This window comes from Quercus robur, chromosome 10, assembly GCF_932294415.1.
Source record: "Quercus robur chromosome 10, dhQueRobu3.1, whole genome shotgun sequence".
NCBI classification, from domain to species: Eukaryota; Viridiplantae; Streptophyta; class Magnoliopsida; order Fagales; family Fagaceae; genus Quercus; species Quercus robur.
Genome location: NC_065543.1, coordinates 19,813,618 through 19,885,121, shown reverse-complemented (window position 1 = coordinate 19,885,121; position 71,504 = coordinate 19,813,618). Strand labels below are relative to the sequence as shown.

At 37.1% G+C, this 71,504-nt stretch overlaps 5 protein-coding genes across 12 annotated transcripts; 4 read left to right on the top strand and 1 right to left on the bottom strand.

Annotated features, from left to right (window-relative positions):
* The first annotated feature begins 11,934 nt into the window (after positions 1–11,934).
* On the top strand, positions 11,935–16,481 carry LOC126702476 (flavonol synthase/flavanone 3-hydroxylase). 2 transcript variants are annotated; one of them, XM_050401177.1, is made up of 3 exons: positions 11,935–12,510; positions 12,713–13,040; positions 13,506–13,980. In XM_050401177.1, exons 1-3 carry the CDS (start codon positions 12,044–12,046, stop codon positions 13,536–13,538), a joined length of 828 nt encoding a protein of 275 aa, XP_050257134.1. In that variant the 5' UTR covers positions 11,935–12,043; the 3' UTR covers positions 13,539–13,980. The 2 variants fall into 2 exon arrangements, with proteins under 2 accessions (XP_050257134.1, XP_050257133.1); XM_050401176.1 differs by lacking the exon at positions 13,506–13,980 and adding an exon at positions 15,968–16,481 and having other exon boundaries at positions 11,938–12,510.
* A 4,440-nt stretch (positions 16,482–20,921) lies between these two features.
* Positions 20,922–22,412, top strand: LOC126703936 (uncharacterized). Its single transcript, XM_050402988.1, has one exon. It carries the CDS (start codon positions 20,922–20,924, stop codon positions 22,410–22,412), a length of 1,491 nt encoding a protein of 496 aa, XP_050258945.1.
* A 3,380-nt stretch (positions 22,413–25,792) lies between these two features.
* LOC126703547 (uncharacterized) lies at positions 25,793–27,255 on the bottom strand. 2 transcript variants are annotated; one of them, XM_050402506.1, is made up of 3 exons: positions 27,085–27,255; positions 26,609–27,009; positions 25,793–26,529 (listed from the first exon to the last, which is right to left on the bottom strand). In XM_050402506.1, exons 2-3 carry the CDS (start codon positions 26,639–26,641, stop codon positions 26,008–26,010), a joined length of 555 nt encoding a protein of 184 aa, XP_050258463.1. In that variant the 5' UTR covers positions 26,642–27,009; positions 27,085–27,255; the 3' UTR covers positions 25,793–26,007. The 2 variants fall into 2 exon arrangements, with proteins under 2 accessions (XP_050258463.1, XP_050258462.1); XM_050402505.1 differs by having other exon boundaries at positions 26,609–27,255.
* Positions 27,256–35,889: 8,634 nt separating this feature from the next.
* LOC126701809 (oxysterol-binding protein-related protein 1C-like) lies at positions 35,890–44,923 on the top strand. Of its 5 annotated transcripts, XM_050400184.1 has the most exons (11): positions 35,899–36,794; positions 37,891–38,253; positions 38,802–38,904; positions 39,561–39,835; positions 39,932–39,994; positions 41,383–41,538; positions 41,664–41,831; positions 41,907–42,047; positions 43,659–43,892; positions 44,026–44,139; positions 44,248–44,923. In XM_050400184.1, exons 1-11 carry the CDS (start codon positions 36,270–36,272, stop codon positions 44,413–44,415), a joined length of 2,310 nt encoding a protein of 769 aa, XP_050256141.1. In that variant the 5' UTR covers positions 35,899–36,269; the 3' UTR covers positions 44,416–44,923. The 5 variants fall into 5 exon arrangements, with proteins under 5 accessions (XP_050256143.1, XP_050256142.1, XP_050256141.1 ...); XM_050400183.1 differs by having other exon boundaries at positions 35,900–36,794; positions 39,561–39,994; XM_050400187.1 differs by having other exon boundaries at positions 36,639–36,794; positions 37,905–38,253; positions 39,561–39,994.
* A 5,393-nt stretch (positions 44,924–50,316) lies between these two features.
* On the top strand, positions 50,317–55,602 carry LOC126701923 (phosphatidylinositol 4-phosphate 5-kinase 2-like). Of its 2 annotated transcripts, XR_007647557.1 has the most exons (9): positions 50,317–51,991; positions 52,249–52,413; positions 52,568–52,733; positions 52,957–53,067; positions 53,199–53,392; positions 53,548–53,678; positions 53,769–53,853; positions 54,804–55,395; positions 55,488–55,602. XR_007647557.1 is itself a non-coding variant. In XM_050400372.1 (8 exons), the coding sequence occupies exons 1-8, from the start codon at positions 50,970–50,972 to the stop codon at positions 55,129–55,131; spliced, it is 2,202 nt and encodes a 733-aa protein (XP_050256329.1). In that variant the 5' UTR covers positions 50,317–50,969; the 3' UTR covers positions 55,132–55,602. The 2 variants fall into 2 exon arrangements, 1 of the variants encoding a protein (XP_050256329.1); XM_050400372.1 differs by having other exon boundaries at positions 54,804–55,602.
* The last annotated feature ends 15,902 nt before the right edge of the window (positions 55,603–71,504 follow it).

The window sequence follows — 71,504 nt, the reverse complement described above, 5'->3', positions numbered from 1 at the left end:
GACCCGGCGCCGCTGTGGCGGAGGGAGTTCCTTCACCCCAACCCGCGCCTCAAACATGTTATACTAAGGGAAGATAGCACCGGATATGGGAGTTGTAATTATGGCTTAGGGATTGTGGTTTGGGAGGAAACTGAAGGATTTGTGTGTAGGTAAAGCAATTTCCTCTCCTTTTTATTTAAAAAGATAAGGAGGTGGCATTTAATTCACGCAGTGTCCGAAGGAACGCTACAGACAAAATGGCTCCGGCTCAATTTCCAACGCCACCTGCAACCATGAGATTAAAGGATTCTCGTGAAGGCGCACCTCGAACACTGGAACATCAAAGGGTACCGCGTGACCAAAGACTACAGAAGTGCCTCTTAATCCGATGCAATCTCCTATGCAAAGGGGAAAAGCCCAAATATCAAAAGTACATGATCTGAGTGAGTCGTGATTTAGGCCCAGCATTATCAAAATCCTCATCCCCAACTAAAAGTCGGGCAGCAGGATTTTGAGGGGCTATTGTGGGGCTAGTGAATTCGCGGCCCAGGCCCGTTCTGCATGGGAGCCCAGGGGCTACGGCCCACGCCGAGGAATAGCCATTGCCGAGGACAACCTCCTGCTCGGCACCTCATGAAATACCTGAGGAAAGGGAGAAACTAAGTTCAGGGGCAGGGTAAGGGAAAAAGCTACCAACATCATAATACCAAGCACTGTATCTGACAAGTCCACACTCTGAGACCATACCCTGTAACTTTCCCAGCGACACCAAACCATACTGGAGTATAGGTTGACAGGACAGGTCTACACCCCGAAAAAAGGGTGAGGCCTACACGTGAACTTCAAGGAAGAGAAAAAACAGGGATATAAAAGGAAGAACTCCCCAGAAAGGAGAAGAGGAGGCCTCTCTCTCAAAAGAAAAGGGGAAAGAGGGAAGGACACAAGGATCCTTAGACAGCGTCCGAGGACAAAAGTCCTACAACCCGCTCCCATGGGGGGCTTAGCTAGTCAAGCAAGGCCCGCCCGTATGAGAACTTCCATGGACGCCATGATCAAATCGTCCACCTGTGCCCAATGTCGTGCCATTCAAGCCCACTCTCTACAAATCATATTGTTGGGGTCCATTGCACACGAGCCCAATGTTACTCCTGGGCCGTTAAACGAATCATGCCCCTACAAAAATAATATCCAGTTATCCACCATTCTTTTCCACTTATCTAAATAAAATTATTAAGTTTTAAAATCCTAAATTTTATATTACTTATAAAATCTGTCCTTTTTTTTTTGTTGGTTTTTAATCTCTCCACGTTCCATTAAAATAAAATACTCCATGTTTACAAATTTTTTTTTTGTGTGAATTGGCTGCCAATTTTTTTTTTCTAAACAGTTATCTGTTTCTTTTATTTATTTATTTATTTATTTAAAAACTAGTCTCTGAGCGTGCACTCACACGTGTGCTTAGAAACTCTTCTATTTTTTTGGATAAAAGCTACTAATTTACCGTTTAAATTGTTACCAAATGTGTATATATCTATTTAGTTTTTTATTTTTTTATTTTGGGGATAAACTTGACTCACTTGAGGATGTTTGAAAAAAAAATTTTGATAGGAAGATAAATGTGAGGATGATTTTTTTTAAAGAAAAAAAGGAAAAAAAAAAAAAAAAAAAAAAAACAAAAGCAGCAGCAGCAATGTGGGATTGCTTATCTTTTTCTTTTTTTTTTAACTTTTTTTTATTAAAAAAATGTAAACGTATAGTTGTTTTAAAGAGGTGGGTTAGTGAGAGTTAGAGATATATTTTTACAGTGTTATCCTCAAATTTTGTCTCTACTTAAACGTAGGCTGTAAGGTTATTTTGGAACTAAAAAAATGTCCAGTCCAAACATGGGAAGTACCTTAAATAGTAGTACAGATACCCTCATTACAATCCCACATTACTACTTATCCAATTTTTTTATGAGACAATTTTTTTCTTATCCACTTACTTTTTCAGTGTATTTTTTTTAAAACTACTTATCAGTTATCAAAAAATCTTCTCCACTTTTATTTAAAAAAAAAAAAAAAAAAAAAAAAAAAAAAAAAAAAAAACTTCTACACTCCCACTCCCACAAATTCAAACTAAACGGTTTTAGTTTCAAACACTTCCCACATCCCACGTTCACCACTTCCAATCTCACATTTTTTTTTTTATATAAAAAAATATTTTCTTCTTTATCTTACTATCATTATATAAGCACACACTATCTTTAATATTTATGCATATTTCACCTGTCCATTTTTCAATTTCTTTGCATAGACTTTTGGATTTCATAAATTTTTTACTCACTTCAATATCATTTCCAATTTCAAAAAAGTTCAGCTCAAAAAAATAAAATAAAAAATGTTTGTTTCCTTTGACATTGTTGAAATTATTAATTTATTAGTTTGTGTATCTTTGTTTTTATCTCTTCTTTATATATTAAGAAGATTTAGAAAGTCAGTTATGACTTCAAAAAGTTAGTTATAACTTTAGAAATCGTCAAAAATACCCCTGATTTAATTAGATAATTTTTATTCTTAAAAAATAAAAAATGAGGTTAAAATTGTAATTCAATGAAATTAAAAAAAAATTACTAGAGAAATCTTTCTACTAAAAATTAAAACATTCTCTATTTAAATATATTTCACTCACATTTGATACATTTTTTTTCTAAAAACTAGCACACACTAAACGAAGCAGTTTTTTCCATTTCAAATCCTAAATTTTAGAACGTTAGTTATGACTTCAAAAAATGTCAAAAATACCTCTAATTTACTTAGATAATTTTTATTCTTAAAAAAAATGAGGTTAAAATTGTAATTGAACAAAATTCAAAAAAGAGAAATACTAGAGAAATTTTTTTACTAAAAATTAAAACACTCTCTATTTAAATATATCTCACTCACATTTGATACATTTTTTCCTAAACACTTGCACACACTAAACCTACCAGTTTTCTCTATTTTAAATCCTAAATTTTAGTTTCTTAAAAATTCCTTCCTGCATAACCTCACTAAAAATAAATAAATTCAAATTAAAAAATTACACTAAACTCTAAACGGCTTTAGTTTCAAACACTTCCCACATCCCACGTCCACCACTTCCAATCTCACTTTTTATATATATATAAAAAGAATAAAAAAAAACTTTTCTTCTTTATCTTACTATCATTATATAAGCACACACTATCTCTATTTATGTATATTTCACTTGTCGCTTTTTCAGTTTCTTTGCATAGACTTTTGGATTTCATAAATTTTTTACTCACTTCATTATCATTTCCAATTTCAAAAAAGTTTAGCTCAAAAAAAAAAATGTTTGTTTCCTTTGACATTGTTGAAATTATTAATTTATTAGTTTGTGTATCTTTGTTTTCATCTCTTCTTCTGTATATATTAAGAGGATTTAGAAAGTTAGTTATTACTTTTTTTTCCTGTCAAAAATACCCCTAAATTAATTAACCAACAACTTAAAAATGGGGTTAAAATAATAAATTGGCAAAAGAAAGTTAGTTATTGCTTTCTTTACTGTCAAAAATACCCCTACCTAAAATTTAAAAATGGGGTATAGTAAATTGACAAAAATAATAAATTCATATTTCTACGTTGAAACGCCTTCTTGCTTCTAATAAACTCCTACTTTTATGTTAATTTAAATTCCCATTTCTACTCTCTAACTCTCTACAAAATAGGATCACTCTTTTGTTAGTTTTAAAACTCCTCCAATCTACAAAACTCACATCTCGTATTCATTTTTTTTTTTTTTTTATTAGAAAAAGTAGAAATCTCAAATTATAATAAATGTAAATTATTAATCTTTACCCAAAAAATAGAAAAGCTTCTGAGCACACGCTTGAGTGCGTGCTCAAAGGCTAGTTTTAGGTATTGTTTTTTAAGTTCTTCTTTTAAAATTTAGCTGCGTGACTACTTAATTAAAAAAATACACTTTAAAAATACACATAGCAAAATCCACGTACCAAAATTTAGCTGCGTGTTATTTGTTCTTATTTTCAGCATATACACTATGTCCTGTCCACCCGCTCCTTCTTTTAGTGCATGACCTTCAACCCCTAAGCCTAACGAGAGACTTGTGAACAACTTATCTGCCACTTCACGTATGTATTTTGCATACACTTCATTCGCATCTCTGCACCCAATAAATAATTAAACACAAGCAACAAAGACAAAAATGAGTCAAATTTAATACTTCCCAAAATTTAATTTTTCACAATCAGGATAGGATTAATCTAGAGTTGTTTTTATATATATGATGACTTTTTACAATTTAATACTTCCCAAAATTGCTATGTGGATTTTTAAAGTGTATTTTTTTAATTAAGTAGACACGCAGCTAAATTTTAAAAGAGGAACTTAAAAAACAATACCTAAAACTAGCCTTTGAGCACGCACTCACGTGCGTGCTCAGAAGCTTTTCTATTTTTTGGGTAAAGATTAATAATTTGCATTTATTATAATTTGGGATTTTTACTTTTTCCAATCACAAAAAAAAAAAAAAAAAAAAAAAAAAAAAAAAAGGAGGACAGAAGAAACAAATACATCATCATAAAGTTTTAAAAAAAAAATAAAAATAAAAATATGTGGGATGAGTTTTGTAGATTAGAGGAGTTTTAAAACTAACAAAAAAGTAATCTTACTTTATAGGGAGTTAGTGAGTAGAAGTAGAAATTTAAATTAACGTAAAAGTAAAGTTTATTAAAAGTAGGAAAGCATTTCAACGTAGAAGTTTTATTATTTTTGTCAATTTACTATTTTAGCCCCATTTTTAAGTTTTAGGAAGGGGTATTTTTTACAGTAAAAAAAACAATAACTAACTTTCTTTTGCCAATTAACTATTTTAACCCTACCTTGGCATAAAGGCAGAGTAATATCAATCATCACTCTAACCTGAATGAAATGTACACCTTCATCAATTATTGCATCTGTTGATTTCTACACTTCCCCAATGATGTCACAGATGTTTTTTGCCACTTCCTTTTCATGTACCAAATTGGGATATCATGGACCTGAACCTAGAATATCATTTTTGAAAAAACCAGGTCGCGAACTAGACAATCTGTATTGTACCTCTAAAGCATCACCAGATGTTTATCGAAACTCCAAGGCTGATTTTTTATAATTTTGTCAATATCATTGGGGTTATCAAATACAAACAGAACTCAATGATCATTTTGGTTTCGGATAGTGAACCCATTTGTAGATCTCCACAATTGTCTGAAAGTTCATGTCATGGCCTCCATATTTAGAAAACGTGGAGTAAGGAATTGAGTAGCTAGCAAAAATTCACCAAAACATTGTTCTTTTGACAGAGTGAATCCAACAATTTCCTTTTCTGAGAGGGAAAAGTTGGTCCATTGATTTGCTAACTCCTCCATGGAAAATTTCAAGGTGAGAAAAGAAAGTGTTTCCCAACAACCCCGAAAAAATAAAGAAACCACTAGCTCAGAAGGTACACTTATTACCTCCTAAGAACAAACTCTCCTTCCAATGAAGGGACCAACACACTTCTATTGCCTTAGAGAAGAGAGAAAACCTCAATTTCTAAGCGACTGAGAGACTTGCTTTACCCAATTGCAATTGATTGAGCAAAAGAGAGAGAGAGAGAAATCAAGATCACTAGTTCAGGTGTTCACTGGAGGAGAGAGGATATTTCAAAGGAGTTACGGCATCACCGGAGTTCGAGCTCCCACCGCCAATCTAGGCTTTGTGTTGCCAACTTCTCTATTTCATTTGACAATCACTGTTGGTTGAACCCACCACTAATCTAGGCCTTTTGTTGTTTTCTCTCCCATTTTCTCAGAAAACAAACAACCTTTGATTTCTTATTTCTTTTATTTTCTCAACCAACAAACAGGCCTTTGGTCTCAGCAAACAATCAAGCTTTTGAGTAACCATGATGAAAAAAAAGAAGAAGTCAGTATCAATGGCTAATTAGATTCCATTGCTTTCCTAGTGATGTTTGTTTCGATTTCTCTCTATGTTTGTCTAAATCATCTCCAATATATTTTCATTTTTCTGTAGTTTTTTCTTAGCAACCAAACACCAAGAAAGGGATAGAGAGAGGGAGCGAAACATAGAAGCCACGAACGGCAAGATCAGTTTTTCTCGATGGCCGAGCTCAAACTTGGATGATATTGCAGCTGAGTATAGAGATCCTCGTTCTCCTCTAAAGTAGTGAACCTAGTTTAGTTTGTCCATTACCATGGTTTTAAAAACCGAACTAGACTGGCTGGTCCGACTAGTTCAACCAGGAACCGGCCTTCAATTCGATCCGGTTATGGCCAAAAACCGAAAATAGCTTAAAAATCAAGAAAAATTGAAAACTGACCAGTTCAACCAGAAACCGGCGTGGTCAAACCGGTTACTGACTGGTTGGGATTTTTTTGTCATTTTCTCCTCTAAAACTACGTCATTTTGGCTAAAAACTAACCCTAAACACTCCTAAACACTCTCATCTCACACCTAACTCTCTGAAATCAAGCTCTCTCAAGCTCTCTTCCTCTCTGCCTCACTCAAACTCAAGCTCACTCTCTCTGAAATCATGAATATCCCTCACTCTCTTTGCCTCACTCTCACGGTCTCACCTCACGTACATCTCTCTCTCTCTCTCTCTCTCTCTCTCTCTCTCTCTCTCTCTCTCTCTCTCTCTCTCTCTCTCTCTCTCTCTCTCTCTCTATTCCAAATTGCCAGCCACATTTCCAGTGACCCATCACCGGAACCAGACCAGAAAAATCACCATCCACCCACCACCCAGAATGGAAGACCACCATGGAAGTAGTAGTGCATATTTGCAACTATTCATGGATGAGGCCACCTTGTACAACCGCATTGTGCTTGGGAGTCTCTTGCCAATGAAACTGTGGGACCCACTACTTCATTTCATACAGTCGTGGGTTCGCAACTGCATTGGTGGTATTGTGATCTACTTCCTCTCTGCCTCCCTCTGGTGCTTCTACATTTATTATCTCAACCACAATCTTTATTTTCCTACAGGTACATATATATATAGCTTTTTTTGTTGGGTTCAATTCACAATCATAGTAGTACTGTTGCTTTGTTTTTGGTGTTTTCAATATTTTCATTGTTTGATTTGGACTTTGGACCAGTTGGCTTTGATATGAGAGTGGGTTTTTCTTAGTCTGTTTTTTATATTGTTGCTTAAACATATGGTAATCTTGATGACTGTAATATAAGATTGAATTATGGATGCTATTTTTTTATTTAAAACATTTTCGGAGTAGATTTCATTTTAATAAGTTTTTGTTTTTTTCTTTGATATAAGTTTTAGTATATTAAAAAATTATTAATTATTTATATAATTTAAATAAATAATAATTAAATTATTTATGATGTCACCGGTTCGACCATCAATCAGACCCCCGGTCCGACCATAAAACCGGTAATTAGCTCATTTTCCGGTTCTTTCACCGTACCGATTTTTAAAACCATGTCCATTACACGTTGCAAAGTGTCAAGGCTCAAGATTCTTTTTATTCTTAAAAAAAAATTATTTATAAATAAGCTGAGAGGGGGAGTCTGGTAATCAATCTATGGAATTGTATTTGTGAGAGTATGGATAATCAGGAATTGAATTGGGTTAGTAGTGGATTGATATGATAATCGAAACAAACGTCACTGATTTCCCTTTTCCTCTCTTTTGCAATGTGTAATTGAAGAAGCTTTTTGTTTACACATGACACGCTTGTGATTGACCAATGTGAGTTTAAACAACAAAGTAGCAGCTACCTTTGGCAGCTATTTGAAGTTCAAAGAGCAAATTGGCTAAAATAAAAGTTGAGGAGGTGTTTTGACCACTACCCCAAAGTTCAAGAGGTGTATTGGCTTTTTTTCCTGTTATTTTTACTAACACTCAAAAATATTAACAAACTAAACACCAGATTGGGCATCTAAAGGTCATTTTTTATCTTGCATTTTTCTTATTTTTATGAAAAACCTTAAGTCCATAACATTCATAGAAAATAAAAATCAATATATAACAAAACTAGACTCTATTTACAATTACAAGAAATGAACTCATAGAAATTAAATATAATAGAATCACCATAAGAAACCATAAAATAAACAAAAAATGGAGTGGCTGTACTTTTCACCTATTATTATAAAATCACCTTCTTCAGTTGCCCATATGGACACCATTGACATTAAACGTGTCAAAATAGGTGAGTTGAGTTAGATTCTTGTAAAAAATGAGTTCAAATAAAAAAAAATGTAAAAAAAAAAAATATATATATATATATATATATATTTTAAGTTAGTTAGAAATGAATTGGGTCAATTGGATTGCGGTTTAGATCAAGTCAACCCTTATTTTTTCACATGAGTTTAAAATTTATAAAGAAAAAGAAAAAAAAAAGATACATGTATTTGCCAATTGGTAAGTCATGTAACAAATTACTTTGTGTGAGATGGATTACTTTGAATACACCTCTCATAATATCAAGAAATAGCTCAGCTCAACAAATTGATACTTTTTCAATAATTATAAAATGATGCAAATTTCAATATTGTTAACCCACTCAAAATAGCAAAAACACAAAGGAATCTAGTCTACTATTTGAAAATCTAACTAAAACAAACACACAAGTTTCATTGATGCACAATATCAAAATCCCAAATTAGAGAACAAAATTACAAATGTCGTGTTGAATAGCTAATTTGACAAAAAATTAAAACATATAAGAAAATTAAAATTTTGAAAACTAATTTCATAATCTAATATCTTGAAAAATAATGTAATAGTAGTTTTAATTTTAGATGTACTATGGTTGACATTCTGTTTCAATTTGGGAATATACATCAAAGTTTGATTTTTTACTTATTTATACGTTGTCCTTTATATGAATATCATATCATTGTTAAGTAACACACATTCTAGAAAATATCTTCTATTTTAAAAAGCCATTTATGTCAATTTTATTAATATACTTCAGCTTTACACTTTTCACACTTATGAATGCTTCTCATACATGTCTATAGTTTCTAATATATTTTTTGATTCTAATGAAACTAGATTATCTTGGCATTTATTTTGTTATTTGATATCTAAAAATCTTTACTTACCTCCTTATTCAATGCCTTAATCATTTATCCTTCAACTCGCTTGCATGTAACTAGATAAAGGACTCAATTGTTTTCTTGAGACTATTGTGTTTTAATGATGTAAAATAAATAAATAAATATGTATATACATATCCAAAAAAAAACGTTAAAATTTTGATTTTAATAATAATAATAATAATAATAATAATAATCACGTGGCAATAGTATTATATTTGTCAATTGAGTTTGAGTTGTACATTGTAATGCCCAAAATAAGCAAGTAAGCAAATAATATCTTACTTTTATTATTTTTTTACCCAAAAAAAAAGAGTTGTAAAAATGAGTTGGACCATGGGTTAGCCGGGTTGGGTTGATCCAAAAAAATGGTCGAGTAATCGGTTAACACGTTTTTACTTTTAGTTAAAAAAATTTGAATTCAGATTAGATATTTTCCGGTTCGGGTTAGACTTATTGTGTATGTAGACTTTCTCTTGTACACTACTTAACTTCACACTACCTACTTAAAAAAAAAAATAAAAAAATAAAAAAAATAAAAAAAATAAAAAAAAACTTCACACTACCTACTCTTCTAGTATGTTCTCGTGTCATACATTTGTGGATTATTATAACTTAATTCGTCTTTATCACTTTTTATTGGTAGAAACATTTATGTAAGTTATAGTCAGACAATAACTCCTCAATAGAGCACGTCCCACATCCCACGTTCACCACTTCCAATCTCACTTTATATATATATATATATATATATATATATATATATATATAAAATAAAAATAAAAAAACTTTTCTTCTTTATCTTACTATCATTATATAAGCACACACTATCTCTATTTATGTATATTTCACTTGTCCCTTTTTCAGTTTCTTTGCATAGACTTTTGGATTTCATAAATTTTTTACTCACTTCATTATCATTTCCAATTTCAAAAAAGTTTAGCTCAAAAAAAAAAAAATGTTTGTTTCCTTTGACATTGTTGAAATTATTAATTTATTAGTTTGTGTATCTTTGTTTTCATCTCTTCTTCTGTATATATTAAGAGGATTTAGAAAGTTAGTTATTGCTTATTTTCCTGTCAAAAATACCCCTAAATTAATTAACCAACAACTTAAAAATGGGGTTAAAATAGTAAATTAGTAAAAGAAAGTTAGTTATTGCTTTTTTTACTGTCAAAAATACTCCTACCTAAAATTTAAAAATAGGGTTAAAATAGTAAATTGACAAAAATAATAAATTCCTACTTCTACGTTGAAACGCCTTCTTGCTTCTAATAAACTCCTACTTTTAAGTTAATTTAAATTCTCACTTCTACTCTCTAACTCTCTACAAAATAGGATCACTCTTTTGTTAGTTTTAAAACTCCTCCAATCTACAAAACTCACCTCTCGTATTCATTTTTTTTTTTTTTTTTTGTGATTAGAAAAGGTAGAAATCTCAAATTATAATAAATGCAAATTATTAATCTTTACCCAAAGAGGCTAGTTATATATTAAAAAGATTTAAAAAGTTAGTTATGACTTCAAAAAGTTAGTTATGATTTCAAAAAATGTCAAAAATACCCCTAATTTAATTAAATAATTTTTATTCTTAAAAAATTTTAAAAATGAGGTTAAAATTGTAATTCAACAAGATTCAAAAAAAAAAATTACCAACGAATTTTTTTTTTTTTAAATTAAAACACTCTTTGTTTAAATATATCTCACTCACATTTGATACATTTTTTCTTAAAAATTAACACACACTAAACCCAACAGTTTTCTCCATTTCAAATCCTAAATTTTAGTTTTTTAAAAATTCCTTCTTGCGAAGCCTCACTAAAAATAGATAAATTCTAATTAAAAAATTACATTAAACTCAAAAAAAAAAAATGGCAACACTTAGGTACAAAATTTAGGTATTGTTCCTTAATTTTCCTTTTTAAGATTTTGCTATGTGGATTTTTAAAGTGTATTTTTTTAATTAAGTACTCACGCAGCTAAATTTTAAAAGAAGAACTTAAAAAACAATACCTAAAACTAGCCTTTGAGCACGCACTCATGCGCGTGTTCAGAAGCTTTTCTATTTTTTTGGGTAAAGATTAATAATTTGCATTTATTATAATTTGAGATTTTTACTTTTTCCAATCACAAAAAAAAAAAAAAAAAAAAAAAAACAAAACAAAACAAAACAAAAAAACTAAGGGTGTAATGAATTTTTTTATAAAAAAAAAAATTGAAAAAAAAAGGAGGACAGAAGAAACAAATACATCGTCATAAAGTAAAAAAAAAAATTACGTGGGATGAGTTTTGTAGATTAGAGGAGTTTTAAAACTAACAAAAAAGTAATCTTACTTTATAGGGAGTTAGTGAGTAGAAGTAGAAATTTAAATTAACGTAAAAGTAAAAGTTTATTAGAAGTAGGAAAGCATTTCAACGTAGAAGTAGGAATTTATTATTTTTGTCAATTTACTATTTTAGCTCCATTTTTAAGTTTTAGGTAGGAGTATTTTTTACAGTAAAAAAAGTAATAACTAACTTTATTTTGTCAATTTACTATTTTAACCTTATTTTTAAATTGTTGATTAATTAATTTAGAAATATTTTTGATAGAAAAAAAAAAAAAAGGTTTGATCTAAAAAAGAACTTTAATGCGCGGTGTGATGAGGTGGTTGTATACAGGACTGTATAACTCCACGTCCTTTGCGTGGTTGGTATTTCTATCAAGTGAATTCTATTACTCCACGTGGATTCTTTCCGTCTTTGTTTCTGGTACAATGAAAGTTTCATGTTCCCCCTTTCCCCATATTCACGTCGTTTCTCTTTCATCCCAACCCGCCTTAAATAACCATTTCTTGCACCTACACCTAAACCCTCTAAAAAACAAAACCAAAGTTACATCATATGCCACAAGCAAAGAGAGAGAGAGAGAGAGAGAGAGAGAATAGCAGTGAAAGTGGGCTAAGTTGTGTGCAATGGAGGTTGAGAGAGTTCAAGCTATTGCTTCCTTATCTCTCACCACTGATACCATCCCAGCAGAGTTCATAAGGCCCGAGAAAGAACAGCCTGCTATCACTACATTCCGGGGACCAGTCCCGGAAATCCCAACCATTGATCTTAGTGACCCAGATCAAGGAAACCTGGTCCGTTCCATTGTTAATGCTAGCAAGGAATGGGGGATATTCCAAGTTGTCAACCATGGTGTACCCACTGATGTTATAACCAAGTTACAAGCTGTTGGGAAAGAGTTCTTTGAACTCCCACCAGAAGAGAAAGAAGTATATGCTAAGATCCCTGGCTCTCAGAGCATAGAAGGCTATGGAACCCAACTCCAGAAAGATATTGATGGAAAAAAACCTTGGGTGGATCATCTTTTCCATAAGATCTGGCCTCCTTCCACCATCAACTACCGGTTCTGGCCCAAGAACCCACCTTCTTACAGGTTTTTTTCTCGCATTCATCATATAATGCGACAACATTTTTACTACTTTTATAATGAATTTCAAATTGTAAAAAGTCATCATATATATAAAAACAACTCTAGATTAATCCTATCCTGATTGTGAAAAATTAAATTTTGGCAAGTATTAAATTTGACTCATTTTTGTCTTTGTTGCTTGTGTTTAATTATTTATTGGGCGCAGAGATGCGAATGAAGTGTATGCAAAATACATACGTGAAGTGGCAGATAAGTTGTTCACAAGTCTTTCGTTAGGCTTAGGGGTTGAAGGTCATGCACTAAAAGAAGGAGCGGGTGGAGAGGACATAGTGTATATGCTGAAAATAAATTATTACCCTCCATGTCCTCGACCTGACCTAGCACTTGGAGTAGTGGCCCACACTGATTTTTCCTCCCTCACCATTCTAGTGCCTAATGAAGTTCCTGGACTCCAAGTTCTCAAAGATGACCATTGGATCGATGCAAAGTACATACCTAATGCCTTGATTGTTCACATCGGTGACCAGATTGAGGTCTCTCTCTCTCAATTATTTTTAAAAGTAGTGATTATTACACCTAATGGCCGTTTGGGATGCACTTATGAGCTTAGATTATTGTTTATTTTTTCAATTATTTGCTAGTCCCAAATGAGCCATCTATTTATTTTCTTTAACTTTTGTTTTATTTTTTTTTTACTATTTATGGGTCTCACGTAAATCACATACTTATTTTTATTTAACTTTATTTGTTATTTACAGTAAAAAAAATTTAACAAAAAACTAGATAGATTGTTTCCAAATAAACACTAACTAGTCTATATTGTGAGCCATCTACATATGTCTTAAGAGTATATGTTAGTAAATTATTTTAGGAAAATTTCAATTTCCAATAAAAATTTTCTTAAAATGAATTGGGACATACATTAATCAACCCCTTTTAAATATAATGTGCTGGATGTAAAATGTAATAATGTTTTTTCTAATTTTAATTGGATGCAGTTTAACAAGTTTTATGGTTGTGTACATACCTGACCCCACTAAAGGGACTCACATCAGGTGCGATATCTAGGGTATTGCACTTAGTGCAATACCTTCACTTCTCTCACAATTTTTTAAACTTTTTAACTCTTTTTTAATATATTTTATTCAATGGCTGATATTGAAAATTATTTTTTTAACTTTCAATCTCAGCCATTAATTAAGTATTATATCAGGTGCAATACCTTACATATTGCACCTGATGTAAATCCCCACTAAAGTACATGTCTTAAAAAGGGTATACAACGTGACTACACCTTTAAAGTGGGGTCCGTTGGATTCCTTAGAACCTAGTACTAAACGACAAGGTTGTTGGAGAGCTTATTCAATTTTTTTTTAAGTGGACAATGTTGTGGCACGAGAGTAGTCCATTCACTATAATATTGATCATCAGGAGATAAATAATTAAAGTTTTTAGAATTACAATTTTTTTTTTTAATAAAAACTAGTATGAAGGAATCTATTCCAATTCATTACATGAAAATTTATAGGACTATATATGTTTATTGTTTAAATAAGTTACATGATTCATTAAAAAAATTATATAACTAAACATGTATTTCTCATTCAAACTAATTTTGAAGTAAATATTAAATTTTCAAGATGCTTTTTAGTTACTTTTTTGTCTTGGTATTTATTTTTGAAAATAAAATAACTTTTATCTTTTTATCTCGTTTTGAGCAAATAAGCCACCAAAAATTACAATATACCAAACAAACATATATGTGGAAAATAGGTCTATAAACACGAGAAAAGATATCTTGTACAAACACCATTAGAAGATAAATAATTCAAAAATTTTAGAATGAAAATTTTTAGGTTTTTGTTTAATAAATTAATTGAGAATAGGGGCGGAGCCGGGGGCGAGAGGGGGCATGAGCCCCCTTAACTCCTCCCAAAAAATTCCTTAGGTACTTCTGTTCTTAAGTAGTTTGCCTACCTAATATGGTGAAAAAAAAATACTCTCTTTAGAGAACTAGACCCTAACACCAACCTGACAAAGGAAAAACAATCTCCCTCACGTATCTTAAAGTAGCTTATTTCTTGTGACAAGATTCTTGTCTCATGTTTTCACCCATTTCACTGGTGTATTGTTTTGTTTTTCTTTTTTCTTTTTTTCTTTTTTTTTTTAATTCACTATTCATATAGCTTTTGTTGTTAAGTAATACTAGAGATATTACAAATTTTATTACATTAATCTTAAAAGATAATGTATTACCATCACAAAAAATCAATTATATTTATTTATTATTTTGTCTAGTGGTACTAATCACGTTCTTACAACATTAATTTGTTAGCTTTTTGTAATAAAACTTGTAGCAACTTTAGTATTTTTTTTTTGTCTCAATTTTTTTTAAATTTCTATTCTATATCTTGACTTTTTCAATGTTTTAAACTCTATTTTTATTATAAACCCAAATTAGTTCACAATTTTTTAATTATTTATTATTATTATCAATATTAATATTTTTTAAATTAATTTCGTTTTTAATATCAACTTTTAATCTTGTCCCCCAAGATTGAAATTATGGCTCTGTCACTGACTAAGAAGGAAGTAACTAAAAGATTTTTATTGACTTAAATCTTTTAACTCCATCTCAAAAAGAGTGAAACGAAACCCTATATATGTAGAGAATGGATCCATAAGATCGAGAAAATACCTTCTATGCCCAATCCTACTCACATGCTTGTGGGAATTGGGATCACGGACTTGTGAGCTAGGAGTATGTTCTATAAGATAATTTCTGCATAATTAAGCACATATGAATTAATAATAAAGAGTTGAGGAAAATAATTTTATAGCTAAACAATGTTTTCTTCAAACCTTTTGTGAAAGGTCATATATAATATATTAGAGAAAGTTTATAGACAATTTTTTAACAACAAGTTTTATCTCAATTATAACATGATTGAATGCGAGTGGTGAAGAAAAAATAGTATTTCTATTCATATGAAATTCATTGCTTACCTATTATAGTTGACCACATCAACAAATTATAGCAAAAATTGTGATAAATAGTGTAGTCATAGAAAAATTGTATTGCTCCTGCCAACTAGTTTTCGGTTCTTACAACCACTTTCTTTCTTCTTCTTTTTTATTTTTTATTTTTTTATTTTTTTGATAATCTTACAGCCACATTTATGTTTACAATAATCAGAAAACATTCTATCCCCTGCTTACAATAATTCCTTTTTGGTTTTTCCTGGCCAAAAAAAGAGACTGTTGGTCCCCTCCTTCCCTCTCTTTTGACTACGGTCAAGTAGTAGTTTGGAAAATAAATTCCTTTGTACGTACAAGTATATAACACTTTGTAGCCTCTCACTCTTGGTCACTGGATATGCTTATCAAGGTTTTATATATATATATATATATATATATATATACCATGAAAAATAACAGATTCTTGGTTAAAACTTGGCAGATTCTCAGCAATGGAGTATACAGGAGTGTGCTGCACAGGAGCACAGTGGATAAAGGGAAGGCTAGAATGTCGTGGCCAGTATTCTTGGAGCCACCGGGAGAGTTTGTAGTGGGACCTCTACCCCAACTTGTTAACGAAGAGAACCCACCCAAGTACAAGGCCAAGAAGTTCAAAGACTATGCTTATTGTAAACTCAACAAGCTTCCTCAGTAATTAAAGTAGCCTGGGATCATGAGAAATTATTGCATTAATAAGGCACTGTGGTGCTTACCTTAAAGTTACTCCGGGTGCATGTAAAATGTTTGTCTGTTTTATTTTTTGTAATTGGTTCTTTTTGTTTCTTTCTAATTAATATCCTATGAATGGAGGATATATATCAACATTGTTAAATCTCCCCACATTCATTTCACCACTCCTGCAGATTTTGTGTACGAACATTTTATTTTATATTCCTATATGATGTATTCATATCAAACTATTTGTTGTTTTCAGTAATATTTTTGTGAAAATTAAAACTATATGTTGTTTTCAATAATATTTCTGTGAAAATTAAAGAGAATAATGGAGAATTGTATAAGATGCATAAGAGCATCCACATCCGGATCTCAAATCCTATCTTATTTTACCATCCCAAAAAGCTACTTTATTACTTATACCATACCATTTTTCAATATACCCAACATCCCAACTTTTATTTTCCTATCCTACTCATTAAAATAATATTTTTACACAATAAAATAATATATCCTTAAACCCAAATAAAAACAAAAACCCAACCAACTGCTGCCACCACTACCACGAAGAACATACCCAAACTATTCATTTTCTTCAAACCCCAGAAACACCAGCCAGAAACTCATGGCCATCCAAACCCAGAAACCCATAGATTAACAAAATTAAAATCAAAATCAAACCCATAGATTAACCCAAAACTCCAAACCCGCCGATCCTCAGCCCCAGAGCCACCACAACCCACCACGACCCGCCACGATCCACACCGATTCAAAAAAATCGGACTCCATTTCCACACACACACAAACGATTCACAAACGATTCACAAACACCGCCAACACACACAAACCCAGCAAACTCCATTTCCACCACGACCCGCCAACACACACACACACACAAATGATTCACAAACACCGAAACAAACCCAGCAAACAAACCCAACAAACAAACCCAACAAATGATTCACAAACACCATCGGAAAAAGGCACAACCACCGCCAACACACACAAACCCAGCAAACTCCATTTCCACCACGACCTGCCAACACACACACACACACAAATGATTCACAAACACCAAAACAAACCCAGCAAACAAACCCAGCAAACAAACCCAACAAACAAACCCAACAAATGATTCACAAACACCATCGGAAAAAGGCACAACCACCGCCAACACACACAAACCCAGCAAACTCCATTTCCACCACGACCCGCCAACACACACACACACACAAATGATTCACAAACACCGAAACAAACCCAGCAGACAAACCCAGCAAACAAACCCAACAAATGATTCACAAACACCATCGGAAAAAGGCACAACCACCGGACCTAAATCCAACCACCCAACGCCAACCCAAACACCACCCAAACGCCACCCAAATCCGACCCAAACCCAGCAAACAAACCCATCGGAAAAAGGTGAAGACCCACCCTCTGCCCAAACAAACCCAGCAAACACCGAAACCCACCATCAAACCCATCACGCTGACTTCCAACCACCGGTCTCCACACCGATCTCCACCGCGCTGACTTCCAACCACCACGCCCATCGCAGCCGCGCCACCACGCCGATCTATAAATCCGATCAGGCGTGAGCTCCGGTTTGGCTTGGTGATCTGGCTTGGTGATTTGGCGAGAGAGAGAGAGGGGATGAGAAACAGAGAAGGAAGAGAGAGAAAAGAAAGAGCAAAAATGAGAGAGGAGAGAGAAATTACCGGGTTTAAAACGGTTGGTGAGTATTAAAAAATTATTTTTTTTATACCATTCAGCTACAGTACCATCTTACATTTGAGATGGTACTGTAGCTAAATCCCAAATTTAAGAATGGCATATGCAATATAGCCTTCCCATTGTTGAGTAGTTTTGGGGCTTAAATGCCAAATGTTCCTAACATTTGGCATTTACAAGCCCCACTGCTGATGCTCTAAGAGTAAGGAGAAAAGAAGAAATAGGGTTCAGCCTAATAGCCTACTATACCACTAAACACTAAAAAAACACCACATCTTGATTCACTTTGCTTGGTAACACATTACAAGAGACCCATATTTATAATGAGATTACATATAATAGTCAAACATATTTTGAAATTGAATTGCATATTAATCGTTTCAATTCTATGATTTTTTTTCCCTTTTTAACTTGGAAAAAAAAAATTATTTTATTAAGTACTTAAAAGTACTAAAAGAATGCAAGGACATATACAAAAAGAACTACGAACTGAGCTCTTGTGGTATAAGTGTATACAGCTACAAAAGCTAGCTTAAGGACATAATTTACATTGCATCAAAAAGACCATATAGACCGTATTTTTCAAGGACCACACACAAGCTCATGTGGAGCTCTATCAGCTTCTCCTTGACCCACCGAAATGAAGGAGCTAGATAGCAAAGGAACAGACACATAGCCTTCCGTTTAATATCTACAATCCAATCAGCAATTCTCCAAGGGACCTCACTACATCACTTTTGAAAGGCTTCAAAGCAAACTTAAGAATATCCCTCACTCTTAACTTTCCTGATAGTTACATCACAGTTCAGTTTGACAAATCGCCAAGCAGATATGGGAGAAGCTGTGGTTTGTAGCTGTAGCCCCGTGTGACAAACTCCAGTATAATTTAATTTACCATTGTTCAACACCTTAAACTTTTGGTATAATCGTTAATTTAACAGTCAGGACATATTCTCCCATGTAGCACTAGATTTCTGAGTCTCCAAATTTGATTCAATATCAAAGAGATCATAAGTAGGAATTGATCTTATTGTTCCACATCTTTTTTTATCAGTGAAGGGGTAAGAAATCACACAACATTGGGCCTGACGGATTCGGGCTCATGGGCCGACTTTAAGGAAGGGCCCAGGGCTTAGCATCACTTGAAATACTTGGTGTACACGTTTGAAATCTAAGGGGATCCTAGGAAAATCAGAATGTCCACACAAGGATAATTCTAGAAGAACCCACTCCACAAGGAAATGTTTGTCCATCACGTTTGGGATTGCTCGAAGTAGAGTCCCATAAGGAAAAGACATCTAGTCCAAGGAGGAGAAGTCGACTTTTTTCTACTATAAAAGTTTCAGTACCCTTACAAATCAAGGTACACATAATTTATCCTCTCTAACACTCTAGAGTTGAGAACAATTCTAACTTGACCGTCGGAGGGTATTTGGTCGACACCACACCGGTGCTCACAGCGAGATCACTTCTTTCTTCTTGCAGGTTGTTAGCTTAAGCGAGCGTGGACCGTGTAGCTCACTGGTGATATTACGGCATCATCAGTTGGCGCCGTCTGTGGGAAACGCGAAGAATTTAAGCCAAATTATCGCCTCCCGAACATAAGAGTCGCATGGTACTCACTCGCTCAATGGCAACCACCAACAACGCTCAAAAAGACGAGCCACCGAGACCTACTGCATTAGAAAGGCAGGTCCAGACTCTCATGACGGCGGTAGAACGACTCACAAAGCAGAACCATGATCTGGAGAAGTAGCTACGCCAAAGGGATGCAGGACCTAACCTTCAGGAGCAAAACCAGGAAGGTAACAATGCCGAGCGAAGGGAATAGGAGAAGCCAGAGGGCAGCAACGCCCCAAGCCGACCGAAGCGGCAAAACGTGAGCCTTCCGTCTCTCATGGATTTTGCCCCCCCCGCCTATCATCGCAGAGATGCAAGCGATGAAGGAGCAGATGGAGGTCATGATGAACGCCCTCAAGGGGCGAGTATCTTCTAATCTCGACGATTTAGTGAACAGAACCGACTCACCATTCACCGCGTCCTTCAACTCATTCCCCCTGCCACCAAAATTTCGGATGCCTCAGATCAAAAGTTACGACGGGGTCAAAGACCCACTCGATCATCTAGAGACCTTCAAGACCCTGATGCACCTTCAGGGTGTACCAGACGAGATCATGTGTAGGGCGTTCCCGACCACGCTGAAGGGGCCTGCGAGGGTTTGGTTCAGTAGGTTGACACCGAACTCCATCAATACTTTCAAGGAGTTAAGCGCCCTGTTCACCTCACACTTCATAGGTGGACATCGATACAAAAAGTCCACCGCGTGCTTAATGAACATCAAGCAGTGAGAAGACGAGACGCTGCGAGCCTACATAACTCGTTTCAACAAAGAAGCCCTTCGATCGATGAAGCTGACGATAAGATACTTGTAGCCGCGTTCACTAGCGGGCTACGGAAGGGTAAGTTCTTGTTTTCCTTATACAAGAATGACCCAAAAACCATGACGGACGTTCTCTACAGGGCTACCAAGTACATGAATGCAGAAGATGCGCTGCTGGCCCGCGAGGAAAGGCCTAAGAAGAGGGAAAGGCAGGAGGACATGAGACAAGATAGGGGGCGAAAGGTCGCTAAAACCAGGGGATCAACATGATGAAAAGCGCTCCAGACCCCCCACTGGAAGATTCACCAATTTCACCCCATTAATCGCCCCGATCGACCAAGTATTGATGCAAATCAAAGATAAAGGAGCATTGACCTTCCCTGGAAAGTTGAAGGGAGACCCCAACAAAAGACCGAGAGACAAGTATTGTCGCTTTCACCGAGACCACCGGCACGACACAGCTAACTGCTATGACCTGAAGCAGCAGATTTAGGCCCTAATCAGGCAGGGGAAACTATAGAGGTTTGTCAGCAGGGAAAGAACTGATACGCCAGAGGAACAGGCCTCACGACGGGAGAACGAGCACCTTAGACCACCCATAGGAGACATGCGAATGATCGTAGGGGGCACAGCTGCAGCCGGATCATCCAAGAAAGCCCGCAAAACCTACCTTAGGATGGTCCATAGCGTCCAACTCACAGGATCCGTACCAAAGATGCCGCGAATAGATAACCCCGTCATAAAATTTTCGGAGGATGACGCTCGGAGACTTTACCATCCTCATGACGACGAGCTAGTAGTCACCCTGCAGATTGGGGATTATAACATGCATCGGGTCCTCGTCGACAACGGCAGCTCAACAGACATCCTGTACTATCCAACATTCCGGCAGATGAGGATTGACAGGGAACGATTATCCCCAACGAACGCCACACTCGTAGGATTTGGGGGTACGAAGGTGTTCCCTTTGGGCGCAATAACGATAGCTGTGACGGCGGGTGACTATCCTCAGCAGATCACGAAGGAGATAACGTTTCTCGTAGTCGACTGCTCGTCCGCCTACAATGCCATCCTCGGGCGACCCACCCTCAATTCTTGGAAGGCGGTAACTTCAACATACCACCTAATGATCAAATTCCCGACGGAATATGGGGTAGGAGAACTACGGGGAAACCAAGTAGCAGCACGAGAATGCTATATCGCCATGTTAGAGATGGAGGATCAGCAGCAGACGATGTGTATCGGGAAGCAGCGAGCATTAGCAAAGCCGGTTGAAGAGCTAGAAGAAGTAAGACTTGACGACACACGGCCTGAACGGACGACTAAAATCGGCATACTAGCCAGTTGGCCAATACGCCAGATGATCACGACTTTCCTAAGAAATAACCAAGACGTCTTCGTCTGGAATCATGAAGACATGCTGGGAATCGACCCCTCGGTCATGGTCCACAGATTGAATGTGTCGCCCTCCTTCCCTCCAGTTCGGCAAAAGAAACGAGTCTTCGCCCAGGAGCGGGATAAGGCCATAGCCAAGGAAGTTCGGAAGTTGCTGGAGGCAGGTTTCATCCGGGAAGTATACTATCCCAACTGGCTGGCGAACGTCGTTATGGTGAAAAAGGCCAGCGGGAATTGGCAGATGTGCGTAGACTTCATAGACCTCAACAAAGCTTGCCCCAAAGACAGCTACCTGCTTCTACGGATAGATACCTTGGTGGATTCGACTGCAAGACACCAGCTCTTAAGCTTCATGGATGCTTTTTCTGGCTACAACCAGATCAGGATGGACGAATCTGATCAGGAGAAGACCTCCTTCGTCACAAGCCAGAGATTATTCTGCTACAAGGTCATGCCTTTTGGACTCAAAAATGCTGGAGCAACATACCAGAGGCTAATGACCAAAATGTTTGCACATCAGATTGGCAAGAACGTTCAGGTTTACGTTGATAACATGTTGGTCAAAAGCATGCACGAAGAGGATCACCTAAACGACCTCAGAGAAACATTCGATACACTTCGATCATTCAACATGAAGCTGAATCCGAACAAGTGTGCATTCGGAGTAACGGCGGGAAAATTCTTGGGTTTCATGGTATCCTAGAGAGGAATAGAGGTCAATCTGGAGAAGGTGCGGGCCATAATGGAGTTGGAACCACCAAGGACGGTTAAGGAGGTCCAAAGTCTAAATGGAAAGATAACAGCTCTAAACAAGTTCGTCTCAAGGGTGATGGACAGGTGTTTACCATTCTTCCACACTCTGAGAAAGTCATTTGAGTGGACGGATGAATGCCAAACGGCCTTCAACGACTTAAAGATGTATCTCTCATCTCCACTGCTGCTTAGTCCTTCCGTGCAAGGCGAGGAACTCTACCTTTATTTGGCAGTCTCGCAAGCCGTAGTAAGCGCAGCTTTGGTAAGGGAGGAGGACGGGATACAGAAACCTGTCTACTTTACCAGCCGTGCACTCCGTGGAGCAGAAGAGAGGTACCTCCAGATGGAGAAGTTGGCTTTCGCGCTAGTAATAGCTGCGCGAAGACTTAAGCCATACTTCCAAGCGCATACAATCACTGTCTTAACAAACAAGCCACTGAGAAAGGCCATGAATAGCCCAGAAGCAGCAGGAAGAATGGCCTTGTGGGCAATAGAGCTAAGCGAATTTGACATCCAGTATCGCCCGCGAACGGCCATAAAAGGGCAGGTAGTAGCTGACTTCATCGCCGAGTTTACACTCAGGGAGGATCAGTTGGTAGAAGAGAAGGAACAGTGGAATATCTACACAGACGGATCCTCAAACAGACGAGCTGGAAGTGTCGGAGTAGTGATCCAAACTCCGTAGGGGGACACGATACGATACATGATCTGACTGGATTTTCCAATAACCAACAACGAGGCAGAGTATGAAGCCTTGGTCGCAGGGCTAGACCTTGCAAAGGCCGCGGGAGCGGAAAACATAATTGTCCACTGCGATTCACAAGTGGTAACAAGTCAGATCAATGGAGATTACGAGTGCAAGAACGGTAGAATGAAGAGATATTTAGAAGAAGTAAAGTACCGAACCAACAGCCTCGAAGTCGAATTCATTCAGATCCCAAGAGAAGAGAACGAATGGGCTGACCAACTAGCAAAAGCTGCATCAGCCGAATTCATGATGGTTCCCGAACAGGTATTATCGTTCGTCCAAATATCCTCACTTATCAATGACGGAACAAATATGCAGGTGGTAAACTCTGAATATAACTGGACCATGCCATTGATCTCCTACCTAAGGGCCGAGGTGTTACCAGAAGAGAAAGGCGCCACAAGGAAGCTGAAGGTCCAGGTGTCACGGTTCATGCTGATAGAGGACGTCCTATATAAAAGAGGTTTCTCTCGACCGTACCTGAGATGTTTGTGCCAAGAAGAAGCAGATTATGTGATGAGAGAAGTACATGAGGGTATCTGCGGGAACCACTCGGGTGCACAATCACTGGTACACAAGCTGATCCGAGCAGGATACTACTGGCCTACAATGATAAAGGATGTGCAAGCCTATGTCCAATCTTGCGATAAATGCCAAAGGTTCAGCAATTTCATCAGGCAGCCGTCCGAAGAGCTGACACCTATGACGGCACCCTGGCCGTTTGCACAATGAGGACTTGATATTATGGGCCCATTCTCGACGGCTGTCCGACAACTGAAATTCTTGGTCGTCGACATAGATTACTTCACTAAGTGGGTTGAGGTGGAAGCTTTAGCCACAATCATGGAGAAAAACATACGGAGTTTTGTCTAGAGAAACATCGTATGCAGATACGGGATACCCAGGGTACTGGTCTCTAACAACGGTAAGCAATTCAACAACAGCGCATTCAGAGACTTCTGCTCAGAACTAGGGATCAAGAATCACTACTCGTCACCCGCACACCCACAGGCGAACGGGCAAGTTGAGGTCACAAACCGGTCCCTGCTCAAAATAATCAAGACCCGCCTTGAGGGGGCAAAGGGCATCTGGCCGGACGAACTACCTAGCGTCCTATGGGCATACAGAACCACAGCAAGAACTCTCACTGGAGAAACACCATTCCGACTTGCGTATGGAACCGAAGTTGTCATTCCCGTAAAAGTGGGTCTCACGAGCTACCGAGTGAAGAGTTACGACGAAAACAAGAACAAAGAAGCTATGCGACTCCAGCTCAATCTAGTGGACGAGGTCAAAGCGGCAGCAAAACAGAGGTTGGCGTGTTATCAGAATCTCATGGCGAAATACTACAACAACAAAGTGAGGTACAGGGACTTCCAGGTGAGGACCTTGTACTACGAAAAGTAATGGGTGCCGCTAGAGATCCTTCACAAGGAAAACTCGGCCCCAACTGGGAAGGACTCTACAGGATCATGTCATGGCAAAGGAAGGGCACCTACCACCTCGAGACGATGGACGGACAAAAGCTGCAGCACCCTTGGAACACGGAGCATCTTTGGAAATACTACCAGTAGAGATATTTTGGGAAATCGACGATTTCCAAGTTTATTTTATTCTTTTAGCTACAATTTGCCAGTTTTTCTTTCACTTTTGCTACAATCTTTTTGTGCCTTTTTAGCCCAAGGGGGCAGGTACTTTTTCTACAAACGCATTTTCTTTAAAGAAGAATATTCAGACACAACTTTGAGTTTCCACATGGATGTTTATTACGAATGGATACTATACAGGCAACAAAGTCCACAACGTGGACGGATCACCAAAACGGTGAACTAATTTACAGGTCCACAAAGTGGACGGATCACCCAAAGGGTGAAACAACTGCCCACAAAATGGACGGATCACCAAAACAGTGAACTAATTTACATGTCCACAAAGTGGACGAATCACCCAAAAGGTGAAATAACTGCCCACAAAGTGGACGGATCACCAGAATGGTGAACTAATTTACATGTCCACAAAGTAGACGGATCACCCAAAAGGTGAAATAACTATCCACAAAGTGGACGAATCATTAAAATAGTGAAATAACTGCCCACAAAGTGGACGGATCACCCAAAACTGCCCACAAAGTGGACAGATCACCAAAACGGTGAATTAATTTACATGTCCATAAAGTGGACGGATCACCCAAAAGGTGAAATAACTGCCCACAAAGTGGACGGATCATTAAGATAGTGAAATAACTGCCCACAAAGTAGACGAATCACCCAAAACTGCCCACAAAGTGGACGGATCACCAAAACGGTGAATTAATTTACATGCCCACAAAGTAGACGGATCATTAAGATAGTGAAATAATTGTCATCAAGGTGGACGGATCACCTAAAAGGCGAACTAACCTACAAAGTCCACAAAGCGGACAGATCCGCATAATTGAAAAATAACAGTCCACAAAGTGGACGGACCACCCAAAAGATGACATACTAGTCCTCAAGGAGGACGGATCACCCAAGGGTGGACGGATCAATCAATACTTAAATTTAATTGAACTCCACAAAGTGGACGGATTTAAAGTTGGCTAGAAATGCTCTTGGATCGACGAGTATTTTCTTAATCTCCACTACATGGGGAGGACGGATATTTAAGAAATTTCCAAACAGTAATAGAAGGCATAAAAATAAAGTAAAGCATTAATAACGGATAAAAAGCCCAGGGGGCAACTGTTTAATACAAAAAGAGAGACAGATTGTTCTCAAAATGAAATACAAAAGAGACAGGTAACATTAATCTACTTTTTTTAGTCGGCATCTTGAACATCTTTTGTTGGGACTGATTCTCCGTCACCTTGAGCCGCATCGTCACCAAAGAGGTCGTCTGTATTCTTTGAAGCGACGGGCAAAGCAGACGTCTGATCTTGATCATTGACGTTTATCATTGATACATCCAGGTCAGGGTAGGCTTTTTTAAGCTGACGGAGTGCATCATCGAAGCCTTGAAGGAACGAACCCCCCAGCTCTCTCAGCAAAGCGTCGAAGTCGCGGTATTCACGGACCGCGTCCTCCTTGGCTTGACGGAGCTTTTCCTTCAAGTCCTTGACTTCCTTGTCTCTGGCTTCCAAGGCCTTCCTAGCTTCCTCCGTCCTCTGCTCCAGCTCTTTTCTTACCTGCTCGAACAGGTCAAACTTCTTCTCCATTGTAGACTTCCACTTATGAAGTTGACCGAGTTCATCCTCCGTCTGCTCTGCCTTTACTCGAACACGTTCCAGAGCAGCCTCACGGTTCAAACACCGGTCCATTAGGCCCTTCATCATAACCAAGGACTGAAATAAACAAGTTAAAAGGGGTTAAAACAAAAAGCCAAGCAAGATAGACGGACTCAAGTCGACGGATAAAAGTTACCTGTGCTACGGCAAATAGACCCATCTCCCCCATTGCCTCTGTCGAGTGATTGCCGAGGTCTTCCTAGTCTTCTAAGGAAATGATTGACGAGAGTCTCTCCAAGGCGAATTTGGAGTCGTCACGGAGAAGAGGAGGAGGCTTCTCCTGACTAGTGGACGGGGCCTTCATTAAGCCTTTGCCAGACCTATGTTTTGAGGGGGTGATGGTCTTCACACCCTCTGCCATCAACCCTACGACTGGCTCCAAAGGGATTTTTTGTTGCTTAGGTGGACAGTCAGACTTGGATGCCTGTTTCCTCTTTGCCGACGACGCCGTCCCCTTAGGAACCACAATCTCGCCCGTCTCCTTTTGCCTAGCGGCTTGTGATTTTATCAGTGCCCTCCTCCTTGCGTCGTCCATCTCTGTAATACAGGACGGATGATATTGTCTACATATGGGTGAAAATATTTAAACGAAGTGAAAGATGACGGGCTTACATCTGTGAACTCTTTCGTCGTATATAATGGCCTCACGGGTAGGCTCGGGACCGTCACAATACCAATGGATTGTTCTCGGATTTACCAACTTCGCCCAAGTCCGTTCTTCCGACTTCGTCTTTTGAAAAATTCTTTCTAGGAAGCTAAACTCTTCAACATTGACCCGTGGGCGCCGTCTACCTGCATTAGAAATAGACGGTTAAAAGAAAACAACTGTAGATGACGACTGTAAAATATTAAAGCAAATATGACGGATGCATACGAGATGAATGTAAAACCCCCTAAGTTGTGTCGACGGGCATAAACTCCGTCTCTCCTGGACAGTTCATCCACCCGTCACCCTCTAGAAAGAAATACCGATTCTTCCAGTCTCTATTTGAGTCCGGTGTTTCGAAAATGATCTTCAGCAATGGGCTCCTACCGGCAAAGCTATAGATTCCCCTCGACTTATCAATCTCGTCTGGACGGTAGCAATGAAGGAATTCACGTACCGTCAGCCTTCGTTCACCGTCTATCATTGCACCATAGAGAATCTCCATGGCTATGAAGACCTTCCAAGCGTTAGGGGATATCTGGTTGACGGACAGACCCAGATAGTTTAAAAGCTCTCTATGAAGTGTACTTAGCGGAAACCGAAGTCCTGCCTTCAGCATCTGCTCGTACACTCCGACACCTTCTACCCCTTCGTAATAACACTTCTCCGACACAAATGGTAGACGGATGGGAATGTTGTCTGGAATTTGGAAGTTGGCTCTAAAGGTGCTGAAATGTCTCTCCTTGATGATAGATCTGAATTTATGCACCATCCACTCTGGTAGCATGATGAACTCCCTAAGTCCATCAGCACCAACGACAGATCCCAATGCTTGATCCCCGTCGTCATCAAAAGATCCTTCTTCAACCATCTCCATATCCTCATTTGCTGAGGATGAAGAAGAGGCAGACGGACTCCTATCTTCGCCGGGACTCTCTTGGTCTTTATGACCGGACGGGTATACCTCCTCGTATTCCGTCCCGTCACGAACCACTGACTGGTTACTTACGCACTAGACATTGCCTACAATTGACGATGAAACCTAAGACTGACGGGTCTAAAAGTACTGACGGGTGTGTAGCTCTAGCAGAAATATAAGCACAAAATGCAACTTGAAAAAATGAGAATAAGTACTCACCACACTTAGTAAATGGTGGTTGACGGTTGAGTAATCGACGGGTACGAATTCTCGACAGACTGCTCTGACAAGGATGACGACTTTGCTCTGACAACAATTTTTGGCTGAAAATAGTAGAAATGAAGGAAGAGAGGTATGTTATATATATGAGAGATGCACAGAAGATGAAGCGACGCTTCGATCCAATACACCATCCAATCAAGTAGCGACACATGGCATGCCTCATAAATGTTGACAACCTGTCAGCACACATCCACAGATTGTACCCCTTGAGGAACCGTCAACTTCATAAATCTTCAGCCGTCAATGTGATCAATCTGGAAACGTCAACTTCGTAAAATATTCAACCGTCATCATGAGCCATCCTTGATCGTCATCCCCAATTATATTTAACCGTCACCCTAATGGTCCGACCGCTCAAAGTCATGACGGACCATAGGGTGAAGGGGGCAACTGAAGGGGTAAGAAATCACACAACATTAGGCCTGACGGATTCGGGCTCATAGGCCGACTTTAAGGAAGGGCCCAGGGCTTAGCATCACTTGAAATACTTGGTGTACACGTTTGAAATCTGAGGGGATCCTAGGGAAATCAGAATGTCCGCACAAGGATAATTCTAGAAGAACCCACTCCATAAGGAAATGTTTGTCCATTATGTTTGGGATTGCTCAAAGTAGAGTCCCATAAGGAAAAGACTTCTAGTCCAAGGAGGAGAAGTCGACTTTCTTCTACTATAAAAACTTCAGTACCCTCGCAAATCAAGGTACGTATAATTTACCCTCTCTAGCACTCTAGAGTTGAGAACAATTCTAACTTGACCATCGGAGGGTATTTGGTCGACACCACACCGGTGCCCACGGCGAGATCACTTCTTTCTTCATGCAGGTTGTTAGCTTAAGCGAGTGTGGACCGTGTAGCTCACTGGTGATATTACGGCATCATCAATCAGTAAATTAATTAAATAAATAAGATGTGGAACAATGATCTGATTGTTGCCCATCAATCTCTAGTTCTTGAGAAGTAATATCATGAAAACCTACCAATGCCAAAGAATTTTCATTATGCATCTTCACCCCCTATCATGCACTTTACTATTAATAGTTAGTGTGTTAGTTATAACATGTGAGCTAGTTAGCTATGATTCTGTTCACACGTGTAAAAATTAGTTAGTTCTCTTTTGCAGTTAGTTCATTTTCTTTGTTTTGTACAGTATATAAGATGCACAACTCAATTTCTAATAAGATAGAGAAACTATTTTCCAATTCTCTAATAAACCCTGTCTGGTTTCATCTTAATGAACTATTAGAACAACAGAATTTGACTTGGTCTAGATCCATTGGATCCCCATCTTCATCGCCCCAAAGAGAGATGTTTTCCATTGCCCTTATTGTCGCTTCATTGAACCACCCCGTCAGTATTCTCAAATCCTGGTCGAACTTGTCTCTATAATCACCAAAAAAATTAACCTAAAATTTATAGTTCTTATATCAAGTGGGTTTGGATTTGTCTTACACTTTAAGGAATGAAAACGTACTTGCATTAATTAATAGGGTTCGAGCAATGCAATCTTTTGTAGTTCAATTTGCTAATGAGAATAAGTAAACTAACTCTATTCTATTTTACTCCAAACTAGGGTCATGCAAAAAATGGCCTAACTCACTTGATCCAAACCAATCTAACCCAACCTGTGCGGGTCTATTAGTGACGAAGGTTGGGTGAGCGGATTAGATAGCTAAATTAGTGCATCGGGTAAACAGCGGGTTGAATATTTTTAACTCGCCACAATCCAACCCCTTGCCTATATTATATCTAAAATAAATGTATAAAATATATTTATATACTTTGTTATGTTGCAAAACTCTACTTCCCTTTTCCACGCACTTTATTTCTATTGTCTCTTTCTTCCCTAATAATTTCTAGCCACACTATATAAGATTTTGTTATTATTCTTACTACTTACAAGTCTAATTTTAGATTCTAAAATATTTTTCTTTCAATGCAATAAACTTCTATTATTCTAATAAAAAATAATGTAGTGTGTTGTAATTATTTTTAATAAAAGTTGTTATTTTTTCTTTCCTTTTTTAATTGAGGGAGCAAACAACTATTCAGTTTCTTTGAAATAATTTCATTTAGTCAATTGAATTGCCAACCCACCCAACCCGCTCAACCTACCAAGTTGAAACCATTAAGATTTTCAACTAACATGCCGGATTGTGGGTCAATGGTAGATTAGAATATTTCCTAACTCGTCATTAGAGGGTTGGTTAAGAATATTATCCTCCACTCACTCAATCCAACTTTTTTTTTTTTTGGGGTGAACAGGAGAATTTCATTCACTAAGAAACATAAAAAACAGAGCATTTACACTCATACACAATTCCAATAGCATCAAGACTAATCTAAAGGGAAACATCAGAAGGGGGGGGACTGGAAAATTACAAAATCCTGGGAAAGAAAAGCGCCTCTTCTAGTAAGGGCATCAGCACACATATTTGCCTCCCTAAAACAATGTTGAATTCTCAATGTTGGAATTTTCTTAAGACCCTCTCTACAGTCAATGATGATAACTTCATTGCCATTATTTCTGCCGTCTTCATTTTGCAGCAGGTCCACTACAAGCTTCGCATCCAACTCAATTATAACATTGGTTAAATTTAAGTCAATACATAGATTGATTCCATCCTGCAGCGCCTATAGCTCCATTGCCACACTGGTGGTGTATCTAATGGCCCCAGCAAAGCCACTCACCCATTCCCTATGAGAATTCCGAATAATTCCACCTCCTCCTGCTTCGCCAGGATTTCCCAATGATGACCCGTCTATGTTCATCTTGAACCACATCTCAGGAGGGGAAAATCACCGAACTTGGATGATAGTTTATGGGCATCTCACCCTTTCATTCACACCAAGGAAAGCAAATTTAGCAGCTTTGGATATTGTCTCCTCCATTAGAGGTTTACAAGTGGAATTTTCCCTAAAAATTACTCTAGTTCACCTAAGCCATAAGCACCATACACCAAACGAAAAAAAGGGAGCCCCAAGGAATGTTAGAGATGGACCTTTGATGAGAGGTACAGTTTATTCGTTGCCAATCTAGCAAATTTGTACCATAGAATATGTTGGGAGGAACAAGAGGGGGAAAGGAGTCCCAAAAAGCTTGAGCTTGAGGACAATCCCTCAAAATATGGATGATTGACTCCACCTCATTGCAACAAAGGGGGCAAGAGAGATGAGTGTTTAAACCTCTCGCATTGAGAACCTTTCTTGCAAGAATGATTTTATGGAGACACTGCCATAAGAAGCACCTGATTTTTGGAATAGTAGATGTTCTCCAAACCCAATTTCCCTGGAAAGATTCACCTTGAAGAGTGTCATGAGTCTCACAAGCTAGATTGTACGCTTCCTTAAGATCAAACTCTCCATTGGGAAATGATGCCCAAGAAATTCGATCCACACCCAAAGCAACCATGGGAATGGGAGTAGCTTTGATTTTTTGACTTAAAGAGTTAGGGAAAACAAAGGAAAAACCCCCCCTAAATTCCAAAAGTTATGTCGTGTAACATTTCTGAGGAGGATAGAATCTTCATTTCTCTGAAGAAGGCCTGTAATGAGGCTTCTGATCGGACCATCACTCAGCCACTTATCATGCCAAAATGATAGCTCGCTCTCTTTACCCGCTATCCATTTAATATCTTTCATAAATATTGGTTCACCTTTCTTAAGAGCTGCCCATGTGGGTGAGCAAGATCTAGGTTTAGGCCGAAGCTGCCTTCGTCTTGTCAAGTATTTATGGGAAAGGACTCTAGCTCAAAGAGAGTCCCTCTCCTGATGGAAACACCAATTAAGTTTGGCCTGTAAAGCTGAATTCCTTTCCTTGGCCGATTGGAGCCCAAGCCCTCCCTCTTTCTTCGGCTTCGTGATTTTCTTCCAGCTAACTAAGTGAAGCTTCCTTTTGCTATCCATAGTGTCCCAAATTAAGTTACGGCAAAGTTTGTCTACACTCTGAGTAATCTTTAAAGGGAGGGCAGCACATTGCATGGAGTAGTTTGGGATGGTGGATAAAGTGGCTTGAGTCAAGACAAGTCTCCCAGCAAAGGAGAGGAGGTGGGTTTTCCATCCCGCTAATCGGTTTTGGATGCGTTCAACCATTGCCCCAAAGTCCTGAGGAATTGACTTATGTTTTATGGGGAAACCAGGATACTTTCCTAAGGAAGGGGTAGACCGTAAATTTAAAATATTGCAGAGTTCCTCTCTATGATGTTGGGCCAGATTGGGGAGAAAAACACCCGAGATTTTTCTACACTCACCTCTTGTCCGGAAAGGTCACAGAAAGTGTCTAGCACATCCCTTATAGCTCGACAATTCTTAACATCAACCTTGGCAAATAAAACCATGTCATTTGCAAAGAAAATGTGGGAAAAGACCACGCCACCTCTAGAAGCTGAGATAGGATCCCAAAGGTTGTCATCGCACTTATCTAATATGAGGGCCCCTAAAATTTCCATGCAAAGTATAAAGAGATATGGGGAGAGGGGATCCCCTTGCCTTATTGCCCTTGAGGGCTGAAACGGGTTTGTAGCTCCACCATTAAATAACACCGAGATGGAAGATGATGAAATGTAGCTTATAATAAGAGAGATGAGGTGTTTAGGGAACTTAAATAGCACTAAATTATCTCGAATGAAGCTCCATTCAATACGATCATAGGCTTTTTCCAAATCAATTTTGATGGCCATGGTGCCTTCACTACCTCTCTTTTTGGACATAGTGTGAATTAACTCCTGAACAATGATGGCATTGTCGATTCCCTTTCGATTAGGCACAAAAGCTGTTTGGAAAGGAGAGACTAAATAATTCAAGGTTGGTTGGATGAGGGTCACAATAAGTTTGGTTATGACCTTGTATACCGTATTACACAAACCAATAGGGTGGTAGTTGTTGGGGGATTCCGGATTTGTACACTTGGGAATGAGAGTAATCAAGGTTCTATTGAGATATTCTGGGACCTTCCTAGTACTAAAAACTTGCTTAACTTCAGCCTTGACCGAATTTCCCACAATCATCCAAAAACGTTAGAAAAAACCCGCATGAAACCCATCTGGCCCCGGTGCTTTGTAGGGTTTAAGAGATTTAAGGGTGGTAAGAATCTCATCATCAGATACCAGAAGCTCAATTGTGGATATATCTTCAAGTTTCAAACTATTCCTTCAGAAGAGGGGCTAGCAATCCTGTCTAGGGACATTGCAGTGGGAAGTGGTAAAAATATCAAGAAAACCTTGCTTGACAAAACTAGCAATTTCCCGCTCCCCATTTAACCAATTACCCATATGGTCTCTCATGCTCAGAATACGGTTCCTTCTCCGGCGGATCAATGTTGAATTATGAAAGAAGGCAATGTTTCTATCGCCCTTAATTACCCAAGAAATTCTCAATTTCATACTCCCAAACTCAGCTTCCAAATTGGCAATTGTAGATAGCTAGGCTAAGAGAGATTTCTCCAAGTCAATCAGGAAATTGTTAGGATTATTCCCAAAGGCAGATTGAACTCCCCTGAGCCTGGAAGAAACTCTTCTCTTTCTATGGAAAATACTATCGAAGTGATCTTTGTTCCAAATTTTTGCTCTATTTGTAAAGGACGCGATAGCATTAAAGAGAGACAAAGGGCCAGACCATGCGTCATGGTCCAAGCCAGGGAAAGAAGGGTGAGAAAGCCACATTGATTGGAACCTAAATGGCCGAGGGAATTGGATCCCATGATCAAGCCTCAAGAATAATACAATAGGGCTATGATCAGAATGAGACCTTTCCAAGTGCTTCACACAAGCTACTGGGTATAATACATTCCAATCAATGTTTATAAAAATCCTGTCAATTCTCTCTTGAATGAGATGAGATAATGGTTGCCGATTCGTCCATGTGTAGCGAGGAGCAGAAAAACCAAGATCAATCATCCCACAATTATTCAGACACTCTTGGAACTTGATAGCTTTAGAGATACTAACCAGTCTACCTCCAAATTTATCCTCCCGACAAATTCTCCCAAAGCAAAAGCCTTTCTGTAAATTTGGAACTAGCATAGATAGCAGACATCAACCACAAGGAATTTGAAGAGATATCTCTCACCATTGCGTGAATCTCCTACTTGGTGAAAGAGAGCTCAAAAACTTCCACTTAGGTTGAATCCCAAAGAACCCATAAACCTTCGGTGAAACCGATATTATTAGCATGGTTTGCCCTATCAAATTGAAGCCTATTCGTAACATTTTTGGCTCTAAGGCCACTAGTCTTTGTCTCAATGATGATCATAATAGCAGGATGATGGGTCTAAACAAGACTATGGACAAAACTTTGGAAGGAAGGGTTTAGAGCACCCGGACAATTCCAAATTATGATATTCATTATTAATGATAAAAAACAAAAATAAAAAACAGGGGGGAGAGGCAAGATTACTCAGAGGCAGAGGACTCACTTGCTTCTTCAACTTGCATACTGTCAGCAAGCACATCTTGGTATACCTAAGAGGAGGGGCCGACTTCAACCTCTTGGACCATTAGACCCTCATTTTGTTTAGAATTTGGGCTTGGACCTTCCTCTCTTCCTTTCTTAGGCAGCCTTAACTTGGGATCAATTCACTTCAGCATGGCTTTGGAGACATTAAGAGAAGCTACAACTACAATATCCCCCAAATTCCCTGTAGGAACAGATTGCTCATTAGTGGAATCTCTCAATGGTGATTTGATCGAGGGTAGCTCTGGAATTCCGTTGTCCAACACTTCCACAGCTCCCATTTGGATCCCATCATCCTTGTTAGACCAATCCCCATCAGCCAAGATGTTAAGACTGGCTCCATTAGCGCAACTCGCTGTGAATACCAATGGTTTATCCATTGGGTATTTGAAAGCATGACCAAAATTTAGTTGTTTCCCCTCCAAAGTATGATTCAGGCTGCCTCCTTTCGAACTCGGTGCACCACGGGATTTTTGATAATTTCGTGAATTACGAGAGTGATGCTTGGAAGTTGACTGAGGTATAAAGGTGCTAGTAATGTCCTTTTCATCAGCTTGGTTAGTGCGATCTACCACAATCGCACTATCCTTTGTTCGAGGCCTTGGGAGATGCTTCCACACCCTTTCTATTGGGCCTGATGGGTCAATTTTGGGGTTAGGTAGGCTCAATCCAACTTGCACACTCCTACTCTTAACACTAAGACTATTATTACTCCTAAGATACAAGACAAAAATGTGTTAATTGGAATGTTTTGTGCGTCCCTTATCCTTTGTATCTTCTCCTTTTATAATGTGAAAGTTCCTACCACTATTTAAACTTTTCAAAAAAAAAAAAAACTATTTGTCTTTTATCGTTTTTTTCAACAAAAAATTGCCATGTGTCGCATTTTATTCAAAACGTCATTGCTCCATTTGTCATCGATAAAGATTGGTGTTGATAAAGATTGGTGTTGACATGGTATCTTCAATATCAAATCTCGCCTACATTAAAAATAATAATAATAATAATAATAATAAATTAATAAAGATAAGAGTAATTATAAAATAGAGATAAAGTTTAAAAGCTATTGGTGGAAGACTTGTTGTAGTTTTGGATCATTGAACATATATTTTGATTGACGTATCATGCTAATTTTGTAAAACCATATTTCTTTATAAAGCTCACCGACTTGTCGTCTCGTCGTGATATGATTACGGTCAAAGTCAAAGCTATCACCCCCGAACCCGATCTTTTTTAATTTCTTTCACCGGGACGGTGACGGCCAAAGCCAGCTTGTCAGTTTCGCCACTCTGGCGGACTTTTCGGATTCACTGTCCAAAATTCGTTAATACCAATTCTTCATTAACTCTTTTATTCTTTCCATTCATTCCTTTTTCGAATCTCAACCAAAAAAGAAACAAACCTGTATCACCGAAACGAAAAAAACCAAATCACCGTCCGATTTTCACGCCAACCGTTTCGCTCAAACTACTTCTGAAATGATTTTTTCCTGATCGTTCAAGAATGCACCCACTCTATCGCGTAACGCAAGTACCGGATCGCACCTCCGCCGCCGCCGCCGCTATCACCCCTCAATCTTTCTCAGATTTACTAAGCATGCCACCGCCGCCGCATCCCAATACGCCGTCGCTTCGATCGCTCTCCACTCACAGCTTCCGCATCAGCCCCGATCACAGCCGCCTGATCAAGCGGTCGAACTCCTCGGCGCTCGAGCGGTCCACGCGGCAAACGGCGCCCATGTCGTCGCTGCGAGACATGGACGTTGTGATAAACGACATCGTAGGGAGTGGAATCTCTGGGGTTCTGTACAAGTGGGTGAACTATGGCCGTGGATGGAGGCCACGGTGGTTCGTGTTGCAAGACGGTGTTCTCTCTTACTATAAAATCCACGGTCCCGATAAGATCGCGGTTAATCACGAAACCGAGCGCGGATCAATGGTGATCGGCGAAGAGTCGTTCCGCCGTCTCTCTAGGAATAACCGCACCCAATCCCGCCTCCGTAAACCCGTCGGAGAAATACACCTCAAGGTTTTTCTCTCTTTCTTTATGCCCTGTTTGGATGATATCGGTTTTTTAAGTTAGAGAAGAATTTACTGTTTTTTAGTTTTTAGAAACCGAACAAAACCTTAATTTTTGTTAATGAAGAAATAAATGTGGTTGATTGTGGAATGAGAATTATACAGTTTTAGGCATAGTTTGCTAAAATTTCATTTTGTTTGAAGGCCTTTTATCAATAGTGGCGAACATAGAAACAAAAAAGTACTTTTTCTATAGTTTATGGATTCAATATATATATATATATATATATATATTACACTTTAAAAAAATAAAATAAAAAGTACTTTTTTAATAGTTTAGGAATTTAAAAAAAAAAAATATATATATATATATATATATATATATATAAAAGAGAGAGAGAGAGAGAGAGAGAAACATTTTCAAATAATTTAAGTTGAAAATGAATTTAAAATTTAGAGATGAAAAAACAATTTTTTTTTTTTTTTTTAAGTATAGATATGAAAAAACAAATTTTTTTTATAAGTTATAGGAATGAAAAACGAAATTTGGTTCACTGTGAAATGAGAATTATATAGTTTTTAGTCTAAAATATTGTTTTCGTCTCTAAAGTTTGCTAACTTTTCTTCTTCTTTTTTTTTTTTCGGAACTTTTCAAAAAGTTTTTATCAATAGCAGCAAAAATAGGAAAACGAGAGAATTTTTCAATATCTATCATTTTGAAGTTTGAAGACAGAAAATGTAACATTTTCAAATAATTTACGTTTTGAAAAATCAACTTTTTAAAGTTTAAGGATGAAAAATTCATCAAAATTCATGCAAATTTTAGGGATAAAAATTGGACAGAAAGTGTAACATTGTCAATAGTTTAGGGTTGAAAAACAAACTTTGTAAAATTTAGGGATGAAAAATGAAATATATGTGAACTTTAGGGATGGAAATAGCATTTTAGCTAAAGTTTTATTTGATTGTGTTAATATAGTGTTTGATTGTTCCATTACTTATCAAAAAAATATATATGGTGTTTGATTGTGCGATAAGAAATGTAGGGTATGTTTGATTGATTTTGATAATAATAATAATAGTAGTGAATGCATGAATGCTTAAAGGTGTGTTCGATTAGGGAGAGTAAGTCGGACGAGAGGAGGTTTTCAGTATACACGGGGACAAAGAAGAGGCTGCATTTGAGGGCAGAGAGTAGGGAGGACAGGGCATCATGGTTGGAGGCGTTGAAGGCGGTTAAGGACATGTTCCCACGGGTGTCTAATGCAGAGCTAATGGGGCCTGCGGTTGAGAGCAAGGTGATCTCCACGGAGAAGTTGAGGCAGCGTCTTTTGGACGAGGGGCTTAGTGAGGCCACCATCCAGGACAGTGAGGACATTATGAGGAGTGAGCTGTTGGAGATGCAAAAGCATCTTGTGATCCTCAAACAGAAGCAGTTGTTGCTCATTGATGCACTGCGTCACTTAGAGGTATGTCTTATATAAGTTCTTGACAGATAGGGTTGGATTGGACATGTTACGTTTATGATCTGGTCTACACTTTTTGGACTCTTTTACCTAATCATTTGTTTTTAACCTACTCCTAAATAATTTTACATTTTGTGACACTTCTGAAATTTGACAGTTTAACACACAATTTCAAAGCAGAGTGTGCTTACAAATTTTTTAAAAGCAATATTTACCTAAAAGACTTTTTTTGCTTCTTCTTTTTGATGATGTTGTTATTATCTTCATTTTGTTTTTGTTTTTTAATTCTTTATGTATAGTTAATTACATTAATTTGCATTTAGTGTTAAAATTTTGAAAGCCATTGGGTTAACTATTAATTTGGAATTAATATTCACCATGGGCATTTGTCTTTTCTTTCTTGTAAACAAGCTTGTAAATAGAGAAATTTGAGTATTAATTTTGTGGAAGATACATTAATGGGTAAAAGTTTGATTTTAGTTGATCATTGGAAGTGGAACTCAGTTTAACTGGTAATGGAAAAGTTACTTCCTACCTATTGCTTCTTCTAGACAGAAAAGGTTGACTTGGAGAACACACTTGTTGATGAAAGCCAAAGGCAAGCAACCGAGCAAGGATCTTCCTTTAGATCAAAGCAAGACAAATATATCAGCGGTATGATGTGAAAAACTTTATTTTTGTTTTTTTTTTTTCTTAAATTCCCAGTTAATATGTACTCATGGTGGAAGAATTTTCAGTGGGACATATTCAAAAATATTCTTTAAAACTAGCTTTATTTTATTTTTCTTTCAGTAGTAAGAACAGGCCTTGTGATGGGTTAATTGAATTAGTGTAGCAGTAATTCTCTTTTTTGTATATTTGTGGTTTATCTAGTATGGAACAATGATTCCCATATGCTTAATGGCTAGCTGCGTTTCCCAGATATGGAACACTAACAGTAAAATTTAACAAGCCTGGTAGGAATAGGACTGACTTCCTATTATATTATCCGATGGACCACATTGCATTTTAGAAGAATTGATTCTGGTAGCTTGCTCTTGTAGTTATTATCCTTTGCCTAAACTTTGGGAAGAATTGTCTTTTACAGCAGTTGCATGCAACCAATGTCTCACAGCCAATGGGAACCACTCACCTATGGACCCCACATGATATACAAGACACTACCTTGTACATTTGATTCACATTTATTTCTCTGTTCAATAACAATTTGACATGTTGTGGGCTCTTTATGCATGCTAGATTCTCTCCTACTTGATGTACTTCTGTCTTCAAATACTAATCGTAGCATATTTTTGTGAAATATATTACAGAGGGAAGTGGAAGTGATTCTTATGATGATATTGACAGACATGAAGTAGAGGAAGAAACTGATGATGATGTCCATGCATTTTTTGATACTCGAGATTTTCTTTCATCAAGTTCTTTCAAAAGTATTGGATCTGAATTTCAGAAATCACCACTTGATTCTGATGATGAAGAGTGTCTTGACTCTGAAGATGGTGTCTATTCTAACCTGAGATCTGTTGGATGTCCTCATGTTAGGCGCCGTAAGAAATTGCCTGAACCAGTTGAAAAAGAGAGAGGGGTCAGTCTTTGGTCAATAATCAAAGATAATATTGGGAAGGATCTCACCAAAGTTTGTCTTCCAGTTTATTTTAATGAGCCCCTCTCTTCTCTACAGAAATGTTTTGAAGATCTTGAATACTCATACCTTCTAGATCAAGCTTATGAATGGGGTAAAACGGTATTATTCTACTAAAAATCTGATGGTGTTGTTTGCCTTTTTGAAAGTTGGTTGGTTGCAAATAACTGCACATTTTCTATAGTTAAATTTGTTTTTTGTTGATACTTTAGCCAGTAGCACTAGCATGCCTATAAGAACTACCACAATCTTGTTGGCATGCTAGTTCTTTTTCTTTTTTTCCTTTTGCTGAATAGTAATGCCTCTGCAATTATTTAATGTGATTTATAGAGTCATTAACAGATGCATCTGGCCTGATTTATTTACTTATGATGTTTCATTTTTCACTGTCGTCTTCTTTTATGTGTACTTCATTTGGGGCTGGTGATTCAAGAGTGGCCAATCACGTCAGTGCTTTCTATTATTTTCTACATTTCACCCATTTCCTGAGTGGAGTGGTAACTCTCCTACCCAGCCAAAGATGAAGATAAAGATGAAATAGAGAATTTTTCTTCTTCTTTTCTTTTCATTTCCATTTTTTTTTTTTTTTTTTTTTTCTAAAAAAAACTGTTGCTTAGTAACGTTTAACTAATGCCAGTTTGCAATGTCATCTGGTATCCTTAGTTTCTGTGTACGTGTAGGTGTTTGTAATGTGAGCATTGAATTTACTATGTTGCCATTTTGTAAAAAAAGATGCTTTGTATCTGTTAAAAGATATCTTCTGCACATATCAAAACTAACTTCCCATTTCCTTTTGAATTCAGTTTAACTAGAGTTGATCAATAAGTGGAAAGGATAGTATTATTTCTTTTAATAGTCAATGGGAGATGACTATTTTGCCTCTTAATTTTCCAAGTGCCTAATGGGCTGGTGACGGCAGTATTTTATCTCTAGCCCTGCCTTGATGCTGGCTTTACCAAATAAACGAATTGGTTGAAAAATTAATAATACTCCATCTATTCTGTATCTCTTGTCTACCTTGAATAATAATTCCTTTATTCTTTATCAAAAAAATAAAATAAAATAATTCCTTTATTCAATTTATGAATTCTTAAATAGATTGAAGTATAAGTTAAGAAAGTGATTAAAATTTGTTGATTGAATTTTCATAATGGACAATATTCTAGGACATCCCAAAATTGAATAGAGGACCAACAATGTTCTGATATATTTATTTTTTAGTGAAGATGTATTAGTTGAAATGTGACTGTTTATATGGTTGAATATGCATTCTTATCAGAGGAGTCACTTTGTTTTGTTCAATTGATTAAATATTACCTTTATTGTCTAATACAACCCAATGATGCCTTTTTTTTTCGGAAGAAAAAGATAGACCTTTGATGCCTTTTATTGCAGCCAGTTTATGGTATTGGGTTTGTCTCGATAAGTTTATTTGTAGTAGTCTATTTTTTTTTTTAACTTCTTTTGATGTCCTCGGTGAAAATATGTAGGGTAATAGCCTTATGAGGATTCTGAATGTAGCAGCATTTGCGGTATCAGGGTATGCCTCTACAGATGGAAGAACTTGCAAGCCATTTAATCCACTATTGGGTGAGACGTATGAAGCAGATTATCCAGATAAAGGCATTCGTTTCATTTCTGAGAAGGTATTATTATCAAGTTAAATATTTTAGTAATTATGTTCCACCAACTATTGTGTTATTTGTTGATAATTAGAATCAAATTTGCTGATAATTAGAATCAAATATTTCCGCTGTTCATCTCGAGATAGGTCAGTCATCACCCAATGGTTCTTGCATGCCATTGTGAGGGGCGTGGCTGGAAATTTTGGGGAGAAAGCAATTTAAAAAGTAAATTTTGGGGTCGTTCAATTCAGCTTGATCCTGTTGGTCTGTTGACTTTGGAATTTGATGATGGAGAAGTTTTTCAGTGGAGCAAGGTATGTTTTTGACATTAAATAACATTTTCCAACTTCTTTAAGGTGCCTGCTAATTGGCTAACACTTTACCATCAGGTAACAACATCCATTTACAACCTCATTTTAGGAAAATTGTACTGCGACCACTACGGTACAATGCGTATAGAGGGGAATTGTGACTACTCATGTAAGCTAAAATTCAAGGAGCAGTCAATCATTGATAGAAACCCTCACCAGGTGGCTCTCTCTCTCTCTCTCTCTCTCTCTCTCTCTCTTACTCAAAACACTAACATTAGGCATCAGTAGAAACACTGAAAGGCTCTTTTTATGCAAGAATTTGAGAATTGCTTAGTAACTGGCACTTCAGAACTTTTATATTAATCTTATATAATTTGGAACTTCTTTTGATCCTTTTTCTTATGAATTAAATGAGCCTTTTCACTAAGACTCAATGTATCACATAACTACATTAATATTTTACACACTTGTTCCATCTTCTTTTTTTGAGTTCATCATGCATTAAAGGATTTAAAATGTTTCATCTGTACACTCTTCAGGTATTTTGATTGTCTCCTTTTTCTCAATAATTTGTTTACTAATTTAAGAAAATGTATACGGTCTAAAAATATGTTATCATGCACTCAATATGTACAAATGCCCTCCATATGGTATTTTTTATGCATTCAATGTGAATAAAGTCCCCAGGGTCAGATTAAAAAACAAGGGAAAATTTGGGGAATAACAACCTCGTAGTGGGAAAAATGGTTTTGTTCGTTAGTAAGTGAAATGTTTAATTTATTGACTTTTCTCTTTGTATTTGATTCTCACTTCATTACATCTGTATTACATGAATGTTTGCACATTGTGGTTGATTCTAATATTTTCAACGTTAACTTTGTTTGTGTCAATGCATGTAGGTGTTGTAATAATTGTTTAGCCTCTAAAATGGATATGATATTTGATGTAGCCCTGGAAAATTTTTAGTTTGTTGCTATTTCTCAATTTAGTCAATATAAAATTTATTTCTGTTAGGTCAACGTATGGAGTACAATTGAAACAAAGGTGTATGGTTTTAATGGAGTACAATTGAAACAAAGGTGTATGGTTTTAATGGTCTAATTATAGGTATTCTAGCCTTCTAGGTTGGGTGTTACGTTTTACAAGTTAGCTAGTTTTATATTAGGGTAACTGAAACTCTTGCAAATTAAGGGTATTTTGGTAATTTAGTTGAGTCAAGAACTATCTAATAGGTTTTAAGTATCTCAGGTTTGATTCATTTAAGTCCAAGTTGTCATTTATTACCTTATTAGGTTCTTGGTTTACTTGTCTGATTAGGAGTTCTTTACTACTTAAAGTAGGATTCTTGATTCTATTTGGAAAAATTAAGATGTAGATATATTAGTTGATTAATAAAAATATTAAGTGTCTTGAGTATTGAGGCCCGTTAGCCTTATTGTTTTATTTTTCTTTATTTTTAACTTGTATAGTCCGTCTGCATTGGTCTTGTTACTATTTACACAACTGTTCACATACACTGTTGACAAAATATGGGCTGATTCAATTTCAGTTTCTTCTCACCTCTTTTTAACCCTGAATCAAATCTTTTCGATTTCCTATTAAAACACTAATCATTTTGAATCGTAACCCTTCTTTCTTGAAATTATAAGTCCTAAATTCACTAATTTCCTCTACTTCTTCCAAAAACACATGTAGACAAATTTCCCAATTATTTTCTACCTAAGTGTTGCTTTAGAGAGTTGGATAGGAACTGCATTGCATAATTTTGGTATTCTATGGACCAATATAGAGCTGTCATGATTTCTGTTTGTAATTTAAGTTGCATTGCAGGTACAAGGTATTGTCCAAGATAAGCATGGTAAAACAGTGGCAACTTTGATTGGGAAATGGGACGAGAGCATGCACTATGTAATAGGTGATTTCTCTGGGAAAGGGAAAGAATTAGATTCATTGTTAGAGACCAGGCCTTTACTTTGGAAGCGGAGCAAGCCATCCAAATATCCAACCAGATATAATCTAACACGCTTTGGCATTACGCTAAATGAACTTACATCTGGACTTAAGGTGATGATTGTTTACCTAGTCATTTTATTACTGCCTCATCATCTTATCCTTTCCCCTCTTCCCCCAATCTTTCCATTTGTTAGTGAAGAACGAAATCAGGCATCATCTCTGCTGACATCAAACTAACACACAGGAGAAGTTACCGCCAACAGATTCAAGACTCAGACCTGATCAGAAGTGTTTAGAGAATGGGGAGTATGAAATGGCTAATTCAGAGAAGTTGCGGCTAGAACAGAGACAGCGGCAGGTTATAATCCATGCATGCTTTGATAGTGTTTTGTTTTTGGTCTTTTGTTCACTATTCCTTTTTAAGTAGGATGGAAATAATGGAAATTGTGTCAATGTGAATTTGCAGGCACGGAAGATGCAAGAGAGAGGATGGAAGCCGAGGTGGTTTGCCAAGGACAAAAGTAGCAATACGTACTGTTATATTGGTGGTTACTGGGAAGCAAGGGAAAAGCATAACTGGGAAGCATGCCCTGACATCTTTGGCCAGCTCTCAAATGATCAAAATGTTGACTAACCCCCTTCCAACCCATTTTTTCCCCTCTATATAGTTCTTTACCTTTTCTTCCCTTCGTTCAATCTTCTTTCTTCACATAAGGCCCCTTACTCTCTCATCTCATTATTATTTTTTCATATCATTATTTCTTTAAATACACAGAAAAGGGGCTTCCATGCTTGCCATTTCGAGCAGCTCGAGAGGCCACATGAAATACATGAGACAATGTTGAAGATAGTGTCATCACTTAATAAAAGACTTCACAAAGGCTCTGTCTCCAACTTTGCCATCTCTAAGAGAAGAATATGTAGCTGCTGGCTCATTACTTCCTGCTCTGGCTTTCAATCGATTCTAGCTTGGGGGTGGGTATGGGTCGGATTGCAGATGCACTGAACTAAAATTCATGTTGTTTCTTATTAGAAATTTAGTTTTTTTTTTTTTTAACAAATATCAGGCTATTATACAAAAAAATTGTAAGCTTGTTCAATTCCCTATTCGAAGCCAATTAAAGCAAGGGCGCCTCATATCATGTATGGTCGTTTATAGTGATTTTTTACATTTTTTTATTTGCAAATTTTTCTCAGAAAAGATAGTGATTTAAATTCATAGAAGTTTAGCACCAATATTATTATATTAATTAATAATGCTATAAAAATCCGTCTATACAACATAGATTGGTACATTTTGAAACTTTTTCGTGCCTCTATGTTGTGATTTCGACCTACAAGTGCAAAAATGACGTTTTGACTGCTGAAATCAAACCATCGAATTGAATTGAAATATAATGCCACAATAAGCTTCAATGAATAATACACTTTCTTAAAATTTATGACTAGATACAAGTGATTATAAACGATTAACTAAGATTTTGTTTGTAAAAATTATTAATTATAATTAATTGTTTTCCAAAATCTCATTGACTCCATAAAGGTCTTTCTACCAGACAAGGTTCAGAGTAAGGATACAGGATGGAAAAGAGTAAGGATACAGGATGGAAAATGATTTGGCACCTCAAGCTTGCCTAGCCGTAGCTAGCCTTTATATATATCATTACTTGACAAATATGGAAAGCGACGTAGACGTGTGATCACAGAAACATAGGCATGTAAGGGGTTAGGCAGCAACATCAATAATATGAGCATAGTATAGGCCAATACATCTACATATAAACATGTGAGCATACATACAGACACGGCCCAGCTCTACTATAGAAGCGAATGATGCGGTCCCTGAAGCCCTCAAGTAAAAAAGACCCCTAAATTTTAATCAATAGAGTAATTTTTTATTGTAAAAGTATTAATTAAGCTCAAATATTAGCCAATACATAAAATAATATTTTTTATCAGATGAAAAACAAGAAAAGAGAGAGAAAAATGTTACGTCCACAACATTTTTCACAACAAATCCCAAATGGCAAGTTGTTATTGGCTGTTATTGATTGGCAAAAAATAATTTCAGTAGTAGGTTAAAATTAGAACTAGTAACAACTTAATACATTTGTTGTGAAAATATTGTAAAAAAAGCAATACATAAATAATTTTACAACATTTTTCACAACAGTTGAGTTAGCAAACTTATACTAGTTTTTATCTAGATCTGCCACAAATATCACCTTTTTATTTATCACTATCAATTAGCAACATCAACAGTTGTGAAAAGTTTGGTCAATTTTTTTGTGTCTATCAATTTTTTGAAAGGAAAAAAAAAATCTACGTGATTAATTAGTAGTTTTGCATCTAAAACAAAATAATAGAATTTAAGTAATATTAAAATTTTTTTATCTCCAAAAAAAATTCATATTTAAATATATAAAAAACTTCAAATCAGTTTTCGCTTAAGGCCCCCAATGCATCAAGCCGCCCCTACATATAGATGGTTATGGGGAAAGCATCCAACTCATGGAATTGAACTTAAGGGATCAAGATATAAACATGGAAGACAACATGGTAAGAACAACCCAAGTGTGTGCATGTGTATACCCAATCATGCATGTGCTTGTGCACATGCATACGGATACCAAACAGAATTGCAAGTCTGACTTTAATAGATGTTTAAGTCTTATGAGAAGGGATTATCAATTGAAATGTAATCTTCATTAATTCGTATGTGTCTTCCCTTTATTAGACTTAGGTTGTCTTGGAATGTGTCTTACAATTTGAATTCAAATCAATTGTCTTAATTACATTAAAGCTCTTTGAAATACTTTCCTTATGTTTGAATAGTCCATTATTTCCAAAAGAATTAACTATTGACTTTAAGTTTTGGAAAGTTTTTAAGTCTTTAAGAATTTGGAAGGTTTTTGTGGGGACGTAGGCCCAAATATATATTGGGCCTTGGGCCTTGTCCGAGGAGGCACAGGGGTCCGAGAATAGATCAACAGTGAGGGAGGAGTAAGACCAAGAACTTTACGAGCAAGTTATGGCTGTAAAAGCTAGGAGAGGTAGGCTAAGGAGGAGTATCTCTCAGCTAAACAAAGAAGAGGTCAGAAGGTGAGTTCTATTATCCAGAGTGACTTTCCAGGAAGTTCTGTTGATAAGAATATGCACTGTGAATGTACGGGATAGAATGGAAGCTGAGAAATATTTAAGAAAAAGCTACTACCACAGCATTGAATGCTCTACAGCTAACTCTCTGACCGCATTTATGTGGAGAAGACCCCTGAACAGTATTGTCTTGGTCGTCCCAACTCACAGAGGGCCTGTGAGGGTGTCCGATAGGACAAGTACTCAAGTAGTAGCTTGGACAACCGACAAGTGGAGGGCTAGGATCGTTTAGAGGGAGATATATAATGTAAGAGACCCTTGATGTAAGAGGAGGAGGAAAAATCAAGATAAAAAGACTGTAGCAATCAATAACTAAACTTGTAATCAACTTTAAGAAAAATATATAAGAACTAATCTCCTCGGACTCTGCCGAGGACAGTTTTCTTTAGTTTAAACTACTCTATCTATACTTTCTTGTCATCTGAATCCATTTTAGTTGTTAACTGATTCATTGAAGCCAAGTTTTCCAACCCACTCTCTACAAACTTATTGTATTGGGCTTGTTGGGCCTAAGTTCATTTATCATTTGGGCTAGGGACCCAAATCATGGCCTTACGGTTTCCTTATTTGTTTCTAAGACTTTTAATTGTCTTATTGGGTTCAAGTCAGAATAAATGAGTGGATGAGAGAGAGAGAGAGAGAGAGAGAGGGGGTTAAGCAAGAAAAGGGAAAGAAAATAAGATATTTTTGGTATTTTTCACTTAATATGAATTAGTGTATAGCCTTGTGCATATGCATGGATACAATTAAAAACAATCACAATTATACGATTCAAATTATAAATGGTATTAGCTTACATTTTTTTTAAACCATACATTTCTAAAATATGTAATGGTTATATATATATATATATATATATATATATGATTTAGAATTTAATTAGTTTTAGACTTTTCGGTTTTTGTACCCAATAATTCATTTGCCACAAAAATTAAATACTTAGATGGACATGTGGCGCAAAATTGAGAATCCAATTAAAATCTAATTGGATTTTCTCTAAGTTTTGGCTATTAATATATATATATATATATATATATATTTTATACAGAATGAAACAAATCAAGCAATAAATATACACAATTAAAGCAATTAAAACAAAAAAAAGCAAGAAAATAAACATGACATTAATGACAAGTAAAACTAGAATAAGGCAAGAAATCTGGTTTCTGCCCAGATTGGTGTATGCTGTAAGAAAGGTGTGTGCGCACCTAAGCTTCAAAACAGGTTCCTAGAAACACATACCAAAAGATGAACCCTAATTGTCTAAAGAGTGCATAAGCATCTCAAAAAGTGCGTACGCATCTTCCCAAGTCCATATGCACCTTGAGGCAGATTAGCGTTTCAACATGCTCTCAATCAAAATAACAAGGATATGAATCAAATTACAGATAAAAAACATATTATGATACATAATAAGCATGTTAAAAGACTAAAAAATAACACAAAAAACATAAAAGAATAAGAATTGAGGAGGAAAGTGTGGATCTTGGGAAAGATCCATGTCTCCTCCTTACAACACTTACAGTGATGTTATTTTTAACTCGGCCCCTCGGCTGAAATCGACTACTACAGCTGTGTGTGTGGAAGGATGAGTTGAACGACTTGATTAGGGTTGGCTGAATGACCCTAGTGGTGTGCTTGCAAGCTTGAACCAACTACAAGCTGTGAATCCAAGTAAGAGACTATTTTCTCACCAAATGATTGTTGAAAATTAGTCTAATGCTCTAACCTTTTGAATGTTTAAAATTAGGGTATTTATAGAGAAAATTGGGGGGGGGGGGGGGAGAGGGGGGGATCTAGAGTTTGATGGTATGTTTGGGTAGCCAGTTGATCAGGCTAATTACCTTATAATCTCATCAAAATGGAAATTGAGTGATTTGAGTTTCTTTTTTTTTGGTCTAGAGAGTGATTACGCCACAATTGGGTGCGTACACATCATATTCTCGACGTACGTACTCTTTGTTAGCCTTGAGCAAATTAGGGGTCTGTTTGAATACTACTTATTGCTGAAAACTGAAAACACTGTAGTAAAATAAATTTTAAATGTGTGAATAGTGCTGTGGGACCTAATTTTAAATGGAAATTTGTGTTTGGATGACTTTTGTAGGTCCATGAACAGTGCCATGGGACCCACATTTTTTCAAAAAAATGCACAAACGCTGGCTTAAAACACTTCCCAAACGCACACTAGGTCAAATTGGGCTTTCTTTGGCTTGGACTGTATTAGGCCAGTTTTAGGGTTCTTATCCTCATTGGATTCCACAAATAATACTGATCAGTTTGGTAGTAATTTGATTTCTCGTCATTAGGACTAGGGGCTCGGATATAAGTTAGAACGAAATGAGGTATCTACACCAACCCTCAAAATGAAAACTCGTGAGATAATTGAAATACTTATAAAATATATATTCATTCCACTAAATAAAGAATGATTATTGATTTTCAATGCTACAGAACAATATACAATTTTATATATATGAAAATGATCCATCTTTGTTTCAAAACAAATTGACAGAGCTTTTTTTTTTTTTTTTTTTTTTTTTTTTTTTGTGTATTGCTATCAATTGATGCAACATCCATGTCGGGAGTAAGAAGTTGGAGACAATTTTCTATTTTTAATTTTGTTGGTCAGACCTTTTTGGTAGGGTATTTTTTCATTAATAACAGATGGTTATTGACAGGCGTGATTTATTTATTTATTTATTATTTTTTTTTTTTGAGAATGAATTGACAGGCGTGATTAGTTGGACTCCAGACACATAAAACAAATTTAAAAAAAAGGTAAGCATTGGCCCATAGAGATAACAACAAAAAGACATATAAGTTACACAAAAATACCGGATGCACTTAGGAAAATTATTAACCATTTATTTTTAAAAAGTTTTTATAGAAAAAAAAAATTAATATTATTATAGTTTTTTAATTTTCCATAAAAGTTGTGTCATAACTTTCCTAAAATGAATTGTTAATCATTACCCTAAAAGCACTCGTTAACATTATCCTAAAAAAATTTCCTCCATTTTGATATACATATATATATATATATATATATATATATATATAAGATTTTGCTAATGTGTGTCACAATAATTAATCATTTTTGAAAAAAAATTTCTCGAAAATTAAAAAAGTATTGACAGTTTTTTCAATTTCTGAAAAAACATTTCTAAAAGTAGAATGCTTTAATGTGTGTTGTGTTCATATGTTAACCGGACTCATTTATATATATATATATATATATATATATATATATATAAAACCCATACCTTGATTCTAGATGATATCGTCAGCAAGAATCACATATGGTAAGCGAAAGCACAGGCAGGATTTTCGGAATTAAAAAAAATAAAAATAGAATCAAAGGGTATGTTTGTCCGTGGCAGTCAAAAAAGCAAAAGCAAAAAATTGCTGGTATGGAAGACTTGTTAGAGTTGAGGCCTAGGACTGGCACGCACATCCCTCTCTTCTTCTAGCAATGTGAGAGAGAGAAAACGAGTGTAGAAAGACACGGACACCACCACCAAGTCCAACAACAACACCGAGGTTTTCTCACTTTCCCTATGCATTTTGCAATTTTAGACAGAAAAAGCCAGCTAGCCTATAGTGCCTATACCAAACCAAAAACCAACCGATAGTAGTAGAATTGTACACTACTCTCTCTTTCCCTTTCCCTTTCTCTTTTTACTTTTCTCAGTTATGGTAGATAGTCATACTAGTATTACTCTAGTATCATACTATCTATCTTTAGTCTTCCCAAACCCAATGCTTATTTTTTCCTTCTCTTTTAGTATTTATCTAACAAAAATGAAATACTAGTACTAGTACTACCATTTTATGTCCGTTTTTCTTTGTTTGTGCAATTGTACAAGGATCCTCTTTTCAACTCTCAAATCCCAAATCTCAAAACCAAAACCAAAATACACTATTTTTTTACCAATGCGTTTCGTACTCAGTTTTCGGTGACACCCACAAATTCCAAAAACACAACCAAAGTTAAAAAAACAAGAACAAAAAAAAAAAGCAGCAGCAGAAATGCAAGAGACAATCCTAAGTGTTCTTTCCGACCAACAACCCAACAACAAGAAAAAATCCGAAGAAGATGATGAAGAAGAAGAAGTGGAGTTGGTGGTACCACCGCCATGTCTGGTGGTTGGTCGGACTCGATCCCCAAGTGGGTCGAGGCGCGTGTCTCCCACGGCCTCTCCTACCACCGTGGAGAAACTACTTCCAAATGGAGATTTGTACAATGGAACATATTCAGGGAACGTGCCACACGGTCATGGCAAATATCTGTGGTCAAATGGGTGCATGTACGAAGGTGAGTGGAAGAAAGGGAAAGCGAGTGGGAAAGGGAAGCTTTCATGGCCATCAGGAGCTACCTATGAAGGTGATTTCAAGTCTGGGAAAATGGATGGGTTTGGTACTTTTATTGGAATCGACGGTCACACTTACAAAGGGTCTTGGATTGCAGATCGAAAGCATGGATATGGTGAAAAGTTTTATGCCAATGGGGATATCTACAGAGGGTTTTGGAAAAGGAATTTGCAGGATGGTCAAGGAAGGTACATGTGGAGCAATGGGAATGAGTATGAGGGTGAATGGAAGAATGGGATTATTTCTGGAAATGGGGTTTTGGTTTTGAGCAATGGGGATAAGTTTGATATGTGTTGGGAAAATGGGGTCCCGAAACCGAAAGGGAATGGTAATATTGTGAATGTGAACGCTACTAGGAAAAGGTCTTCAGTGGATGTGGTGGAGAATGTGGATTTGGATGTGGTGAGGAATGTGAATCTATTCCCTAGGATTTGTATATGGGAATTGGATGCTGAGGCTGGGGATATTACTTGTGATATTGTGGATAATGTGGAGGCTGCGTCTATGTTTTGTAAGGATGGGAAGGAAGAGCAGTGTGTGAATCATGGAAATTGGGGTTGGCAGACACCCCCGAGTCCTGGTTTGATGGCTAATGATGAGGAAGTTAAGAAACCGGGTCAGAAGGTTTCCAAGGGACACAAGAACTACGATTTGATGATCAATCTCCAAATGGGTATTAGGTACATACTTGTTTTTTTTGTCAATTTAGGAAGTAGTAAAACAATATGTCTTACAGAATCGTGTGGCTGACCTTCACTAGTCTATTGAGATCCTAGCCGACACCAAAAATTTTGGGACTAAGATTTAATTGATATTGTTTGCTGTTGTTGTTTAATTTTTTTTTTTTTTTTTTTTCATTTATGATTTTTGATGATTTGGTGTGTTGGAGTACTTGCATTGACAGTAGTTTTGTTTGTTTTTGTTTTTCGGCTTGCAGATACACTGTTGGAAAGGATGCTTCAATGGTGAGGGAACTTAGGCCAGGGGATTTTGATCCCATGGAAAAGTTTTGGACAAGGTTTCCACCTGAAGGATCCAAGTGTACGCCGCCACATCAATCAGTGGACTTCAAATGGAAGGATTATTGTCCCATGGTGTTTAGGTATTGCTTATTTTTTTTTTATGTTCAGTTCACATTGTGTTACACTTTAGTTGTATTTCTTTTTGGTTGGATTCACAATTTTATTGGAAACTTGCATTTTTGATGATTTTCCTATCAAATGGTGGTAACTAGTTAAAGTTTGTTTGGTATTTAGACATCTGAGGGAATTGTTTGGAATAGATGCTGCGGATTACATGCTTGCTATTTGTGGAAATGATGCGCTTAGGGAATTGTCTTCTCCTGGGAAAAGTGGAAGTGTATTCTACCTTACTCAGGATGACCGGTTTATGATCAAAACTGTCAGGAAATCTGAAGTCAAGGTCAGTTGCCAGCCCCCTCGGACTTCTTAATATCAATCAATTTTGAGACTAAACAAAACACGCAACTGGAAAACTTTTAGAAAAGTATACACTACTGTGGCAGAATTGACAACAAGCAGTTGTCTTCTTCCTATACTAGTTTCCAGTTCTCACATTCTTAGCTTTGAAATACATTGAATTTATGGTCGATAGATTGTCACCATTAGTTTGTAACCTTCTGCAGGTGCTTATTAGGATGCTTCCAAGCTACCACCAACATGTTTGTCAGTACAAGAATTCCTTGGTAACAAAATTCTATGGCGTTCATTGTGTCAAACCAGTTGGCGGTCAAAAGGTATTTGGTTTTGAATGAATGATTTTTTTATTTTATTTTATTTTATTTTTTGGTTTGGTATTTCCAGTGCTTTTGCAGTTTGATGCTGTTCTATATTTAGTTTAATTTTGGTGATGTGATAAATAAATCAGACACGTTTCATCGTGATGGGTAATCTCTTTTGTTCGGAGTACCGAATCCACAAACGATTTGACCTCAAAGGATCTTCTTATGGCCGCACCACTGATAAGCCTGAGGGGAAAATAGATGAGACAACTACATTCAAAGACCTTGATCTGAATTATGTGTTTCACTTGGAACGATCATGGTTTCAAGAACTTATCTGGTAAATTCTGATGCGTCGGACGTAATCTTATTTCTTTACTTCATTACAAGCATTTCTTTTTGCTATTGCCCCTCCCCTCAAGTGTGGATGTGGAGCATGTGTGCTCCAACTATAATATGCTTGAAAGTTGGTCTTATGTCATGGTTTTTATTCAGGCAAATTGATAGAGACTGTGAATTCTTGGAACGGGAGAGAATCATGGATTACAGTCTTTTAATAGGTGTTCACTTCCGTGATGATTACTCAAGTGATGAGATGAAGATGTCACCATTCAATTTGGATTCAGGTAATTTGTCACCACAGCTTAAAAACAATACTCGGAGATATTTGTTGGACAATTAAACTGTTCTAACTACTGCGTCTTGAGCTTTTTCAGGCAAAAGTGATACGCAACATGATGAGAGAGGATATCTAATAGGCAAAGTAGAGTTGCAAGATAGTGATTGGATTATTGTTAGCGGGTATGTGTTATTCTTTAATATAGCTTCATCTCTTTATTGTTAGTTAGGTCTCGGGATTGGATTCTAGGGATATGTTTTCTTTACATCTTATACTGAATTGGTCCCGGAGAGAGTGCAGGTTGAGTTTACAAATCAGACAGTTTAGCCCACATACAACACTTTCCTTGGTATTAGAAAATATTATGTTGGGGCCCATAAATGGCATCTCCTTGACTGTTATGCATGTGCCACATGTTTAACTTTAGTGCTTATGGACCCAGTGCTCATGTTCAAGTTCAACGAGCAGAAATTTCTTCCATCTAAAAAATATCAATAAGCAATAAAATTTGTGGTCGGCATATTTATTTCCCACCCCTTTCTTTCCTCCCATTTTGAACTCAGGTATAGGATAATCCCTTTCTATGAAATTTCATCTTATTGGGTGGAGTGACTGAAAGTGACTTGAGTTGTAGTAGCAATTCCGAATATTTTCTTTCATGGGCAACTGGTCTCTGTGGGGTCACCATGCTTTCCTAGATAGAAACAAAACTTTCGCTATGAATAGTTTGGTCTGTTTTCCATTGAGACTGAGCAATCAGGGTTGCAACTTGCAAATGTTTGTTGGTGCCACGTGAAGTGGAAAAAATTTATCTTTCTCTTGTCTATTTGATAAATTTTAAATTTCACAGATCAAGGTAATTGTATAGTAATTTTTGAATTCTTAAAGAGTTTGCGAGAATTTACTTTGTTGCCTCTCAAAGTCTAGCTCTTCTAGGCTTTGCTTTGATGCTCACTTAGAGAAATAAAATAATAGGTAGGCATGAATTATGGATTTTTAAGTTATGAACTTTAGCAATGGTTAAGAGTGATGATTATGCCTATGATTGACTTGATTTGGGATGATCATGTTGATAGGTGTTTGTGTAGTTCATGTAATAATTTTGAATTCTTTTTGCACCCAAATATTCCAGGGGACCACCTATCAGGTTAGGGGCAAACATGCCTGCTAGAGCAGAAGAGAGAGTGCCAAGGGTTGGATTGGATCAGCATTCAGGGAGTGGGAGTGAAAGTAGCAATTCAACACCAACACCTCCACAGTGTGGTGGGGAGGTCTTTGACGTGATTCTTTATTTTGGTATCATTGACATTCTCCAAGATTATGATATTAGCAAAAAGCTAGAACATGCTTACAAGTCCTTGCAAGTGGATCCCACCTCCATCTCAGCCGTTGATCCGAAGCTATATTCCAAAAGATTCCGAGACTTCATTCACAGAATTTTTGTGAAGGACAAGTCATAAACAACAATTTTGAAGAAAACCCAATTCTCAGATTGTTTAATCTTATGGGTTTCAGCCCCCATACAGCAGGATGCCAGGATTTATATAAATCACCCTGGCTATGAATGCTGCAAATAGGCGGTTAAGGCTAATCAGGAAAAGAGCAGGGGATGTTTAATGGCTAATTTTTTATTTTTATTTTTATTTTTTAGGCCTTGATAAAATATAGGCAAGGAGGGCGGTTGGTGATTTCACACCAAGGTGTATATCTCATAGAAACAGCAGGTGATCACAACCTTTTTCTTTTTGGTTTTTTGGGAGTTGGGTTTTCTATTTTGTGGTGGGCAATTCAGATATATTGGTCTCTCTGGTAGCAGGGTATAGAAGATAGAGAAAATGCTTCCAGAGAAATGCGGAATAGGAGGGGATTCAATAAAGAAATGTACAGCACAAAAAGATGGGTATTGGAATTGAACAAAAATTTTGTTGGCATGTTGCTACTTGCTAAAGAGTTTTTAAAAAAGATGGTTTGCCTGGTGAACAAGAAAGAAAAAGAACCCCGGAGTCAGGACCCTCTCTCTCTCTCCCTCTTTAATATGCATTCAAAGATGTTAATTTGCTTTTTCAGCAGTGAAGCCATGAAAAGAAGAGAAAAAGCACAACAAAGATATAGTCGTTTCCAAGGCTCATGGTTCTTTCTTTGTCACTCGTCCTTTCTCCCTTGAAAGTTTGAAAAGTGAAGTAACAATAATACAATTGTATGCCCTTTTTTGCTTCTTTTGAACAGTACCAAGAAGCAGCAGTACGACAAAGCAATAAAATACTAAACCAGAGAAAATAAAGCAATAAAATAAAGGATTTGGTATTGGATGGATTGGCTTATAGCTAGCCAGTGGCCACATATGTATGCTAATGCTCACGTTAACTAAAAGTGTATATTATTATAGTAATCACGGCTGAACAAAGCCACGTAGAAAAAGATCTGTTGCCAAACAATATGTTGCTAAATTGCCATGTTGTTTGGGCTGTTGGGGAGCTTGTTTGCATTTCATTCGGGAAATTCCTCTCTATCCTATGTTGATGTTGATGAGAAAATCTAGGACTAGGACTGCAACTTTACCATAACTATGATGTGACAGACCATGAGTGGTGAAGAAGTGATAGGCAATTGCTCATAGTATGTCATATCATAGTTGTAATCCAAAAAAAAAAATTGTGGTATTAAAACTAATTTATTTTGAACGAAGAAAAAAAAAAAAAAAAACTTATGGGGGGAAGAAATGATTTTACGAAAGTGGGCGTCCATGACATTTTTCATTTTTTATGCTAAATAATAAAGGGGAAAGTTAAACTAAAGGCATTGATTTATGAACTATTTATGAAAACTTTTTATGGGAAAAGAAAAAAAAATAAACTTTTTTGATAGTTTTTAAAATTTTCCATGAAAATAGTATTAAAAATTTCTTAAAATTGTTCATTAACAAATGCCTTAAAGACATCCGTTGATAGGTTCCAATAATAAATTGCACTATTTAGGTTTAAGATTGCTCTCTTTTCATTTTCATTTTTATCATTTCAATTTTTTCAACTTAGTTCCCCAACTTTCATTTTGTTGATTTGTAGCGTAAGCTTTTTTATTTGATGCATAAGCTACCTTTCAAAATATCATCATGAAAGGATCACGAATCTTGCTTAGTAGAATTGATTCCAACACCTCGTTTCTCAATGTTATAGAAGCTGCAACAAGTCTAAGAGACACAATATTTTTCCTAATTACTGACATACCTTGTTTTGATTACACATAATAAAAGTAAAGCTAAATTACAAATTACACCATCTAGCTTTGCCTAAAATTCAATTTTGTTCAATTTAGTTTTTAAACTTTTAAGTTTATTCAATTCAGGCCTTCTGTTACCATCTATTAATTGGATTGCTATTAGGTGTAAAGAGATGACATCTTTTAAATTTTTCTTAGGTTTGTCAATTTTAAAACTAATAAAACATGTTTTTTCTAGAAATTTTTTAAAAAATAAATAAATAAAGAAATTGAAGAACATGTCCAAGAACTTTCTTAGTAAACAAATAAGAAAAAAAAATGCATGATGGTGAAAAGAATCAGCAATCAAAACCCATCTTCATTCAAGGAAGAGGAAAAGACAACAAATCATTTTCATTTATGGCCTGTTTGGAAGTTTAAAAAAGGAGGGGGAGTAGAGTAGAGAGAGGGAGAGTAATTCAATTACCTTGTTTGGAAGTTTTTTAAGGAAGGAGGGGGAGGAGTTTGGAGGGGTTTCAACCACCTCTAACCCCTCATTTTTAATTCCCCCAAATTGGAGAGATTTGGAGGGAGAGTAGAATAGATAAATTATTGACTAGATAAATTTCCCAATTTACTCTTTCTAAATTAATAATAGACCAATGTTGCAAGTCCATTTTCAAATAGGGGTAAATTTGTCTATTTTAATTATTTCCTCTCCTCTCCATCCTAATTTTTAAAACATCCAAATAAGGGGAATGACTAATTACTCCCTTCCCCCTTACTAATTTTAAAAACATCCAAACAAGGTAGAGGAGAACCATTCCCTTCTACTCTTCTCCCCACTACTCTCCTCCCCTCTACATCCCTCTACTCTCCTCCCTCTCTAAACTTCCAAACAGGCCATTAAAGATTTAAACTCAAATCACAAAACCTGCAATCAAGAATCATGATCAAAAATCAAATTCTCCTAATCTAATCTTAGCTTCAAATCCCAATCCAAAACCAAACCCAATCAATGAAAACTCCTCTTAGCCAAAACCCCAACATATCTCCTCATATTCACAGACATGTCAAACTCTAGCACCACTCTCTCCATTACTGAAGAATTAACCGGATCCTCGTCAAAATCTGATTTGAAGATCAACCCTCTGGCCCAAATAATCCTCCTAAACCAGAGATCAACCCATCACATACACTCCTGGACCCAGAATTTCAAATTGGAACCAAGAGAGAAAAAGAGTGGCTCACATGGAACCTTGGGTTCCCAAACTATGTGAACTGGAAAGCAAGGGTTTTACTAGTAACTGGGTCTCCATCAAAATCTTGCGATAAGTTAATTGGGAATCACTATCTTTTAAATTCCATTAAAAATAAGATTGATTATTGTAGGTGGAGCTTCAAAGAGTGAGAGAGTTGCTTTGTTTATTGTATGATAGTGAAGAGTGAGACTTGAGTGGTTTTGTTTTGGATAAATTTTTTAATTGAATTGTGAATTGGGTAAAGAATTTTTTTTGTTGAATCTATGCAAATAAATTTTTTTTCTTGTTGAATGTCTTTGTACTGTGTTATTGTTCTTTCCATTTGGAAATACAATTAATTTAATTTTATAAAATTATTTTTTATTAGGTTTTATGGATTTTTTAATTAAAGAAATTGAAAAAAAAAAAAAAAAAAAAAAAAAAAAAAAAAAAAACCTATCTTGTTATGGACATGACAGCCTACTTAACAGATAATAATGGAAGACTTAAATGAAATAAAATTAAAAGTTAGAGAACTAAATTGAATGAAATTAAAGTTATAGGACTTAATTGAATTTTAAGCAAAATTAAAAGACACAATTTGTAATTTAGTCAAAAAATAATTATTGTGGGGATAAATGAGCCGAGTAGGAGTATTGGACCGTGGGCCATACTCAAGAATGTAGGGTAGCCCGAAGATGGTCGAATAGTAAGATAAGCGTGTGGGACAATGGGACAAGGACAAGTAATGATGAACATAGGTTGTCTACCGAGGATCCAAACTTCTTCAGGAAGCGTTGTGGGAGGTTGGCGCCCAGTTGCCTAGAGAATACCATGCAAGAGGGTACCATACTTCTAAGGATAAATTTCAAATAAAGGAGTCCACAGTAAACTAGGAAATATATGAGAAAAAGGTTGCTACCACCACATTAAATGTTTCGCACCTAACCAACTGGCCGCATTTATGTGAAAATTACCCTTGAACAAGGATATCTCAGCTCACAACTACCCACAAAGCTTCTAGGACATTTTTGATGGGACAAGCATCCAAAAGATCGCCTACATGATCAACAAGTGGAAGGTTGAGATTAAAAAGAATGGGACTATATAAAGAAATGGCCCTCGTAAAAAATGGGGTACGAAATCTGAAAAGAAAAGGAGAAAAAGAATAGAACATTTTGTACTTAGATAAAGTTGAGTGAATATAAGAACACTTTATCCTCAGACTTGACCAAGGAGTGTTATTCCCTTCAAATTGTGTTTTCTTATCTTTCTGGCACGAATCGAATCTGTTGTGGCCCATACTTGATTTACAGGGTCTTTTACTTGTAAAATCCACTCTCTAACAAATATATTGTTTTGGGCGTGTTGAGCCATCATCCATCTTCATTGGGCTGAGGGTCTAATTCTAGTCCTTACAATTGGCGTCGTTTATAGGAAATAGGGAAGCACTTGTAATCTTGTTTAGTTATGATGGGTTTAGGACCAAATTGAGAAGAATCTGTTGGATCTCAACATCAAGACCATTTTCTTAACTTAGAACGGAGGAGAGATCATGAAGTTAGTGTGCATACAGCTCATACTAGTAGGAGTCATTCTAGAACTGGGAGTTATGTGTCGCATGGGGAGGAAACAAGGAATCTACAGTTAGAGATAGACCATTTGCATAGAAAATTACGTTGTAAACAGAGAATGGCATCTCCTTCAAGCTCTGGATCCGAATCAAGGGAAGATAGCAGTTATAGGTCACAATCAAGAAACCTTTCCTAGTGAATCCTTTTCCTACAAGGATGAATGGTATCATAAGAAAAGGAGTAAAAGTCCGACCCATAGGAGCTTGGGGAATGACGCAATGAGTAGGGCTTAGCGCCAGATTTCAAAATCACCATTTACGCGAAGGATTGACAGGGCCAAACTTCCTCGTCGGTTTGCACAGCCCACATTTACCATTTACAATGGGAGGATTGATTCAGTTGAGCACGTCATTCATTTCAATCAGAGGATGGTTGTTCATTCAAGGAATGAGGCTTTAATGTGTAAAGTATTCCTATTTAGTTTGGGGCCTGTCATGATGAGATGGTTTGATGGGTTGGATGAAGGCTCAATTGGCTCTTTTCAAGAGCTCACCAGGGCTTTCAGGGCCCGATTTGTTCATGTAGCAGGGTTCCTTGTCCCCTAGATTCCTTGTTGTCCATGGTGATAAGAGAGGATGAGACACTGAAAACTTACTCGAATAGGTACTGGGAGACGTTTAATGAGATAGAGATTTTGAAGACGTGGTAATAAGGACGTTTAAGGTTGGCCTTCCTACTAAGCATGAATTAAGGAAGTCTGTGATAAAGAAACTAGCACATAGCACGCGTCAACTCATGGATCAGATTGATAAGCATAAACGGGTTGAGGATGATTAGCAGTAGGGGAAGGGGAAGGCAAAAGTGGCTCCCCTTGACCGAAGAGACTTTAGGTCTAAGAGGTATAATAACAACCAACCCTAAAGAGATTTTACTGGATATACTGGGCTTCCCATTGCCTAGGTGGCCAGCACAATATTCAAGGAGCCTGTGCATCAGATTCTTAAGAAGATAAAGGTTGAACCATACTTCAAGTGGCTAAATAAAATAGGGGTGACCCCACGAGGCGTAATCAGGGTCTCTATTGCCAATATCATCAAGACTGTGGACACACTATAGAAGGTTGTAGAACTTTACGTGACTATTTGAAGCAGCTAGTCAAGATTGGGAAGTTGAGACAATTTTTGCACTAGCCTCCTGGACAGGGGAGTCAGATTGGGTCGGTGTATCAGAGGGAGTCTTCCTTGAGACCGTCCCTGGGAACAATCAGTGTTATTCTAGCAGCCCCAGGTCAGATTGAGGCATGTCCATCTGGGGTTATGTCCATAGCATGACCATGTACTGAGGACTCGGTCCCTGAGTCTAAACAAGGGAGAATGGAAGTCCAAGTAGCCTTGAGTTTTTATTTTTTATTTTTTATGATGATAAGGTGGGAACAGTTCAACCACATGATGATGCCTTAGTGGTTACCCTTCAAATAAGAGGGTATGATGTAAGGAGGGTCTTGGTAGATCAGGCAGTGGTGCAAAGATCATGTATCCCGACCTATACAATGAACTTAATCTAAGGCTTGAGGATCTAGTTAGCTATGATTCCCCTCTAGTGGGGTTCGACAGGAAGATCGTTACCCCAAAGGGCTTGATCAGGCTGCCTATTCAAGCACGGTCAGAGGTGGTTAAAGTAAGTTTCATTGTGGTGGATGCTTATTCACCATATACTGCTATTTTGGCAAGACCATGACTTTATGCTTTAGGGGCTATCTGTTCGACTTTGCATCTGAAGGTGAAATATCCCTCTGGGGACCAAGTTGGGGAGTTGATTGGAAGTTAGGCTATGGCAAGGCAATGCCTAGTTGCAGCTATCAAACACCTCATCGACCACCCCAAAAAGGGCCTTGTAGCAATTAATTGAAGTAGAAACATCCTCGGACATTGTAGATGGAGGTGTGAAGTGCGAGGAGTTAGAGAAAGTTATTATTGATGCTGATGTAGAGAAGTATTTCCAAATTGGAGTTCAATTTCCTCATCGGGAGAAGGAGGAGTTGTTGGCTTTTCTTAGAAAGAACGTTGATGTATTTTCTTGGAGCACCTATGAAGCTCTCAGGGTGGATTTGAATTTCATTTGTCATCATCTGAATGTTAATCCTACAGTGACCCCTAAGAAACAACCACCTCGGCGCTCTTTTAAAGAACATGCTAAGGTTGTTAAGGAAGAAGTTATAAAACTTAAGTGTGTAGAGGAGATTAAGGAGGTCTTTTACCTAAAGTGGCTGGCCAATACAGTTATGGTGAAGAAGAAGTCAGGAAAGTGGAGTTTGCATAGATTTTACTGACCTGAATAAAGCTTACCCCAAGATCCTTTCCCAATCCCTCTGATAGACCAATTGGTGGACACTATGGTTGGTCATCCTCGGATAAGCTTTTTGGATGCCTTCTAGGGGTATCGTCAGATACCATTAGCTTTGGCTGATCAAGAGAATACTACTTCCATGATGCTCACTGGGAATTATCACTACCGAGTAATGCCTTTTGGATTGAAGAATGTTGGGTCTACTTATTAGAGAATGATAACTAGGATGTTTGAGTCTCAACTTGGAAAAAATATCGAAGTATACATTGACGATATGGTTGTGAAGAGTAAGGTAGAGGTTGAGCATTTGAGTGATCTGGCTAGTGTGTTTGAAGTACTGAGGAAACATGAGTTGCATCTTAATACTTCAAAGTGTTATTTTGGTGTTAGTCCTAGTAAAGTTTTGGGATATATGATCACACACTGGGAAATTGAGGTTAATCTATATCAGATTAAGGCGATAAATGACTTACGACCTCCCCGGAATCCTAAAGAAGTACAGAAGTTGACTGGAATGACTGCTGCCCTGAACAGATTTATTTCTCGGTCAGCAGATAGATATAGAGCATTCTTTCAGCTCCTTCACAAATGTAAGGGATTCAAGTGTACTGAAGAGTGTAACATTGCCTTTGAGGAGTTAAAGGAGTATTTGTCTTAACCACCTATTCTTTCTTGGCCGGAAAGGAAAGAAGTTCTTTTTGCTTACATTGCAATAACATGTCATGCAATGAGTTTAGTTTTGGTTAGAATAGAGGTTGGGTTGCAAAAACTGGTCTATTATGTAAGCAAATATTTGTAGGAGGCGGAGATCTGTTATTTACCACTGGAAAAGGCCATTTTGGTAATAGTGCATGCAACAAGAAAGCTCCCTCACTACTTCCAGGCGCATACTGTGGTGGTTCTCACTTAGCTTCCTTTACAATCATTACTTTAGAGGTCTGATTATACAGGAAGGATCGCCAAGTGGGGGGACAATTTTGGGGGCATTTAACATAAAGTACATGCCTCGCACCGCTATTAAGGGACAAGTTCTTGCAGACTTAGTGGCGAAATTTATAAAACACTTGGAGGCAGGTATTGCCGAGGAGGTGGAATCGAGAAGGGTGTAGGTCACAGTGGTTGCAGTCCATGAATGTCCATCATGGAAGCTTTATGTTGATAGGGCGGCTAACCAAAAGGGGTTTGGAGTAGGGATAGTGATAGTATCTCCAGATAGAATTACTATTGAAAAATCCTTGAGGTTGGGCTTTTCAACCATTAATAAATAATGAGGCTGAATATGAAGGCTTGTTGACTGGAGTAGCTATGGTTAAGAAACTAAGTGGAAAAGTTGTTAGGGTCTTCTCAAACTCAAGGTTGGTCGTCAGGAAAATTAAAGGTGAGTTGGAGGCCAAGGATCATAGAATGCAAGGATATTTGGGTAAAGCCCAGCAATTACATTCTGGCTTTGAGACCTTCTTTATATAGTAGGTCTTGAGGAGTAAGAATACTGATGTAGACTCTTTGGCAACTTTAGCAACCTCTTCCGGGCAAGATCTTCCTCAGGTAATCCTCATTGAGGATTTATTGATGCCTGCCGAGGTGGAGTTGATGAGGATTGGGGTACAGCAGATAAGGGTCGGTCCAAGTTGGATGGATTTCATAGTTGCATTCTTAAAGGAAGGAACGTTGCCCAATGATAAGGGAAAGGCAGATAAAGTTCGAAAAAAAACTCCCTGCTTTTGGCTATTTGAGGAACAAAAGTTATACTAGTGCTCTTTTATAAGGCCAAATTTACTTTGCATTCACCCAGAAGTGGTGGAACCATTACTAGAGGAATTGCATGAAGGAATCTGTGGTAATCACACGGGGGGAAGGTCGTTATTGCATAAAGCTCTTACTTAAGGTTACTGGTGGCCAAGTGTGCAGAGAAAGGCACAGGATTATGTTAAAAAATGTGATCAATGTCAGAGGTTTGCCCCAGACATCCATCAGCCTAAGGGCATGCTCAATCCTCTTTCTAGTCCGTGGCCATTTACATAATAGGGCTTGGATATTGTAAGGCCATTTCCTAAAGCAGTGGGAAACCGAAGATGGCTTCTTGTCGGTACTAATTATTTCACAAAGTGGGTCGAGATTGTGCCGTTGTCTAATATTAGGGATGTTGATGCAAAGAAGTTTGTTTGGAAGAATATATTGTTACTAGATTTGGGATTCCCCATACTCTTATCTCGAATAATGGGTTTCAGTTTGATAGCAAAGTTTTCAGAAAGTATTGTGGTGAGCTTGGCATTAGGAATAGGTATTCAACCCTGGCCTATTCGTAGGGGAATGGGCAAGCTGAAGTAGTCAATAAGGTCATAGTTAATGGGCTGAAGAAGAGGCTGGATGAAGCTAAGGGCAAGTGGGTTGATGAGCTTCCACATGTTCTCTTGACATATCGGACCACTTCTCGTCGATCAACTGGGGAAACGCCGTTTTCCATGACCAATGGCTCTGAGGTTGTAATCCCTTTAGAGACAGGATTTCCAACGTTAAGAACCAGCCTATTAAATCCCGACGACAATGATCAGTTACTGTGGGAGAGTTTGGATTTAATTGATGAACGGAGACAAGTTGCCATGGTCCAGTTGGCACATTATCACCAAAAGTTTAAGCAAGGCTACAACGTGGGGGTGAAGGTCAAATCGTTAGCACCAAGGGATTTGGTGTTGAGAAGGGTGGTAGGAATTGCAAAGAACCCATCTTGGCGATAATTAGGACCTAACTGGGAAGGGCCATATCACATCACTTCGATGGCCAGGATAGGAACTTATTTTCTGGAAGATTTAGATGAAAATGTTGTACCACGTCCGTGGAATGTAAATAATCTTTGAGGTACTATTATTAATGAAAGGCAATTTTGCCATCTTTTATTTTGACAATTACATTCCCCCAATTTTATTTGTTTAAGTATTAAACAGAACCTCCGTCATGCCTGGTCCCTCAGTCCATATACCTTGGGTAAATTAATACTTTTTATTTCTCTAAGTGTTAAATAGAACTTCAGTCATACCTGGTTTCTCGGACCACATACCTTGGGTAAATTAATGCTTTTTATTTCTCTAAATGTTAAACAGAATCTCGGTCATGCTTGGTTCCTCAGACTATTTACCTTGGGTAAATTAATACTTTTATTTATTTAAGTGATAAGCATAATTTTAGTTATGCATGGTTCCTTGGACTATACACATCAGGCACATTAACATTGTTTACTTGATTAAGTCTCAGGTACATAAGTTTTTTATTAAGTATTTTCTTTGCTTTTTTGCTTGGGTATTTATGAATATATTGGATCCACTTTGTGTTAATTGACAATCTTTAGGGACCTACAGTTCATTCTTATAAATTCACTCATAACCATGATTAAGATAAGATTGATAGCAATGTGCATTATGCATTAAAAAAAAAAAATCACAATAGTAATATACGCTATGAAAGAAAATCAAGACTTTTCATTGAATCATGGAATCTTCACTTGGAAAAACAAAGGGAGTACATTACACTTTGTATCATTTCCTTTCTGGAAATAATAATAAGGTTAAAGTTAACAGAAGTACTAAGTTAACAAAAGTGCCAAGGAGTAATAGGGTCCTAGCTGCCATAGGGTCCTAACAGCCTGTGGATGGTGGAGGATCATCCTTGGTTGTTGGTGGTGGCTCTGACTACTCAGCTTCTTTACCCTAGGAAACCTCTTTTTCTTTTGGTGCCTTTAGAGGTTCCGAGATAGCTTTTGTAGCAGCCTCCTTTCCTTGGGAAACTTCTTTCCCTTTTAATGCCTGTGTGGGTTTAGAAGTGGCTTTTGTGGTACCCATACCAGCAAGTTGAAAGCTGCAAAAGCTTTGGCAGTAGATGAAGCAGTGGTAGAGGCCTTGCCAGCAGGTTGAGTAGTTGTGGGAACCTTGGGGGCACTGGTTGCTTGGGAGGTAGGAGGGGCTGCTATTCGCAATGCTGAAGGGTAAAAAATATTCTTTGTCTTCCTTAGATCTGAGGAAGCTCCTACTCCAACCAGATTCAATGCCTCAATCCACACTTGCAAACAATAGTCTTGGCAGACTCCCATGACCTGGGCCTTGAGAACTTCCTCTTTCTTCTCTAGCTCTTTTTTCTAAGCCTTGATCTGTTCATGGGCAATGGCCAATTGCTCCTCGGCCCTGCGAAGCTGCAAACATTGATCCTTAGCCTGCTTCTCAGCACCGGCTAGTGCAGCTTCAGTACTTTTCTTCTCTCTATCTGCCTCAGTCAACTTGGTGCCAAGATCCTTAATCTTTTTCTCGGCCATAGCCAGAGTCTTGACAGCAACTACATGGCGTGCCTCCTCGTTCTTCAACTGAGCATGGGCATCATCCACCCATTCCTCAGCAATGTTTGTTACCTGGATTGCTTGGAAGAAAGCAGCAAAGCGAATCTTTTGAAAAAAATAATAATATAAGTACACAACAACAATAATGAAAAGAATGTACGTATATGTGATACAAGAAATAGACTGAAGTGCATACCATGGCCAGGTCCCTCTTTAGGGTTAGGAACACCTTGTGCTTTTTTAGAGTCCTCAGGTCGGCCATGTCTTGAGGCAGAAGCAGGGGCTATTCCAATGCGTTGGTTATGTAGCTGACTTTGCCTTTTTGGAAGTCCCTAATGGAAGAGTCTAGTGGGAGTGAAGCTCCATCCAGTTCAAATGGTGGGTTCTAGGTCGGAACCTTAGGATAACGCTCAGCTACCACCTCCGCACCCGTACCCTTAACCGAGGTCTTTCTTTGCGCTCTTTTGGCAATTTTTGCCCCTTTTTGGGGCTCAAGTTCTTTGGAGGGAACAATTTTGACCTCTTCGAACACTTCCTTACCCTTTCTATTTCTCTTCCTCTTCTTATCTCCTTGTTCAGGAGGGGAAGTATAAGTAGGGAAGGGAGTCGAAAGCCGGGGATGGGCAACCACCTAGTGAGTAGACCCTCCGAGGTGCGATTCTAAAAGCTCAAGAAGGCTGGTGTTCTTTCTTTGCTAGAGCACCATGGCTTTTGGAATGTTGGATGGCTCTTGACTGCTACTAACTTGAGCAGAGGGTAAATGGAAGAAGGTAGCACACAGAGACTCTGTGGGGAGTGGCTGGTCAAAAACCTCAGATTCCTCTTCAAAGTCCATAACCTCAATTATTCTAGTCGTTTCTTCTTCGGGAGATGGGTGTGAAGAGGTTGCTTCTTCCTTGGTAAAAAGCTGGATGGGCAACTCAACCAGCTGAGTACCTTCAGGTAGAGGACTAGCAAGAAATCTAGTCATTGCAATGTTGATTTGCTGCAGCCGGGGATCCTTAGCCTTTATGACGTACTTGAGGGACTAAAAACTGGATGAGATCAGCTTGTATTCGAGGATGAAGTGAGCAACGCGCAGCTGTCCATCCAAATGGAGAAAAATCTCAAACTTGAGTATCTTGGTGAGGTCGGGTTCGTTAACGAAATTGAAATTGAGGGCTGTGAAATTATTGTCTGCAAAAATCCAAGAAACAAAGTTATAGTTAGAGAAAAGGTTTGTTAAACCAAAAGAGATATGTTTCTGAACTACAACAAAAAAACTATGAGATTGAAGTGTTCACTATCAAAACAGGGTACTTAAACCTAAAATATCCCACCTGGTTGCCCCTTTTGTGTCGGATAATGAAGACCATTATGCCACTCACTCAAGATAACCAAAAAATCTAGGTCCATGCCCTTGTTAGATTTGGGGAGACACGAGATGAGCCTAACTTCGGGGACCCTATTTTTAAGGTAATATCCCATACTTTTAAAGTGTTGGCAATTATACACCCAGTTGACTTCGTGATGGGTAAGATTTACTCCCATCTTTTCATTAAGGGCGTCCACACTACCTAATATTCTAAATAGGTTTAGGGAACATTGGGTTGGGTAGAGTCTACGGGCAATCAGGAAATCCCTAATCACTCTCCCCATGGGAATCCTCATCCATCCCTCTATGAAGGCGATCATAAGGATCACCACATCTCCCTCAGATCTTAGAGCATGCCATTCACCGAGACGACAATGCTGTATGGAAACCTCGGGAGGGATATTGTACCAAGTCTTAAAATTCTCTTTACCCTCAGGAGTATCTACTAAGTTAGCAGACCTACTTATCTAAGGAGTAAGAGAGGATTGTTGAAGAGTGAGGTGGAGAATAGGAGGTTGAGGAAAAAAAAGATCCTAAAAGTTAATGTATGAGCTAAAGGGTACTTATAGTAGGAAAAGAACACCTCAAACCACTTCTTGAAAGATTGAAGATTCAAACAATTGAGGAACTAGCGTTTCCACACACTTTATATAGGAAGGAAGGATGAGTGGGAAAGTTCCCGCTCACATTTCTAGGAAGATTTCTACCGCAAGATTCACATTTCACTGTAGAACGTGGAGGACAGAGCACCGTGTGAAGCAATTAATGGGGCGTCGCAGATGCTAAAGTGTCAGGAGTGCGTACAAAGTAGGTGAAAAGACGTTACCACGTGGAGATGTTCACTGAGCGTGTGAGGTTTGGAAACCAAAATCAAAGCCCCACTTTCCTCAAAAGAGAAAAAAAGTGGAGTTTTGAAGGGTTATTATGGGGATAAATCAGCCGAGTAGGAGTATTGGGCTGTGGGCCATGCCTAAGGATGTAGGGTAGCTCGAGGATGGTCAAACAGTAAGATAAACGTGTGGGACAATGGGATGAGGACAAAGAGAAGTAATGACGAACAAAGGTTGTCTCTCGAGGATCCAAACATCGTCGGGAAGCGTTGTGGGAGGCTGAAGCCCGGTCGCCTAGAGAATACTGTGCAAGAGGGTACTATACTTCTAAGGATAAGTTTCAAATAAAGGAGTCCACAGTAAACCAGGAAATATCTGAGAAGAAGGTTGCTACCACCACATTAAATATTCTGCACCTAACCAACTGGCCGCATTTATGTAGAAATGACCCCTGAGTAAGGATATCTCAGCTCACAGCTACCTATAAAGCTTCTAGGATGTTTTTGATGGGACAAGCATCCAAAAGATCGCCTACATGATCAATAAGTGAAAGGTTGGGATTAAAAAGAATAGGACTATATAAAGAAATGGCCCCCGTGAAAAATGGGGTATGGAATCTGATAAGAAAAAGGAGAAAAAGAATAGAGCATTTTGTACTCATATAAACTTGAGTGAATATAAGAACACTTCATCTTCGGACTTGACCGATGAGTGTTATTCCCTTCAAATTGTGTTTTCTTATCTTTCTGGCACAAATTGAATCTGCTATGGCCCATACTTGATTTACAGGGTCTTTTACTTGTAAAATCCACTCTTTGACAAATATATTGTTTTGGGCGTGTTGGGCCATCATCCATCTTCGTTGGGCTGAGGGTCTAATTCCAATCCTTATAATTATAATATTAGTGATGAACCAGATAAAAATAATAGTATTCTAATCAAAAGAACTCATTTTAATAGTAAACTAATTTAGAACCCGTGCATATGTATGAGTACAATTTAAAAAAACACACACACACACACCATATATAACTTTCTACTTAATAAAGAACGATTGTTTATAATATTATGTAAAAAGTAGATAAATTTAAATTCTTTTTAGCTAAACAAACAAATGGCATGAGAAAGCATTATCTTTCAAAGTCTCTCTTCTTCTAATTTTAGATATATGAATGTGTTTCTTATGGTTCAAGTTTCTACTTAATAAATAACGACTGTTTATAGGATTATATAAAAAGTTGACAAATCTAAATTATTTCTAGAAACTCTTTATTCTTCTAATTTTAGATATTTTAAATTAAATACATGATTTTTTTTTTTTGAAAGGAAATTAAATACATGATTGAGATTCTTATAATTTATTTATATTGGACTTATCATATTTTGCACTGAATTAACTTATTTGATACGAAAATTAAAAAGTTTTGATGAGACATATGATACAAAAGTAGACAGATGAGACACATGACACAAAATTAGACTTCAATTGAAATGAAAAAAGCAATTGATTTTTTTTTTTTTTTTTTTTAACTTGTATTTGTAGAATGATCATCACGCCAAGAGTTATATGGTGATACAACCGACTTTTTTAAACAACTTTTTATATTTATTATCAAAATAGTTTTAAAAACTTCCTAAAATGATCTATTAACAAATACACTACGAGTACTCAATATATGATGTGATGTTACTTGTGTCCATATATATATATATATATATATATATATGAGCTAGTTTCAAGTTACACCTAGTGTAACTTTAAGTAATATAACACTACTCAATATTTTTTAATTGGATACGAATATTGACAAATCCACCGTTAGATTACATTATCTTCATATATTTTTCATGCTTACAAAATTTCAATGTGATCAAAGATTAATAACCATGTCATCAATCAATTGTTAAAATTCAAGTTTTTGTAATTTAAAATAATGCATACAAGATGAATTTATGGATCAAATGGTAAATAACATTTGATTGATATGAAAATTGGCATGCATGTTAAGAACATATAGAACATGTAATTCAATGGTTAGATTTTCAAAAGATTAATTCAATAACAAGTTATTGAATAGTGTAACATTGCTTAGAGTTACACCGGGTGTAACTTGAACTTAACTCTCTATATATATATATATATATATATATATATTGAGAAACAACTTGTGTCCATATCTGTAGACAAATATACACAATACATTCCAACAGGTGCCACATCAAGATGAGTCGTATTTGCTAGAAAGAGAAGGTAGGCCCTTAGATGCCCTCAGTTATTGACAAAGATAAGCATGCATGAGTTGCACTTTTCCCTTTTCCGAATTCGAGTGATTTAAATCGTCCAGCCAGGTCCATCAATGTAAATTATGTATTACCAAAAAAGAGTAAAGTCCTACTATACAATAACTTCCACTTTTTACCAATTAAAAATAAATAAATTACTACCATATGATAAGAATAAAGAAAGGATGCAGAGCCTTCTTTTTTTTTTTTTTTTTTTTTTTTTTTTTTTTTTTAATTCTATTAAATTACAACAATATAGAGGGAAATTTGAATTTTAATTGTCTCGGTTGAAAATACAAAAAAGAAAAAAAAGAAAAAAAAAGGTGTCCGTTTAAATACAAAGCTCAAAATGAGTATGTAGAGTTTAGAGTTTTATTTTGATTTTTTTTATTATTATTAAATTTAATGGCCAAATCCATGAGTTGAGCATCTATTCTGCAATAAATAAATCAAAGGCTAATCCACGGCTGGGTTAATCCTGCTCTGGAATGGAGGGAAAAGAAAAATGCATCCTAAAATTCTATGAGGCATATATAAAAAGTTCGACCCGTTTATTAAACATGTCAAGTGGGTTGGGTTAGGTCAACCTGTCTTATTAACATGTCAAGTTAGGATTGAAGGATCATGACACGATTATTAAATGGGTCGGGTTCGGGTTGAGCCATTTAGTCGAATACTACTACCTCGAC

Coding starts and splice junctions, on each gene's coding strand:
- LOC126701809 (XM_050400183.1), top strand. CDS start 36,270: ATGCACCCACTCTATCGCGTAACGCAAGTACCGGATCGCACCTCCGCC. Junction 36,795..37,890: donor TCGGAGAAATACACCTCAAG/GTTTTTCTCTCT, acceptor GAATGCTTAAAG/GTGTGTTCGATTAGGGAGAG. Junction 38,254..38,801: donor ATGCACTGCGTCACTTAGAG/GTATGTCTTATA, acceptor TGCTTCTTCTAG/ACAGAAAAGGTTGACTTGGA.
- LOC126703547 (XM_050402505.1), bottom strand. CDS start 26,641: ATGGGGGAGATGGGTCTATTTGCCGTAGCACAG. Junction 26,530..26,608: donor GTCTATTTGCCGTAGCACAG/GTAACTTTTATC, acceptor TGTTTATTTCAG/TCCTTGGTTATGATGAAGGG.
- LOC126703936 (XM_050402988.1), top strand. CDS start 20,922: ATGCGAATGATCGTAGGGGGCACAGCTGCAGCCGGATCATCCAAGAAA.
- LOC126702476 (XM_050401176.1), top strand. CDS start 12,044: ATGGAGGTTGAGAGAGTTCAAGCTATTGCTTCCTTATCTCTCACCACT. Junction 12,511..12,712: donor AAGAACCCACCTTCTTACAG/GTTTTTTTCTCG, acceptor TATTGGGCGCAG/AGATGCGAATGAAGTGTATG. Junction 13,041..15,967: donor ACATCGGTGACCAGATTGAG/GTCTCTCTCTCT, acceptor AAAACTTGGCAG/ATTCTCAGCAATGGAGTATA.
- LOC126701923 (XM_050400372.1), top strand. CDS start 50,970: ATGCAAGAGACAATCCTAAGTGTTCTTTCCGACCAACAACCCAACAAC. Junction 51,992..52,248: donor AATCTCCAAATGGGTATTAG/GTACATACTTGT, acceptor TTCGGCTTGCAG/ATACACTGTTGGAAAGGATG. Junction 52,734..52,956: donor TCAGGAAATCTGAAGTCAAG/GTCAGTTGCCAG, acceptor AACCTTCTGCAG/GTGCTTATTAGGATGCTTCC.